The sequence below is a fragment of the Perna viridis genome, chromosome 12, assembly GCF_037379345.1.
Source record: "Perna viridis isolate PV_CMFRI_1.1 ecotype Kerala chromosome 12, ASM3737934v1, whole genome shotgun sequence".
Taxonomy (NCBI): Eukaryota; Metazoa; Mollusca; class Bivalvia; order Mytilida; family Mytilidae; genus Perna; species Perna viridis.
This window is the reverse complement of record NC_142456.1, coordinates 22,117,883-22,189,971: the sequence shown is the minus strand read 5'-3', so window position 1 is coordinate 22,189,971 and position 72,089 is coordinate 22,117,883. Positions and strand designations below refer to the sequence as shown.

The 72,089-nt window shown below is 34.1% G+C and overlaps 2 protein-coding genes and 1 long non-coding RNA gene across 4 annotated transcripts in view; all 3 read right to left on the bottom strand.

The window, feature by feature from the left end:
• Positions 1 to 2,200, bottom strand: part of LOC148601695 (uncharacterized) — a 3,393-nt gene extending 1,193 nt beyond the window's left edge. The window contains exon 1 of the mRNA XM_088555125.1: positions 1 to 2,200. This exon is cut by the window's left edge and continues 1,193 nt beyond it. Within this exon, the coding sequence (XP_088411251.1) occupies positions 1 to 604 (604 nt within the window). The 5' untranslated portion in view covers positions 605 to 2,200.
• A 202-nt stretch (positions 2,201 to 2,402) lies between these two features.
• Positions 2,403 to 21,519, bottom strand: LOC148601694 (uncharacterized). 2 transcript variants are annotated; one of them, XR_015917090.1, is made up of 3 exons: positions 21,479 to 21,519; positions 21,089 to 21,224; positions 2,403 to 2,691 (listed from the first exon to the last, which is right to left on the bottom strand). It is a non-coding gene; the product is annotated as an uncharacterized LOC148601694 (long non-coding RNA). The 2 variants fall into 2 exon arrangements; XR_015917091.1 differs by lacking the exon at positions 2,403 to 2,691 and adding an exon at positions 9,398 to 10,280.
• A 13,006-nt stretch (positions 21,520 to 34,525) lies between these two features.
• On the bottom strand, positions 34,526 to 66,749 carry LOC148601693 (cell surface hyaluronidase-like). Its single transcript, XM_088554423.1, has 23 exons — positions 66,630 to 66,749; positions 59,853 to 60,072; positions 58,036 to 58,221; positions 57,175 to 57,303; positions 54,978 to 55,145; positions 54,065 to 54,280; positions 52,518 to 52,622; positions 51,027 to 51,163; positions 50,477 to 50,549; positions 49,606 to 49,739; positions 49,184 to 49,314; positions 47,421 to 47,490; positions 45,708 to 45,842; positions 45,196 to 45,337; positions 44,914 to 44,977; positions 43,361 to 43,399; positions 42,522 to 42,667; positions 41,409 to 41,578; positions 39,309 to 39,530; positions 38,327 to 38,526; positions 36,465 to 36,623; positions 34,918 to 35,095; positions 34,526 to 34,710 (listed from the first exon to the last, which is right to left on the bottom strand). The coding sequence occupies exons 1-23, from the start codon at positions 66,747 to 66,749 to the stop codon at positions 34,531 to 34,533; spliced, it is 3,324 nt and encodes a 1,107-aa protein (XP_088410549.1). The 3' UTR covers positions 34,526 to 34,530.
• Positions 66,750 to 72,089: the final 5,340 nt, after the last annotated feature.

Genomic DNA, 72,089 nt, shown 5'->3' with positions numbered 1-72,089 from the left:
TTGCCTTGTTTTCTTTTTCACTGTCCTGTCTCTTAAATGTAAAATCACTAAAACTTATATTTTCGCTCAATTCAGAGTCACTCAAACTGCTGCACTCGTGTGCGTATGAATCGGCATCATCGTCTTCATCTGGAGACTCCTGAATTGGATCCAAATTTGACATAGCTGACACTGTTCTCTTTCTCTTTCTTTGTTCTAACGGTTTAGACTTTCTCTTCGATTTCCCTGTTTTACTCTTTCCAGTTTTCTCCTTCAGAAAGTTTAAAAAGCTTGTAAAGAGTCCTTGTTTTTTCTCATTTTCGACCTGATTTCTCAAGTCCATCAAATCAAAACTTCTCCTTTTAGGGCTGTTAAGTCCGATATTCGGAAGAGAATCGGTACTTCCTAATTTTCCAATCATATTTTCACATAAATTTGGAAGAGACTTGGTTCCATCGGTTTTAACGATGTAGGTAAAAGTTTTTCCATGTTTGTCTTTCAGAGTGATCTGGTAAGTTTTCTTCACTATCCGACCATCTTGTTTCTGCTTTTTAACTGGAACCTGCCGTTTCTGTGCACTAACAAACGGCATATATCCTTTAGTGGCATTTGGAAACATAGCCATGGTAATATTTAGTTTGTAAGTACAAGTACTAAATCCGACAAGGTGTTTTAAAGTGAGAAAATTTCTCGTGCGAACAGCTCCGAACGTCAACAAATAATGATACAAACACACGTTACTGTGATATGTATACAGTCTACCAGAACTGGGCCAATAGAACAATCTTGGCAAATTGTCAATTTAATGTCTGGGTTTTTTAGTTGGACTCGTCCAAAAGGGATGACAGGTTTCGTTACATGCCATGTTTTATGAATTTACACCTTAAATGTATGTCTTTGATTTGGAAAATTAGGGGATCCCAAAATTTTAAACATTGCACTATAAATATTTTAATTTTATTTAGAAAATTTTACAATATTCTCTCTTGTTTACATCAAATATTTTCATTAAAAATCCGCCATCACTCCCTGAATAGTTTAGAACATCGGCACGTATTGATCTTGGCAGATAGCCAACTGTTTGTTCGCGCCCTGTTCAGGTCATGTGATTATATGATTGACTTGCTCCGTGTAATGTTTACAATTTTCGATAACATGTTTTGTGAAATATCACAAAATTTCATCGAAATGATCCAAAATTACGTAGTTGATCGTTTTCATCTAGGTGAATGGAATATTACAAAATTAATTTTATTTCAATGATTTCATTTTGCTGTAAGTTATACCATAAAACATGTTCTGCTTGTTATCAATATGCAAATTAATTCGCCCTTTAGATCTTCAGTATGAATGGAATGCCTTCGTGATCGTCGTTTGAATCGACCAATCAGAAACAAGTATTTTTTCTCGCCTTACTCTGGATTAAATTGTAGTAACCCAGCTGACCTGTTTCCACGTCCACGTAACAAACAATTGTGAATCATTTGTTGATCGGTTTTGGCGGGTTTATACTTGTCGTTATATTTTAAATTTTGAAATACAGGTATTTTCTGTGTTTTAATGAGGTAGTGATGTGGCAAAAGTATATAATACATTTAAAAGCAGTTTAAGATGATTAACCATTATTAATACTGTTTGTATGTTAACCAGGGTGTGTAATATACAGTACCTCGCTGACAGCCTGTTTCATAGTTCGTTTTAAATTAAAAAAAAAGTTTTACAAAGTATAACTGAATGTTAATGGAGACAACAGACCTAACTCAAAATAACACAAATTATCTTGATTTTTGCTCTTAGTCAAATATTCAAAAAGTCAAATATTCAAATGATTCCTCAGGCATTAAAAAAGACATACCGGAAAAAAAGGTAAAAAAAAAGTTCTAAATCTTTGAGATGTATTCGTATTTGAGAAGTCAATTTGGTTTTATAAAACTCTTTTTTTTTTCTTAGTTGGTTAAGTTATGCTCCTTGTACACATGTATATACATGTAAACTTCAAATAATTTTCCATACATCGATTTTTTATTAAAAAAAAAAAAAAAAAAAAGTTTTCATTGGTGTCCGTATTTACCCGGTATTTCTTCTACGACGAATCCAATAAAATCGATAATACTACTTATAATATGCGTCACACAGAATTTACTGCGGAAGAAGATATCGATTTGAAAAGAATTTCTATGAGGCAACTGCAGTTGAATCATACTGATTTCCTGCCAAATTGGCAATGGACCATTATTAAAGTTGCGTTCATTATTTTAATTGTTAGTAAACAAAGACACGTGAATGTCTATAAATACCATAGATACCAAGTCTCATGATTCGCTTATCACATTTATATTTAGACTTGAACTGTGTCAGTGTATTTAATAATTATCTTTATTCATTACAATGAAAATTATCATTCATAAATCAATTCTCGGAAAAATGGCGGCTCTTAATTCTTTAACATTCAACTTTAAAAGTTTATTTTTCTCGAAAAGGAAACTAAGAAATATGACTACGCTATTTGATGAAAACATGAGCAATTGAAATTCAACATGTAGTTCGAATAATGGCATATTATGGGAAACAAGCAGAGACGGGAAATGGTACTGACTAGAACCACCACCATTCCTTTACTTCATCCCAGACTTCGTCAATCATGTCTAAATTGGGTTGTAGTCATTTCCATAGATATACTTGCACGCGATCTGCTGTGCACCGAAAAAGAACCTTAAAAATAGTAAATTAATACAATTTTACAGTATGTAACAATGTTGAAAGAAACAAATCAGTGCAAGTTTTCTTAAGTTCTAGATCTTGCACCCATCGACACTCCTTTGGACGGGCTCGTGATAACGTGTCACACCGTACAGAGGAGACCATAATTAAGTGTCCAAAATAGGTCAATGCGTCTATAGATCTAAAAGGCAGGAGATAAGCTGAGCTGAATTCGAACCATTTCATTCTCTATATGGAAGGCGTTATCGGTTAAAATTTATCGAAGTCAAGTTATATTTATATTGATATTGATAAATTACTGTATTGACGCGTGGAAAAAGTAAAAACAATTGCAGTTTTCTCAAATAATACGGTTACGTGCGTAACTTTCATGTAACAACCGAGCAATGAAGGCGCGGTTCATTCATAAATACTGGAGCAACCATTTGATTTTTAGGGGGAGGCTAGGATCAAATTAGGACGATGATGTATGATTAAACAAGTGCTATCTTTAAAAAAAAAGAATCTATCATTCTATGAAATATCATTTACCGGTATTTTTAAATTATAATGTTTTATATTGAAACCATGCATGCATGTTTGAATGTAGATTGTTGGTTACAGTTGCGATCACTTCTAACCTCTCTTATATCCTGTCAGGATTCGCTGTCATGGAACAGTTCTAAACTGTCAGAAACTGTTCTGACCCGCGACACACCTTGTCAGAGTCTGTCAGGACTTTGGACAAGCTCTATTATAATCTGTCATGGGTCCTGACACCCTCCCGTCAGGAACTGTTTTAGGTAGAACAGATACGTAGATTAGAAGAGTTCTGACAGATTCTGACAGTCATTAGCTCGACAATACTTCTCTGACCGAATTACATACAGTACATGGTACGTGATTACGAAAAAAAGGGGTAGCACCCGAATCCCGATTAGTACGACGGGAAGGAAGTCTTGTTATGTTTAAACTTGAATTATTTTTCATTTTTTTACCCGACTTTTATGTAAAGCATGCAGTACCAACAAAAATTATTGCCTGTCGTACGTGCTACGTCCCTGACAATTTCAAAACAGTTTATACATAAATTTTAGACCTTTATGGAACTTTAAAGTGCTCACACTCAAATACATTTTGCAAGAATAAGATATTTTTAAAGAATTTTGACTCCAACAAACATGTCACAGCCACCCACATGATATATTGAAAAAAATAGCATTTTTAGTCAATAATTTTTATACCCTCAAGCTAATTTAAAGTGTGCACTCAAATATTTTGCAAGAATATGACATTTTTAAAGAATTCTGACTCAAAAATATGTCGCAGCTACCACATGATAATTATATTGAAAAAAATAAAATTTTTGTCAATAATTTTACACCCTCAAGCAAATTAAAAGTGTGGGCACTCATATATATGCTGGAATATGACATTTTTGAAGAATTTTTACTGAAATAAAGGTGTCACAGTCACTTATATGAAACTCACATTTTTAATTTCTACATTTTCTACGTATAGGGTCTAGACCATGTAGTGAAATTGGAAGGAAAATTGGAAGTGTTCTAACACATAAACTTAAACTTAGTCAATCTTAAACTTCGTGAGAATTACCAAACATCTGAAAGTTATCTGTTATGACTTTTACACTTAGAATAGAAACATTGACCTTTAATTTTTATTTAAAAAAATGATTTAATTAATATCACAGTTGTATGACAGAATGTAAAACAAATTATAAATGTAAACAATGATATTTTTTGAAGGGTGAGTGACTGGACCGTGATCGACGAAAATTGGAACATGAACAACGATGGCGTTACTGTCTGTGGGATGATGATCACGACGAGCTCTGTATATAAAATTGGAAAATCAATGTAAATTTTGAAATAAAGATTTTTTTTCCTAAACGGGTTAGCTAATTTACATTAGTCACACAGTTTCATTTATTAATGAACTTCCTGTTCTAAATTACGTTATACAGAATAGAAAGATTTAGTGTCAGGAACTGTCCACGGGTATGACAGTTTAGAACAGCTTTTCGTATTTTCTTTGTCACGACCGTGGACAGTTTCTGTCAGGATCTGTCAGCGAATTGGGCAAAATGTGTCCTGACCGAGGACAGCGTCTGTCAGACCCTGTCGGAATCTGTCAGGATTTCTGTTCTATCTGCTGTCGTAGAACACAAATCCTTGCAGGTGTATATTTTGGAGAAAATCACACATTGCTCATTTCTCCATTAAATCTCCCAAATCAGGAATGACAACTCCTGCAATTACAAGTGCCAATTTCACAAGTATATGATATATGTAAAGATCATCTCAAAAGTGAATGACCAACTAAAACTGTTTATGTGGTCTGTATCTGTTTAGGAATAAGAAAAAAAAATGAATGATTGTGGGTTTTTGTCATTAATGTATCACCTCTTGTCTAATATCTTTAAATCTTCTATATACCTTTGAGAGGAACCCCCCCGCTACATTACCCCGGTCCTCCAAGCCTCAAGTGTCAATATACCATATTGACGAAATTTAAAACCAAGCCCTTTGCTAATTTTTTTTCAGCTGCATGGATGCCAAATGTAACAGTAGAGTGTGATTTGGCACTCGAAAAAATGGCAGAGGAATTTCAACCTTGCGTGCGCGTGCACCTACAGCATTTAACCACCCAGCAACCCGCTAATAGCAGATAAGGACCAAAACAGTACAGGTAAGATTAGTTCTAACCTCTCAGGGGAACTGTCGGTCGAAGAGCCGGCTCTAGGACAATTCTAAAATTGTTATAGAACAGTTCAAGAGCTAGCTCTTTTGACAGTTCTAGCACAGCCGGCTCTACGAGAACATTTCTCCTAGAAGAGCCGGCTCTACTGCTAGAACTGTCAGAAGAGCTGGCTCTAGAACTGTTCTAAATCTGTCATAAAACTGTTTTTCTGACAGTTTTAGGACAACAGTTTTGCGAGAATTTAGAACTAATCTCATCTGTAGATTGTATGGTAAAGGACATCTACGTATAGTTTCTAACAACATTCAACAACCTTATTCTCCTCCACAACAATGTTAAAAACTGTCAAAACTACCCACTTGTCTACAGTTTGGGTGATGTTAAGTAGCAGCAATAAACTTGTCAGAGAAGAAATGGTTTGCACTTCAGAACAATCGAAACTGACTTTCTTACTAAATTCTTAGTCACAGGATTTAATACAGTTTGGACATCCCTTAAATGCTTAACAAAGGAAGATATCCATTTGCTCATTTTTAATGAAATTTTGCAAAAAAATTACAAAATTTTCCGACAAAATATGTTTCTGAAGTCAATGGTCGGAAGGGCATTCATTGTGCGTTATGAGTAACGTCTTGTATAGAGTGTAGTACCGTTGATATATTGCCGGCCTTACTTGCTCAAGGATATCTTTACATCTGAACTACTGTGTATATTCACTATAACTTTGTATTCTTGTTTTACTTAAATAATTGTTTAATGAGCTAACCTGGCCACCATATACTGACCGTCAGCATAAAATACCCTCAAAATAAATTGGCAATGTTATATTCAAAACAAAAATAAAAAAAATGTTCCTTTTTGTTCAGTTTTGTAACCTGATACGTGTTGGCAGGGTTCAACCGCTGTTGAGAACATTGACCGATGTGACTCGTGGTTCTTGTAATAAGTTCTTTTGTACTTTGATGTTAAAGGAAGAAGCTCCTACAAGCTTTATTGTCGGTGACCGGTCAGGACTTGTAATGTGAAACAACAAACGAAAATTAAATTTTTCGTGCCATAATCAATGATACGGTGTAAACTATTCATTGAAGCAGACCCGATACCTGATCTGTCTCGATGCTTTGGATCATGTCGATCATTCAATCCACCATTGAACTATGTATATGATTGGCCAATAAGAAATGTTCAGAAAAAAACATCATTTATAATGTTAACGAGTAATTCTTATATTGAAGTTACTTTAAATTAGTAAAATTCCAGCAAAAAGAAGCTTGATTCTTCTATGCATTTCTATGCGAGTGCATATGTTTACTAAATATTTCAAATGTCCGGAAAAAATACTGAAATCTGAAGAAAAAACGTGTTTGGTATATATTTGAAAGTTTAATGGTTAAGACAGATTGCTGGTTTACTAAATTGAATGGAAGTTTATTCCAACATGCATGCAGATAGTGTTCAGTAATTCAGTCTTGTCAAACAGAATTAGATATGTCGGCTATAGTTCATGCAGTTATTTCTTGCAACAACTTTTGTTTTGACTTATGCGTTGAGAAATGCCTGATAAAATAGCCAGTTCTCTTTTTTAAAAGTTGCTACATCCACTGATTGCTTTTGAAAGTTAATGATTTTTTCCCTTGATCTAAGTATACCGAAATGGGTCTCTTCTTGGTTTTACCATGATGATGATTGCACAGGTAATACACAGAGAATGCAATCACATTTAAAAACCAAGCTGAACCAATACTTATCAGTGCTGTATAGGCATGAATTCATTACACCTTTAAACTGTCAGCAAGATGCACAAACACGGCCTTATAATGGTAAATCTATATGCACTGTGCACTAACGTGTCTAATATTTGTCCTATTTTAGAACTGTTTCAGTCATTTTGAGGTACACTCCCTTAACTTTTGCTGATACTAAGTTTTGTTAAAAATTTAAAAAATAGCAGAAAGCCCAACTCAGCTTTCTTAAGTATACAGGAAAAAAGATGAGTTCGACAGACAAGTCCAGTATGCATTCAGGGGCGGATCCCGTATTTTAAATTTGGGGGCACAGTTAATATTTCGCCGAACGGAGCAATCTATTCAGCGGTTTTAGAGGAGTTGCAGATTTGAAGTTGCCCCCCCCCCCCCTTGCTTAACCAATGACTCAGTCCATGTTTTGTATCGGCATTCTGATAGTAAAACAAAATAGGAGGTCACAATGGCATCATCTGATAACTAATTTTGTGAAAGTTTCATTAAATTCTGTTTTAGCGGTTTTAGAGGAGTTGTGAATTACAAGAGCCTCCTCCCTCCCTGGTCGATCAATGACAAACCACATTCTGCATCAGAAAATCCCTTAAGTCATTCAAATTAAAAACAGATTTAGAGGCTTTGGCATTATAGCATAGAATGTGTAGCGAGCATTCATTTATTCACAAAAAAATGCTAATTACCACAAATACATGTATGAGATACTTAAACCCGCCTCACATTTCTTAATGTGTACTATCAATTAACAAGACTTATGTATGCAAGTTCAACTTCCTTATCAAAAGGAGACTCGCAATAAGACATTAGCTTAAAGTGAAACTTAATTTATTGCCCAACAATGCAAACGAAGTTTTATGAACCATCTTTAATTCTTAGTTAAGTGTATGATTTGATAAATTAAATGACCAAACGCTTATACATTGTAGGACCTACATCACCAACATCTAGTTAGGTTGAAAACTAAATCCTGCACTTTAAAAATAATGATAACGGCGAGCAAGATTTTTTTTTTATGGAACGCTTAATATACTCGTTCTTAGATTTGTTTTACGTTTCGAATAAACGTAAAATGTATAAAATAACAGTCACTTGTCGGCTAAATAAATTCAATTCAATTCAGAAGTTGGTATTAGAAATTAAAGGCTTTTTCATTGCTAGAACGAAAGCTGTAACTCTAAGAAAACGCTATGACCAGGTGATTTAAGTATTATCTTTATATAATTGCATTCGCAACATGAGGCCAATGAACGGGCATCGCCCTCTATATGACCTTGTCATCGTGTAAAATTCCATGTCGACCTTTTGACTCTGAACTTGACAAAGGTGAAGAAACACATTACTATTATTCAGATGATTCCGCATGCATTTAAATCGAATAAGTAATCTAACTAACTCAGACGACCGTTGCCCTTAACAAGGTCAGTATGTCATGACGGCATGTTAATTTGTATATTTTTAATTGTCTTTCTGTTGGATCCCAGAATGGGTAGTTCTCTGCTTCCCTGGTCTCACTATCACACAAATTGACCATTTATTTAGCACAATGAGTTGTAAGAGGACTACACCATATGATTTTTATGGATTCTTAATAAAAAGATAGGATCGACAATTTCCTAAACTAAAAGGGCAGAACAGGCTATAAGTAAAAAGTTAAAATGCAGAATATTTTTTTGTCCGAATATTTCGCTGTTTATATATAATTATATATAAATTGCCACAAGTACAAGGTGCCAAAAAAGATAGGCTCGGTAATGCTCTCTATTATATAGAGTTATCATTGAGATTACACAACAACTCGAATTGGTGTCTTCAAGTAATGCCAACATGTAAAATGAATATTTGGAAATTGAACATTCAATATAATACATGTACACGAAGGCGCTCATATATAACTAGAAGGGACAGATGAAAACCAATGGCATGCATTTAAGTGAATTAAAAACGAGCAAAAAGCCCATATAGAACGTCTTAGTGCTTATAGACACAGCTTGTTATATAAAATGAAATACGCAAAAAACAATATTTGATGACCTACTTTTAATGAAATTATTAGCTGTTTGTGACGTCATTGGGGTAACCATAAAAATTCAGAATATTCACCGACTTAGGTATTTTTCAAGTCTTGTGCACGTGGCGCTAAACTGTCAGGCTTATAACGTATAGCTATATTAATACTGAATAGCTTTGGTGGTAGCTAAAATTGATCTTCTACCATAGCAATTAAGCAGACAACACCCAGCATTGTAAAACAAGCCGATTAATGACGTTTCAAGCTCTCTCTTCTAAACAGACTTCAATCTAAATTACGGGAACATTTTACATACTTATGAACAAGTGATAAATTTCTGAAAGTGACATGGAGAAATCAAGTCATTTTACCATCTGCATGTACTAATCTTTCGGTCATTTCTTTTAATTCTATCGACTTCGAATTTCCAGCTTAGAGGATTGTAACAGAATAGAAAAATATCTTCAACTTCTTCTTGATAGTTTCTTGTTATTTAAAACAGTATAATCTACAATAAAACATGATTCAATGATTTATTATATACACTGGGCGTTGAAATTAAACCTGGCCTCGATTTTGGTTTGGCCATGCCTGGCCTTACCTCTTCATTGGCTTGGTCAAACCAAATCTTTCCTGGATATTTTGATAGACAGAGTTGACATGAACACTTTTGGCCACGATTTTTTCTGCAAGAAATTTCTTCAGTACAAGTTTTATATGACTGAAAAAAATATGTCAAAAATTATGTGTTATGTGTTAGATATAAAATTCAATTAAATCTCTATTTGGATACAAAACCCACATTTTGAAAAAGAATAAAGACTAAATAAAGAGCAGTAATATTACACAGAAAGCTAAATGTAATATAGCAATATTTAAGCATTTTGGACCTTGATTTTGTGCACCCCGTGTAAAAAATCTTATTAAAGGTACTGTAGGAGTTTTCCACAAAAAACGAATAAAAAACTATGAAAGAAAACGACATCTGCTTTTAATTCAGAAACAGAGTGGATGCCTCTGAACGGCAAACAGGTGTTCATTGAGGAGGTATCTGCACCCTCTTGACTTGTTAAGAGTTACAATAAACTGGTTTTCTCGGTTATCAGTTCTTTAATCTACAAAGAAAAAAATATGAATGAAATCCGTTCTCACGATACAGTGGACCGATCCTTCTTCATAGATAGGACTACTCGCCTCGTTACACAGAAATCCCGACCTTCGCCCATGCACAGGAAAAGCATATGTTTACAAAAGGATCGTTTGTTTGTATTTTAAATGCTTTGATTAACTTTTTATCTAAGTGAAACAGGTAGATACCACAAACCAAGTTTTTATTAATGAATAACTTAGTACTCTTTTCGTCTTAAGTTTTCGCTTAGGGATATTGTTGATTATGTTTGATATCTCTCAAGCATGACAGTACGGCCCATCTTTTATAAACAAAATGTATGAGGCGTTCATTACATCTGACATTGTGTCCGTTAGCCTGTCACCAAGATGCATGTAACGAGTTTGGTCCCGACAAAGGAGCTATACAGCTTAGCGTGTAATGTATCATAGAAAGTCTTCATAGTGGTACGCATAACCGTGAGACTTTTTGTTTACACGTGTCCTACATATGGATTTCCCAAAATTTGAACGGTTTTTCATAAACTTGACATTGATCTCGAAATTTGCTAATTACAAAAAAAATAAACAATAACAACCCCCCCCCCCAAAAAAAAAAATACAACAACAAAAACAATTTGTAAAACAAAAACAAAAAAAAAGCAAAAAAGAGGTTGAAGTGATCTAAATTATCTTTCCTTGGAGAATTTTGCTCGTAATTTGTCGAGTTCGTGATGTTTTATATTACACGGTGCAACAGCTCGATATAGGACAGATTGATCGTACATAGCGATAACCACCACCATGCTTATATTGTAAACGGTCCGATATGTACAAAAATGTACATGACAGAAATGTGTCTCATGTACTTTTCCAAAGCTTTTTTCTTGTCATTGATGGAGTTCAAATATCCATTCATAATTCAACAGACAAGTGGGTCATTATGCGCGTAACGACCTAATCTTTATGTACATTTGATGGTAATGTAAGATCGCATTTGTGAATTTAAACAAACATTTGATAGACCTCAGTACTCAATTATAACCACAAAAACTTTTGAATTATTAGATGACAAGGTTCATTCTTACTAATTCTAGACACATAAATACTGACGTGGATACCACAGACTTGTACCGTTGAATGTCATGTAGTTAAGGTTACTAAATAGATTCTAAGAATAAGACTGTATCCGATTCAGAAGTCATTTATATCATGTCTGACGGAAATATGGCAACGTATTTTATAATGACCGTGTACATGGTAACGCTAATTTGGACCAACCGTCTCTTAAACAAAAGAACTTAAAATTGATAATATAATGGTGATTTAATACAATGGTAACGCTCGGATGTTGTTCCCCGGATATTCCTGAACATAATCGTCAAGTGATGACACTACAACGACTATATATATATATATAGTTTTTTCACGAGAAAACGTTCGAATACAGCTGTGAAGCAATAACTTACGAGAGTAACCGGATACGACGAAACTTTAACGCGCTTTATACTTCCAAATTGAACCGTTGAAAACAAGAAAGCTCTTCAGAAAAAATATTTACGCTGCAACTTTTATTTTGCACTTTAAGATTAGTCGTTTATGAGGTAACTCCCGGATATAATTGCTCACATGGTAACTTCAAAATAAAGGTATACATGTAACTTCAGGTTACAGTCCGCCACTAAATGTAGTGGTAGTGTTTGAGGTCTAATCAAGAAATATTTCATGAATGTAACATGTCGTGAGAAAAATACATACGGCATTTTATCTTTACGAATGCGTGCACTGACTAAGTAATCACTTAACAGGTAGTCGCGGTCTGATTCGTAGGTTTTGTCTGTCTCGGTATGCAGAGCATATTTAAGTTTTAATCGAGCCTGTCTTTAAGATAAACATCAAATCAACATATCCATGCATGTGCACTGTTTTGCTTGATTTAATTACGATAAAAACCTGTTCGTTCTGCGTAGTGCATTTAAAGTACCTGCATTAAATGGGTCTAGAATTTGTGAATTTAGAGAGACCTTCTTACACTGTGGCGAAACGTCCTTGTATCGTTAAGGGTCGGGCTTCTTTTTTAACGTAAGATTTGTTTTGCTGTCATTCTATTCCGTTTTAATTTCTTAAGGTTCTGCTTAAGTCAAAATCCTGGACATTATTTATCAAGAAAATTTTAGTCAAGATGTTAAGAATGCAGTTAATTATGTTCCTGAAAACAGTTGAATACTTCGTATTAATATCGAAATGACAAATACCGAATTTTCTGTCACGATTCATCTTTTTTACGGTGCATTGTTGCATTGTTAATATTAATGTTGGGAGTTCATCATAACATGCACTTTATTTTCAAACAATTACATGCTGGCATAACTATAAATGGGTGATTGGGTAAAAAGTTTAATTTGTGCATCCGCTATATATGTATATGAAGTTGTTTGACGTTTTAGAAGTACTAAATAAGTAATACAGGTGGTGTTGGACCCATGCAAAGAGACAAATATTGAATAGCATATCATACATGTAACATCTGGGATCTTAGATCAACGTACATTATATGCTTACACGCAACTTTGTGATGTTCATTTTTTCCATGACGTCAAAACTATAATTTCACTGCAGTCATTATCATGACAGCAATTGGATTACCGTATGAATACACATCATTTACTCATTTTCAAGTGTTTCATATTTATCTAATTGACTTTCATCAAATTAAAAGATGTCTCTCTGGCCTATTCACTGTCAAAAATGATTGGCCATTAGTTAAAGGATTTGATGAAAATATTAATAAATAAATCAATATTAAGGAATAAGACTTGGTTTTGTGCGTTGCTTTTTCTTCTTGTATTTTACAACGTTAATGCCCAGTGCAGCTTATATCTACTAGGGTTTTTGTGTATTATCTTTTGTATTTGTGTGTGTGTGTGTTGGGGAGGGGGGGGGGGCGGTCGCTTTAAAGAAGCATCCCCGTCGTCCAATTCCGACATTTCTTTGACATCACTTCCTATTCATAAAAAAACAAATCTTAATATACAGAATTAAGAAGTTAAAAGTAAGTGGTCATTATTACAATGCATTATTTTCTCTGCAAAGAAAGCACTTTTGTGCATATTCAAATGTTGTTATTATTTTTTGTCACCTTTTAAGTTAGACATGTACGCAATTTCTTACACATGTTATAGTATCGTCAATATTGTGTGCGTTACATGTACATGTCACGAGCTATAACAGAGTCTAGGAATTAAGCATATTAGCTTTATTTCGAAAATATTGGGACCATTTAATTTTTTTTGGGGGGGGGGTGGGTGGGGAGTTTTTAAAATAAATATCATGGCCCTGGAAAAAAATGAACATAAATATTCTGGCCTACATCTAGAAAACAAAATTTTTTTCTGACCCTTGATACAGTGAAATGGAAATAAATCATCTTGCCTCGATTTAGTTGAAAATAAATTGTCCGACACGCAATATTACAAAAATAAACATCCTGCCCACACAAATTTGACAAACCCTTCAATATCAAATTGTTTTCTTTATCTTCCATAGGCATGTGTTCAAACTTATTAGTACGAAATCAATTCTTATTTATTTTTTGATAGAAATAGTACTTTGGTGAAAACATAATATGACAATTTTTCTATCTACATAAAAATAAAGGAATACCTTAAAAAAAAGAGACCAGATCTGGGTTTCATAAAAAAAAAATCACAAGTTGAGAATTTTCTCAAATCCTGTTTTTTTTCTCATATCTTCAATTTCAAGTGATCTAATTTGTCGAATTTTGAGTTAAGGAAGGATTTGAGGAAAAAGATTTTTTTTTCATTAAAATAGATACAGCGCTAAAACTTCCATGAAAAAAAACGCAAACGTTTATTTATTTTGCAATAAAAAGGAGCGCAGAAAACCTCTTCACTCCCTGGATCCTCCACTGCAATTGCTACTTTATTTGTTTGTCCATTAACTTGTTCAGTGACATTATTTTTCTATCAATGGGAAATCTATTTAATAAAATAGTATAATTCATAAACTGAGACTTGATCTGATGTTTTTCTATTCAGCATCATACACAAAGGCAACATATTGAACACCTACGCGTTCAATCGACTGTTTATACAAAGGAATTCATAACAAACATCAGTCGCCATGTGATGAATAGTTGATGAATTTTTACTTATATTACATGAATACATGTACCATGAAATGTCAAAGTATACTTTGTCTATAATCACATCGGCTTCTATTTAATACCAAAAAATTGAGGTTTTTTTTTTAGAGTAAATGACTCAATCGAATGCAGCTGTATACTTCGCACCAATCTCAGAAGAATTATAATTTAAAAACCGGTCAGTTTTTTTTGTAGGGTCAAAGCATCTTGCACTCTATATATTTGTTAATCACAAAAATGATACTATAGCGGCTGTAAAGCAATTAACATTTGCAAATGGTTCTGTATACTGAACACACACACACACACACACACACGCACACTTACAATAATACTGCATCTACACAATTAAACATTACGAAAACGACAAGCCAAGTGCACGTTCATTTTGAAACAATGACTGTTTTGAAAGTGTGAGCCCAGTTAATAATGTAACGTCTCGGATGCAGGACATGCGTATACATGCAACATATTCACTTGTACGGAGACGTCAAAGATGAAGAGTTTTGCACACTTTACAATAATGTGTCGAAAAAGTTTGTATCCATGTTCAGAATTTATATTTTCAATATTTACATTTGTGTGCTGATTTTCACGTGTTGTGGCGTGCAGAGTGCGATTTTTTTGTTGTTTTTATTCCCCATATTAACGTTTCAGTAGAGTTGGGTTTTTTGTAGAGGGGGAAAACGGACTATCATGATCGTCATCATAATGCAATTTACTACACAATGGAATGCAGACATACGAAACATGTAAACAAACAAAAGTACAATATCATTCCTGTATGTAGGATGTCCGCTATATATGTTTATCTCTTGTAAGTCTGATTAAGAACGACACTTTATTTGAATCTGTTTTGCATACTGCATTGTTTTCATTGCTCGTTAGTTTAATTGTCGTTTTTTAAAAAGATTATTCAGATGCTATTTTATTATGATTATTTCTAAGGACGGAACGAATACGGGACGCCTTGTATTGCACGTAAAAGATAAGATACGATAAGATTATTCACCAACAGGCGCGTAGCTGCCGTTAGGCAAAAAAGCTTTTGTGCACTTAATTTTGCCAATTTTTTAATACATCCAGGAGAGGCATAAATGATGCTCTAAAACGCTATCTCCGCGGAGCTTGGGGGGGGCCTGGACCCCTACGAGGGCTCCGCCCTGGACCTGCTGGGGGCCTTAAGCGGACCCCCAGACCCCCGGCCGTAATTTTGCCTACCTCAGCTACGCGCCTGACCAATCGCGGACCCGATCGGGTAGAAAAAATATAATACAATGATAACGATGATTACAATGATTTTAGAAAATGTGAAAATACAATATAGTGTATATACATATTATTAACTAGATAGCGCTCCTTTTCACCAGATGTCGCCTTCAGTCTAGGGGCACTGAACGAAGATCAAAACATTCTTGAATTATAAAATGTGCAACATATTGGAAATTGAAGTTGCAGGGGACTATAAGTCCGTACAATATGTCTGCGTGGGCACGTCTGTGTATGCGCATATTTTGTATTCTTCATCTTAAGGTATTTCCCCTTTTAAAGTTGTTTTACCCCTTCTCAATAATAATTTAATTTAAATTGTCATGAAAAAAAGTTTGTTTGTTTGTTTGTTGGGGTTTAACGTCCGAGCAGCAATATTTCAGCTATATTTAGACGATGAACATGAAATTGATGATAAAATGAACATGAAATGATGATGAAATGAAAAAGGGATGGGACACAAGGACAATGGGGTCGATAATTTTTGATTGCCACAAGATAAAAGGGAGGAATGGGTAGGGTCGGGCAATTTAGCCTCCTGTGGCGGTTCCAAAGGTTCCTACTCCTATCGAATACCACAGCATGGTTCTTGAACGTGCGAGGAACGTGGCATCTTTCCCAACACGGTACACCACTATGGTTTGCGGTCAGGTTTTCCGTATTATAGCCTGACACCCCCAGCATGTAACATGCCAGGGGTACCCCATTCCACCACCTGGGGCACACATCCCAGTTGCTCTGTGGGCAGAGCGCCTAGCCCCCGGCTAGGTTTCTGAGCACTATTTAGTCGCCTTATACGACAAGCTTAGCGCTGCTGCAGGCCTATTCTTTTAACACCCGGACCTGCACGGGGCATGAAAAAAATGTAGTTTGGCAGTCAAAGATAATATTTATAACACATCTCATGTAGTTAATGATGACAGCAATTTAAAACGTAATTATGCATATATTATAATGTTTTGAATAATTACCAACATAATTAAATGTACCAGTACACGAATGTTTATTTACCAGTACACGATTGTCCAGAACTATGAATGACTAAAAAATATGTGACGAAATTTGTCGACACGGAAGTAGACGATTGCGCAAGTGCACAGGCGCATTTTGTCTTTAGTACGACACTGAGCTCCGTCCATCATAAGCACAGCCTAGAATCATAATATCTAAATTTCTGTTTTTCATGCCATTAAATCTGCGACCAAATTTCCGGTCTGCCACCTTCGTCACTAATTTATTTTTGGAAGCAAGATATAAACGACTAGAGTTTATTTGAAAGTTCAATAAAGTGCATTTTTGCTAAATGTTGTTCACTTTTGGCTATATTGATTGATTGTTGGGGTTTAACGTCCGAGCAGCAATATTTCAGCTATATTCAGACGATGAGCATGAAATGGATGATAAAATGAACATGAAATGATGATGAAATGAAAAAAGGGATGGGACACAAGGATAGTAGGGTCCACAAATTTTGATTGCCACTAGAAAAAGGGAGGGATGGGTAAGGTCGGGCAATTTAGCCTCCTGTGGCGGAGCCCTATGGTTCCTACTCCGGGAGAATACCACAGTAGGGTTCTTTAACGTGCGAGGAACGTGGCATCTTTCCCAACACGGTGCACCACTATGGTTTGTGGTCAGTTTTTCCGTATTATAGCCTGACAACCCCAGCATGTAACACGCCAGGGGTACCCCATTCCACCACCTGGGGCACACATCCCAGTTGCTCTGTGAGCAGAGCGCCCTAGCCCCCGGCTAGGGTTCTGAGCACTATTTAGTCGCCTTTTACGACAAGCTTAGCGCTGCTGCAGGCCTATTCTTTTAACACCCGGACCTGCACGGGGCCACTTTTGGCTATAGAAAGAATTTCTAGGCATGTATATACTCATGAAAGAATAAGATCTAGACAATAATGTTGGCTTCCTTCACAATTACGTAAACATCCGGTGATCTTGAGTATTTCTGCTGACAGGAATTTTCCTGATAGATGACACAAGTACGCGCTAAACGCTACCGGCAGTTGAGGGTGGTATAATAGATTACCACACGAAGGAAGAATTAATACAATAATCGCCCGAGACGAAGTCAAGGGCGATATTCTTTTCTGAGTGGTTATCTTGTATATCTGCCTTAACTGCAGGCAGTATGTGTTATATTATACTGAATCTTTATCATTAAGTTCGTGTAAGATAAATTCTCTAAGGAACCGACCATTTTTATCCTGGAGCGGGCCTGTGATTTAATGTCGGATAAAAAAATTTTTAAGCAAGCGAATATCCCAGCAGTAACCGAAATCGATATTTTTATTTGAAAATCTGACTAGTTAAGAAATGGGGAAAACAAAGAATCATTAGAATCATTATTTTTATTCTTTTTTTTTGAGTGGATGAGTACAATTTTTTTTCTTGAAATTTTGAACATTCATTTTTTCAAAAACATCCTCTTTTCGCTAATAAAATGGTCGCCGCCTGAAATGTCTGATTATGATCGTTCTTACATAGTAACTGACGGAACGATCTCACTCCTCGTTGTACAATTGTTTTTCTTCTTTTTAATACTGACATTTTCTGCTCATATAATTTTTTTTTATATTTTTGTTCTCATTTTTAACGAATTATATACAGTCGGATGTTTTTGTTTGGCCATAAGTATGAAAAAATTGGACAACGGAACAGAAAGGATAAAACAAATTCCCGATTCAAGCGGTTGGTATACTCAAGTATAACACCGCCTGAACTTGTCGAGGAAGGGTGGTATTCATCTTAAGTTTGTAGACCAATGAAGCAGTAGAATTTTATATGAAGTATAATATTATATTTTAATAAATATGTAATTTCACATTGGCCCTGTTATAGATTTGAGGTCTGTCATATTGGTCGAAGCGGTCGTATTGGTCCTGAGGCATCGCCGAGGGCCAATACGGCTGTCGAGGCCAATATGATTGACGGAAACCTATAACAGGGCCAATATGAAATTAAATATTTATTGACAATTTCATTTACCAACTCAACTAGATGATTTGAAGAACCGTTGTTTTCGTGTTTTCCCAAGTTCATGTAGGTTTATTTGCATTAATCAGTCTTAATTATTCTTTTTGAATAAAATGGAAGATATTTTTGCGTTTCTGTAGCTTTTAGTCCTGGTGATCAAAGTTCATGAAATCCAATTCTAACTCAAAATGGCGGTGTCAAACGACCGGACGTTATGATGCTGTATTGGCCCTGGTTCGATCCATATTAGCCCTCTTTTTCGTATTGGCCCCGTATTGATGCCCGGTTTGAGTTCATATCAATTGGTCAGTTTTTGACATATTTTAACGTATTTTGGGTAGTTGGTTAATAATATAAGATAACGGGCGGTAACGCTGCTCATTTTAAACTAGAAGATAAATTCGTGAAATTCAAAGGAAAGCAATTTTTCATGCGATTATCGGTTAATTCAACACTAGTGTCACACGATATTATTGAAAAAAACCTGCTCATGTTACTCACTACAACTCCTCCTCCCTAAGTAAATGAAAATGTTTATTGATTGTACGTTTCTTTCTGAAAGCAAATCTACTTTCACAACAGTTAGTAGTGACGTTATATCTGAGAGGATACTTACATATATTTTATGCAGGGGTAGATCCAGACACTTTGAAAAGGAGGGGTGCCACCCGGGATTCTTTAGAAAAAGGGGTGCTTGGACAATTTCACACATGAAAATAACAAATTTTTCAATAAAAGGGGGCTACCAACCCCCTACAACCCCACTGGATCCGCCACTGTTATGTACCATACATAAAATTAAAAGGAACTTGTAGCAAGTCCTTTCTGAGAAAAGCGAAAATTTTCGATGAATTGTTTGCCAAAAATCAATTTAGACACATGACAGTACACATCTTCAAGTACGTGACATAATTATAGCCACCACGTTTATATCAGATGAGGGATCCTTGACTTTATATTATCTATATATAGTTACATGTGCTTAGATGAGGCTGCATATGAGCACCTATTAATAACAAGTGCATACATGTATTTTTTAAATGTTTTTCCAACAGTGCAGATAATATCAGGTTTTGTAGAAACAATATATCAAACATTGTGACATATTTTTGTGCAAAAGTTTGTTAATTAAAAAAAAAATTATACAACATATAAACAAAAGAAAATGTTATAGAATGGAGCTTACTTTGAGTTGTTTAATGTTAGTTTTAGTATGTGGTTATCCCATTGTAAGGCATACCAAGGGACGATGCTCTAGGCAATGTATTGTTTGCCATTTCCCACTACTAAAAGTATGTAAATAAAATGCCCATGTAGTTGGCTACAACAATAAAGATAAAAATAGCAAAAACATGACAAGAGACAGACAATTGTCATTAAAATATCCATAAATAGAAACGGAAGCCCGTAATATCTCACATCTTCTTTTTATGGCCCTGTCCTGTCATTTATTTCGATTTTATAAAGAAGTCATTGACAATATGAACCTATGTTGACCTTAGAGAAACATTAGTACAGGTGAAGATACGTTTTACCTGGAGTACAATTTGTAACAATTTTATATGCTATGTCCATTAAGGTTTAGTTTTTCATGTCAGGCCCATACCCAGGATTTTCCGAAGGACTTGCTAACTTCAATCAATCAATCATGATATTGACGACGGTCTTAGGGTAAACCGTCATGTTTTATTTCCATTATGAAGTTTTAAGCCTTAAGTCACCAAAATTGCACAATAAGGCACTTTTGGCTAAAGTTTTATACTGCTCGCAGCAGAATTTTCGTTTTCTTACAAAAATTCATTGTTATGTTCCCATTTTTCTACATTTCATTTTGTTATTATAATAATACAATGTTTACTGTTGTACGTTGGTATACAGGACGTAGTTCGCTGAGAAAGAAAAAGAAGATACTTTCACAAGGACACTTTACTCGTTTCCCTGCACTTTATATACAAAGGGACATTTTTCTGTACCATTAAGTATGTACTTCTAATCATCCTATACTACGGTAAAGCATAGATGTATGTATTCATGTATACAAATACTTTTCAAACCAGATCCTGTTTTTTTTCTCTACTAGTTGCATATCCTGCTTTTTTTTATTTTACCCAATCAATCATCCTGGAAACTGTTTAACCATACATCACTGCCCTGCCTTTTCATCTCTAACTTGATCTCAGCCCCATAAAAATCAAATGGTTTGTTTCCTTAGTCACATACAGTAAGATATTCTTGTTCGAAAGATAGTAGAATTTTCTTATGGTAACTCAGAACAGATATTCATTTATTGTGTTTTTATGTTAAGTACATTTTAATAAGAATATAAATATGACATTGTTGGCAAACATAGCAGATTCTCCTACATGTTTTACAACGCAGCGTATTTATATCTCACCTCATGTTGTTTTCTATTTCTGATATCAGCATTCCTTTCTACACCTGCACTTCATGGAACCATCTTGAGGAGCCGTAAACCCTGACATTACTCTCGTATGACTCATTATTTCATTCACAACCACAAATATTTATACCTGAGTTGGAACAAAATAATATTTTTAGAATATACACCCTTATATCATTAAAAAAAACCTTAATCCTTGTCAGTCTAGTATTTTGTAGTTTCACAAGCCAAATAAAGCCTCTAAATTATCCCGATTTTAAAGCTTAAGTCTTGTTTAACCATCTTACAAAAAGTAAAAACTTGAAAGTAAATTGATAATACAACGTGTAATTATTACTACACTACAAAAGAAATGCGCGGTGGGATGAGTCAGATTATCCTTACTTGTCAATGAAAGGCGTAATCTTTATCTCTACAACGGAAGTGGAATTAGTCGCTTGACTGTGTACTTTGTACCTCGGCCTTGATATCATTGAAGATTTAAATTTTTAATTCGGTTAGGAAAATTTTCAGGTTGGAAAGTCATTCAGGTACTTTGTCTGGCACACTGACCCACATTCCAACGGCACACCTTAACTTAAGCTAATCAGCCAATCATTACATGTTTGTACTTAGTAAATACTTCAGACACACCTGCATGCTTTTTGGTGACAAGTAAATGTAATAAATAAAATCGGAATGACAACGCAGGACATTTCCTTCTCGATAAAATAATATGTATTCGATTCAGTTGTTGACATGCTACGTGTAGGCAATACAAGAAGATCTGAAATATCACATACATGTAACAGAATAATGAGACAATCATTTGATATTGAGGGAGGGGGCCTTTAAGATTTCTCCCGACTAAAAAAACGTATTTTTAATATTCATTCTTTACATGTCATTGTGTAAAGACAAAATATTCGGATTAGAATGATTTGAAAAGATTATTTTTTTCTCTCTCTCATGTTCAAGATAAAAAATCTGCTTTTAAAAAGGTCTGAGTCAAGATATTTACATGTATTTTAAAATTTTTCGAAGCCCCCTCCCTTTCAAAATGAGATAATCGTCCCCAAAATCAGCAACCTACACGAAAATTCTTAAAAAGGAACAAGGTGTATCTCTCTCCAACTAAAAACGTTATAAATTGCACTGTTTGGGTATATTTTGGTGAAATCCGACGGCAATGCTTCTGCTGTTGCGATTGAATACGTTGCGAGTTTATAAATGATGACTTCTCACGCATTATAGTTGGAATTAGATTGAAGTGTTTATTCTCGGTTATTTGGTTGATATTGTAAAAAAAATATCTTTTGATTTCTGAATCAATATTCAAAAGAAAATTTCCCCCGATGTTGTTCTACCCGTTATGATGAAGGCATATTTCCTTACAAGATGATAGAATTCATATAGATGGGAGGTCGCTGTGACCGGCAAAGTGCTATCGAAGAAATTCTTGAAATACTTGTATAATAAGCCTGTTAAGTAAACGTTCTACAGACCTCTTTAGAAAATAAACACAGCTGTGTGTGAAATGGTAAATAACATTTTTTTTACTTTTCAACGTGTAATACTAAGTGAATCCAATTAAATGTTTCAATTGTCGACTCGTTGAAAAGTCAAGAGAGGTAAATACAAGAAAAAAATACAAGCATACATGTATACAAAAATGTATTTACAATGAAGATTATCTAAAACTGCAAATACGCAATGAATAAGCCAAATACCGAGATACAACTTTAATCTAATAAATGTTTTACATTAGTGGATCCCGAGGGACACCCCCTTTTTTTGAAAATGTGTCATTTTCTTGTGTAAAATTGACCAAAAAATTCCAAAGAAGGTTCTAGCACCCCTTTTTCCGGGGAACCCCGGCTGACACCACTCCTTTTCAAAGTGTCTGGATCCGCCCCTGTATTATAAGAAAATTTAGTTACTTGAAGACTTGTTTTCTGATTGTTTCATCTTTGAATTTTAAACAGTACAAAAAATGCAAGGCACAACCATGGATAATATACTTAGTAAACAATTATATATTTTTTTCTCAGTCTATTAAAATATTTTTAAAACATGTTTGTACCACAGTCCGTCACGATTTCACTGTATCATGGTAGTGTAAAGTTAAACTGGTATCACTTTAGTTCACTAGATCTTGTTAACTACTCTAATAAAACATCTCCAAATCTGTTTAACAAGAAAGACACACTCACCCATTACAAAAGTACATTTAACATCATACTCCTTATTACATGAATCATATAATATAATGAGAATGGGTATAATGAATATGTCAAATAGGCAATTACATCACCGAGATGAAAAATGTTAGCTCAAGGCCACCCATGGGCATTGTGCCCATTGGTCTTTAATAAACGATTAGGAAACCGACAAGCTGCAGCTGACCCAGAATAACACTATACACAGGAACAGCGAAAAAGATGCCATCTAGAAAATTGAAATAGAAAAAGGCAGAATTTTTTTCATTAGCCTTTAATCACACGGCCTTTTCGAGCATATATAATTAACATTCAGTATATATGATCACATATTTTATATATTGATTAGTTTAAACAACAAAAGAAACATTGAGATAACTCACGAAAAAAAAAATAATAACTGGAAACTGAAAAGTAACTCGAAGAGAGAGCAAAGAGGGGTAACTCTATTTCAGAGTTGATATAACGATGACTGATCTCCAATATCAAAGAACCGTGCAGGTCCGGGTGTCAAAAGAATAGGCCTGCAGCAGCGCTAAGCTTATCGTAAAAGGCGACTAAATAGTGCTCAGAAACCTAGCCGGGGGCTAGGCGCTCTGCCCACAGAACAACTTGGATGTGTGCCCCAGGTGTTGGAATGGGGTACCCCTGGCATGTTACATGCTGGGGGTGTCAGGCTATAATACGGAAAACCTGACCGCAAACCATAGTGGTGTACCGTGTTGGGAAAGATGCCACGTTCCTCGCACGTTCAAGAACCATGCTGTGGTATTTGATAGGAGTAGGAACCTTTGGAACCGCCACAGGAGGCTAAATTGCCCGACCCTACCCATTCCTCCCTTTTATCTTGTGGCAATCAAAAATTATCGACCCTATTATCCTTGTGTCCCATCCCTTTTTTCATTTCGTCATCATCATTTCATGTTCAATTTATCATCCCTTTCATGTTCATCGCCTGAATATAGCTGAAATATTGCTGCTCGGGCGTTAAACCCCAACAATCAATCAATCAACCAATATCAAAGAACATAGCACATTCTGAGAGGATAGTTAAATTTTTACAGAAAAAAGTAGTTTGTAAAAGTACCACGAGTTATCTTTTTTCACACCCATCTTATATACATTATAAGTTGTATAGGAGAATGTTCTAGTTCATACCATTTGAGTCCAGCAACATAAAAAGTAAACTGAAAGTGAAAACGAAACAAGACATATAGAGGCAAAATATTCCAGACTTGGGACAGGAGCGAAAAAAAAATAATACGACGGAATTAAAGTAATCTGGCATGATCTGGCCACTGCTGAAAAGTAAAAGTACTAGTATATCGGTTTTACCTCGGTTATACCAAAGTGACTCTTTTATATGACCGCAAAGAAATTGCGGTCGTATAATGTTATGGCACAGTCGTCGTTTGGGGACACTTCGTTTCGGGCGATAACTAAAGTTGTTGACTAATTGTTCTGAAATTTTGATATTATCTCAAGAACTACGAAAGGAAGGTTCCTATTTAATTTGTTCTTTGTGGCCATACCGTTTTAGAAAAAAAGGACCAAAAAGGGTAAAAACAGGTGTTATTTTTAATACCCATGTAGATTTTTTCCCGATTTAATTATTCTCTCTCTTATTGTGTCCCTTATTCAATTCTGACAAACAAATATATCAGAAGATTTTGTATTTCTTTGGGTCGTTTTTTTAAGTAATAGGGGGTCAAAATTGGGCGAAGCACAACAAAATTCAACTTCTTTTTTATTTTAGTCCGAATTCGATTTTTTTTTACACCAGAAAAAATACTTAACTTAACTTTTGGTCCTTTTTCAAATTTTTTTTAATTGAATTTAAGTTGTGTGCAATTTAGTGTCTAAATCATTTGTTTTGACCAAAATTATCCGTAAGTCCTTATGCTTAGGTGTGTAGAAAACTTATATACCGGTAATATTGTACCCTCACTTGCCCAAACTGTTCAGGGTTCGACCACTGCGCTCCTATCATGCTGCGCTCGGCGAAGCTTTTTATTTGGTATTGTTTGTTTACTGTACCGTTTTTTTGGGGTTTTTTTTTGGGGGAGGGGAGTTCGTATTTCTGGTGCATTAGTTTTATTTTTTCTTTTGTCCCATTTTTTTTAATCATGTAATTGAATTTTATTCTGTTCATTTACACCCGTCATACTTCTGTAAATTCTACTACCAAACTCAGCGGCTCATCCAAGTTTCCCGCTTAGGGGATGTACACAAACGAGTTGTCGAGGGAGTAAGGCGCTTTTTTTTGGGGGGGGGGGCATAATTTAACCAGTGGAAAGTCCGTTAAATCCCAACAATCAATCAATCTTTACAAGTCTTTATGATCAGTTATTACTAGTTCTATATGGATTTTCTTTGTTAAAAAAATCAAGATCCCAAGGGTTCGAGTGTTGTCCTCAGTAATCCAAGATTACAGATGATTCACCTGTTACTAAATCTTCATGAAAATTTATAAAGGGGTGCCACAAGGGTCATTTCTAGGCCCGGTATTATTCAATATTTTTCTAAATGATATATTTTATTTCATTCAGGATTCTTCTCTCTATAACTACGCTGATGACAATACTCTTTCTTAGGCTGGATACAATCTTGATGAAGTAAAAAAAAATTGGAGGCAGATAACTTAAAATTGATAGATTGGTTTGCAGTGAATCAGATGAAGGCAAACCGTGATAAATTCCAGGCACTTGCCATTGGCCGAAAAACTTATGAAAAAAACATTTCTTTCGATCTTGGTGATAATACTATAAAATGTAAGGATAAAGTAAAACTTTTGGGAGTAACAATAGATTACCAGATGAAATTTGATACTCATATATCCAACATTTGCAAAAAGGCCTCAAAATCTTAAATGTTTTATAAAGGGTAGGGAAACACTTAAATAAACTGGGAAGGTTAACAATTTACCACTGTTTTATTTTGTCCAATTTTAATTATTGTCCTGTCACTTGGGACTTTTGTAGTGAGGCTAATAATAATAAAATGGAAAAAATTCAAGAAAGGGCCCTTATTAGAAATAGAAATATTGCAGTTGAAACTTTCAAGATAATAAATGGACAGAACCCAGTATATCTACATGACCTAATTGAAATAAAGAAAAATAAATATAATTTCAGATATCAGAACACAGCAAAACTACCCAGCGTCAGAACATCAAGGTATGGGTTTAACTCCTTTAAATATTTTGCTGCAAAAACCTGGAATGACCTGCCAGACCACTTTCGTTGAGAATCATCTTTTACTCGATTTAAGAACTCCTTCTAAACTCATGGAACGGCAGGTCATGTCATTGTTCTGCTTGCTATTCATAACAGCTCTGCTTTCTGCTTTTACATTGTTGACTATTTATACTGCTGCTCTTTCATTTTAATCCTATTTTACATTTGCTACTATTTGCCTAATGTGTTGACTAATGATTATGTATGTTTGCATGAAAAGGACTAGATAGTTGTCATGTATCGTACCTAGAGCTTATGTTGTATTGTTTTAAAATATCGACGTTAAATAAAGCTTTTTGTATGAATAATTTTCAAATAATTTCAAAGTTACTGTAACTCTGTCCCTCTTTTACCGGAATGTAAAATTTTTGGATTATTTTACAATTTAAACCAACTATTCTGTTCTATAATTTACATGTTTCAATCAAATAAAAGGCGGGAATAAAAAATGCACGCTTTCTTCACAATTTAATTGTTACTTTCAAAGCCTAAAAGTGAAAAAAATGGTTTTACGGGGTAAGTGAAATCGGAATTAAACAGACTGTAGGGAAACCATCAAAAAATTACCATTCCCATTCAAAATTGGTACGTTTTTTGTTCATTCGTGAGTCAGATTGAGACAGTGTGTTCACGTTTCTCCAACATTTGATAATTAAACTAAAACATTCAATTAGCGATTATGGGGTGAACAAAAGGGTTTGATATTTTAAATTTACTTGTATTTACCATTTCCTATAAAAAAATATTGAATTTTATACATGTATTTGAAATAAAATAGTTTAATTTTAAATTTTCAGTGAGTTCAACTTGAGTGAGACTTGAATTACTAAAAAAATGAGAAAATATTTTATAAAGTTAAAAATAACAACAGCGGTCATTAAATAGTTGAAAGAATTATGCCATTTTACATTTTAATAAAAACAAGGAAAATGGTGAAGGTAAAAATTAAACTAAGAAACAGATTGTTAAAACTTTGACATAAGCATTAGAACTGCATTCATAAATTAAACTGGAACGTAAGTTTGAAACTTATTTAGATCAGACAACCAGCGATTCGCATGGGATTGGCTTATGCGAGTTGAGATGTAGTGCACATTCGCTTCAAAGAGAAAAAAGAAGAATTATACTCGGCGTCACATAAATAACATACTGTTAAAATTTGAATAAAAATATTTTCTACGACTTTATTGACACATACCGTCGTTTAAATTGTCTTAAATGACTTGCTCATTCGTTTAGCCAAACGGCTTCTCCCTAAACATTGAGGCTAAAAACCACTAATTCCACTTCCCATAGGCTTCTATGCTAATTTCACAATATTCAATGGCTTCTCTGGACTTTACCTTAACTTTAACCTGCAGATGACTATATATCAGCATGATTCTACATATGTCAGCTCACAATCCTCAGAATGGCATGTGGGGTTAGCAGACTTGCAGTGCAGTACTGGTCACCGGAAGTGAAGGGTCTATAAATAGCATGGGAAATCCCAGTGTTTTCACAAGATAGGGGTATATTTAAAAATCATTATAGAGATTAGGCTTCACATCACAAGAAGCAAAATGCACCTATAAAATGTACAGAAATGTTTTTCCTTTCAGAAACTGTTTAAATTTTTAAAATAAGATGAGAACTTTTTTCACAGCACTATGAGGAACAGGGGTAATTTCTGCGTAGGACTATTTTTGCGTACGTTCCAAGTGCTCATTGGTTGAATTGGTGGTCTGTAACCTAAAGAGTCACTTTTTGTCTTAGAAAAAATAAATAACTATACAGGTATCTTTCTACACACATACTGAATGCATTTGCAAAGTTTCAGTGAAATGTGACAAGCACTTTTTTAAATATTTGATTTTTAAATATAGGGTAACCAAGTTGTGCGAGCAAAAAAGTGAAAATATTCTACCATACTGAAATGCATTAAATATTTGCAAAGAACTTTTTCTGACTTTTCAAATAAAAAAATATCAATCACAACTTGTTTTTTAACAATATTAATGAAGAAATAGTTTTAAAAGTAATCATTTTCTGAGAAATTGGTCTATTTTTAAAAATTTATTTCTGACATGCCTCCCCCTTTTTCTTGATCACATGTCAAACATCCTAAATCTTTAAATTTTCACAAAAGGTGATATATTTGGCTTTAAATTTGTAAATACAGTGTTTTCACATTAAAACATGACCAGTAAAGGGCACCTAAAGCAAAAAAAGTGCTCAATAATGGATTTTCCATGTTGCCATAGGGGAATGCTTATATGGCCTTAACCGCAGTAATGAAAGTGAGTTTTTCCTCATTTCTAACCTAATTTTTGCTCAAATCTACACAAAACTTGATTTCAAGTGCTTATTACTACCATATTTAGGTAAATATAGCCCTCAAAGTTTAATATTTGATATTTTTACTAAATTTTCTACACTTTTTACAAGATAGGACATAAAAATCAGCCAAAAAGACCAATTTTCCATAATTTGGACCTATAACTTAAAAAAATGCATATTTTGAAGGATTTTTGTAGTGTATTCCTCTCATGGCAAAGTTAACAAGATCTTCAAGTAGTTTAAATCTATTTCGAGAAACTTTTCATTTTGCCATGGCTTCATCTTAATTAAGGCTAAAAACCACTAATTCCACTTCCCATAGGCTTCTATGCTAATTTCACAATATTCAATGGCTTCTCTGGACTTTACCTTAACTTTAACCTGCAGATGACTATATATCAGCATGATTCTACATATGTCAGCTCACAATCCTCAGAATGGCATGTGGGGTTAGCAGACTTGCAGTGCAGTACTGGTCACCGGAAGTGAAGGGTCTATAAATAGCATGGGAAATCCCAGTGTTTTCACAAGATAGGGGTATATTTAAAAATCATTATAGAGATTAGGCTTCACATCACAAGAAGCAAAATGCACCTATAAAATGTACAGAAATGTTTTTCCTTTCAGAAACTGTTTAAATTTTTAAAATAAGATGAGAACTTTTTTCACAGCACTATGAGGAACAGGGGTAATTTCTGCGTAGGACTATTTTTGCGTACGTTCCAAGTGCTCATTGGTTGAATTGGTGGTCTGTAACCTTGAATCGTTAAATTCCGGTCAGATTTTAATTCTAGGTGCCAATATTTACATTGTAAAAAGTCGGCCATGTTTACAGTAATCGGGTTGCTAGGAGATGTTGTTTACGTTTAAATGGTTTGTCCAAAAACCGAAGAACCCAGAATGCATTTCGGCGTTATTTCGGATATCTCGGATTTATTTTACGCGAACAACGTACAATACCGAGAAGTTAATCAAGCAGACGATTGTCACCGGAGTTCGACGGGAACTTACGGACTTCGTTTGTAAACAAATCGTCCCGTAGAAACCAACATGGCGGATATTAGTATGGGATTTTCCCGTAAGGATTTGTTACGCATGATTTAAGCTAAAAGCGACTTGTTCAGGGAGAAGCCGTTTGGCTAAACGAATGAGCAAGTCATTTAAGACAATTTAAACGAGGTAGGTCTCAATAAAGTCGTAGAAAATATTTTTATTCAAATTTTAACAGTATGTTATTTATGTGACGCCGAGTATAGTGGCACACCAAGGTAACAAAGACTCTGTAAATTATGTAGCTACAATCAAATAGAGAATGAATATCATTTTTTATTGGTATGTCCTGCTTATAGTAATATTACTAGACGTAAAATATTTCCGAAATATTATAATAGGTGGCTTAGTTTTCACAAACTTTATTAAGTTTCTTTTAGGTACAGAATCAAATGCTCCCTAGGATAAAGTAGGGAAGTTTATCGAATGTGTTTTGGAAATGAGACGCCAATTACGCTTATTCTTGTCTCTCCAGTTAACTATAATGGACTGTAATTTATAGTTCTTGGTTATACTAATTCGTAGAGACAAACAGATTTCTATATTTAATATCTCATGTTTATAGTGACTTTCTATAAAACATATAAATATATATATATATATATATTTATATTTAACTGATGTATATTAAGACTTAAACACTTCTATAATTCAGATATCCTCTTTTTTGTATATTTATAATGGAATTTCAATCTTCATTCCAATGTTTTTCATGTAAATATGCTATGCAGATATTCATAATCACAACTCATAGTGGGTAACTGTCATAGTGGGTATAGAGGGTAACTGTCATAGTGGGTAACTGTCACAATGGGTATAGAGGGTAACTGTCATAGTGGGTATAGAGGGTAATTGTCATAGTGGATAACTGTAAAAGTTAACAACCAAGAATCTGAATCTGATAAACCTGATGTTACAGGTGAAAGCAACACAGAGATAGATAGATAGATAGATAGATAGATAAATAGACAGATCGATAGATAGATAGACAGACAGACAGATAGATAGGTAGATAGATAGATAGATAGGTTGTTTATTAGATTTGCTACAAGTCCCTCATTATTATATATACTGTATGACACAGAAAATCTCTCTGATAACGCCACTACTGGTTTACTCTGTACTTCCGTCTGCCCCGTACGCGACATTTTATTAGCAAATCGGAGGGTGTATCCTATCGGTGCACCTGGTCCTCGTGCCCAGTTTTTAGTGGAGCCCGGATTATTCATTTACTTCTTTGCACGTGTTATTTTGTTGGTTATTTCACATTCTTTCTCGTGTGTGTGTGTGTTTTTTTTTCTGTCTATCATTTTTCTTTGGAAAATAATCTTTTGATTTCCGCTGACAAAGGATGTTGTTTTTAAGTCGTTAATATTGTTAGCAACTTCTGGCACTCGTAATTTCCGTACTTTACATTCGCATATGATTTTCATAATTATATATTACTACTCCATATTTAACTGCTAATCGGTGCCGTGTTTACCGTCATAGCTTCATAGGTCTTCCTTCAGACGAGTTCAAAATGTACCTCTTAAATATCATACACATGTGTTCTACCTGTGCCAAATTGAAGTGTAGGCAAAATTACGGCAGGGGGTCTGGGGGCCGATTAAGGCCCCCAGCAGGTCCAGGGCGGAGCCCTGGTAGGGGGTCCAGGGGGCCAAGCCCCCCCGAAGATCCGCGGAGATAGCGTTTTAGAGCATCATTTATACCTCTCCTGGATGTATTTTATCTCAAAAAAAAATTTGGCAAAATTAAGTGCAGGCAAAAGCTTTTTTGCCTAACGGCAGCTACGCGCCTGATTAAAGGATGAAATGATCGGTTAGCATTGAACATTACCGATTCAGACACAATGGCTCGTTACAAGACTATATAGGTCATATACATGCATTAGCAGAACCCCGATATCTATGAATATTCATTGCCAGTTGTTTAATCTTGTTCAATCTGGTTCCCTTGTCAATATCATAAGCGATCCAATTGAAAGATCGATACAACGTACCTTTTTTTCCAAAACTATCATACACATGTCTATGCGTGTTTTTTTCTTAACTGTATGAGAACTGGAAGTTTACATTAAAATATGAAATGATCGGTTAGATTTGAATTTATGTAATATTATCCAGTTTCCGATTCAAACACAGGGGCTCGTTACAATTGGCTATATATAGGTCATAAACATTATCATGATCAGGGTCCCGATAAATATATACAGCTATTGCCCGTTTTTTAAGTTGGTTCCTAATCTGGTTCCAAGGTCAATATCATAAACTACCCAAACATCGCTAAAAATTTAGGAGAAATTTGTGGAATGAAAAAATTACCCGCACTTCCTGGTAACCAGTTGTTTTGATTGATAAACATTCGGATCATCACGGTTACGATCAAGGGAATGGATATTCAAGTGGAAGTCTTCCGATTTTAGAGCATATCGCATTCATTTCATCACACAAGAATGCTTGTTTAGGGAAGCGGATAAAGGTAGATCTGAAGAAGAGACAAAAGATGTGCCAGTAGGGTGCATGTTACAAGGTAATATTACATAGTAAGAGGATCACGAAAATCTTTCAAAAAAAGATTCGTGCTTTGATATGTAAGAATGCATTGGTAAAAAATGCTAGAGTAGTCCCGCTTTATAGGAGTTCCTAATTGATGTCCACTTGTACGAATAACAAAAATCATCACCTTATCATATATACATGTATATTTCAAGCTGTATGCACATCTACATCCCCCAAGTCAGGGTTTTGATTTTGAGGGAGCGAAAGTTGACTTGGGGGGGGGAGGGGGTGACACATCGTACATCATTAACAACTAACTATATAAATGAGGAATATCTAACAACTCTGTACTTCAAAACTTTTTTCTCTAATTCTCAGTGTGACTCAATCCGTGGTATAAAAGAAAAGCTGTGCCTAGATATATGATTTTATATGGAAATGTCAAAACTAGTACAAACTGAATGCAAAGAAACTACGACACTATTCCTCAAGAAAGCATAAATCTGTCATGTTTTTTTTAATTGGACGATTTGTAAACCTTTAAGTAGCAGTCTTTTGAAAAATCGACGGGGATGATTCATGCATGTCAAAAACCCACCAAATTTACTTTTATTTTTTGTTCAGAAACAGTTACAGACCACATAACAAGTATAAGTCTTTCATATGGTTGCTGCGCTTTTAAGATGAACATCATATAGATTTTGTACGAAATTAGACCCCTGCAGGAGTTATCGTTCTTGATTCGGTTTGATTTGGTTGATTTTAGTGGAATATAAATGTGTGGTTTTCTCAACAGTGCAGTTCAAAATACAAAAAGGACTATGTTTTATAAAAAAATATAGCATATGTAGGTTACAGACCACCAATTTAACCAATGAGCATTTGGAACGTACGCAAAAATAGTCCTACGCAGAAATTACCCCTGTTCCTCATAGTGCTGTGAAAAAAGTTCTCATCTCATTTAAAAAATTTAAACAGTTTCTGAAAGGAAAAACATTTCTGTACATTTTATAGGTGCATGTTGCTTCTTGTGATGTGAAGCCTAATCTCCATAATGATTTCTAAATATACCCCTATCTTGTAAAAACACTGGGATTTCCCACGCTATTTATAGACAATTCACTTCCGGTGACCAGTACTGCACTGCAAGTCTGCTAACCCCACATGCCATTCTGAGGATTGTGAGCTGACATATGTAGAATCATGCTGATATATAGTCATCTTCAGGTTAAAGTTAAGGTAAAGTCCAGAGAAGCCATTGAATATTGTGAAATTAGCATAGAAGCCTATGGGAAGTGGAATTAGTGGTTTTTAGCCTGTAGGCAAAAACATCCTTTGTATGGTTGGTTTTCACCTCTACTATAGGCAGTGTCTGAATTTTATTTAGAACAAATCAAGCTATATGTCTTTCAGTGATTTATTATTAGATACAGATTTATCTTCATGTGTCGTTCTATTTTGTAGCTCCGGCTCCCCATGTCTGTAAATAATTGATATATATTATCAAAGATTGAACCATCCTCCAGTTAGCAAACAAAAAGCCTACCAATTAGGTTGACCAATTTCGATGTGCTGTACACGTGTTTCAAGGAGTAAAACTCGCACCAAGAAGTTCTACCATGTGCGATACAAGAAATAAAGCCTTGTTTTAAGTTTATAATACTGCAAATACCGAAAATAATACATGAAATGATTTGTAGTCAGACAAGTCTGACTACTGATAATAGGTCAGTTGTTAGTGTTTAGATTAAGTGTTTTCCCGCGTGTTTTTTTGTTCGCTGGCTTTTTATTCACTAGCTTAAGGAGGTAGACTAGGAGTAAGGGACATAACTAATGAAATCAGTGATATGTCTGCATCATATTCAATTTTATCAATGCCCATTATGCTTTCAATTGAAACATAATGAAATAAATCCAAGTCACTTAGATGCTTAGAGGAGATTGATGTAAAATGCTTTACACAAACTTCCAATGATTTATAAGAGTTATGTCCCTTATCCGGAGTGTACCTCCTTAAGTACGGCAGATTTTAAATGACAGTAAACAAATAACCCAAAAGGTATCTGTTTTATACTTTACAGCAAATACAATATATTCTTTAAAATAAGAATGATAATGGCCTTAAGTGAATCCTATGGTCCAATTAGTTTTGTCATCATTGTAAAACTTACGGCAGGTGGGTCCGAAGCAGTTGCATCCAGAACTCTCGTGTCTATTAGGTCATCCTCAACTGCACGTTTATGTAGCCTGTTTGACATCAATCTGGCACTCAAGATATCAAGAAGTCTGGAGAGTCGCCTTTTAGATGAAGACTGAAAATATGAAAGCAACCAACTAAGAGTAAACACTTATTTCCGTGTTCGCATTTCCTCTGATTACAAATTTCATTTCACATATCCACAAAGAAATAGAAAAAACAAATTTAGGTTTAGATTATTCTTTCTCTTTCTTCAAAAACAAAAAAACAAAAACAAAAAAAATGAAAACAAACAAATATCTTAGTTAATATATGTACGTACACCAGAAGACAGATTAAGTTTATCATGAGCTGCCTCTAGACAGTCTGTTTGTGTACGATCTCCACCCGTCACTTTTACTATGGTTTTCGGACAACCGGATTTATCTCCTTCTACTGGACAATGACCAAAATGTCCAGGAACAAACTCTGCATCCCCAAGTAACAGGAAAGCAAGATATCTTAAAAAGTAGGAATTCTGATGCTGTTATATGGAACTATAATTATAAATAAATGAATGAAGTAATACACTTACAGGTATACCAAATAAAGATAATATCTCGATTAAATACACGTTTGTCTGTTTTTCATGTCTGGTCTTTGTCCGTGGATTATATTCTTTTGATTTCCGCTAGAATCTTGGTTTCCATGATTACTCTTTAAAATTCAATGAAAACTCTGTTGCCGAGCGGCGGTCATACTAAAACGTTTCAATCACCTAATAGTAACATTTTCTTGTTTTGAACATTTAACTAATTTAGTTATTATACTTTTGCATGATGATGTCGGAGAAAGGAACATCAACTAACATATTTACACCGTTTATTTTAAAGAAAGGAGTATAGTGGTTACATCCAAGGTGTCAATAAACCTGTAGTTTCCAGAACGGCATCACAAATAAACAAGATCATGTAAGTCTTTCACAAAATCTTCCTTTGATAAGTAAAAACAGCGTTATAAAAATTCGAGGCAAATTACTGAAGGAGCAATTCGGAGAGGATTTAACTACCGAATGCGTAATATGTCGAGGGTTCAATCTTCTGGGCAGACTACAAAATGATCAACTCGATTGGAGTTAAATCTTCCGGTTTATTTAGACCATTCATGTTTTTTAATTTCACATGTAACACGCTTCCTGATTGGATGAAATACTTTGTCCATCATCTCATAGACCAAATTGGTTATGTGACTGTGACGTAATCAACCCTTTTTGATGATATATTCGATAATTTTTACACTAAAATTGAATTATAAGGAATATCTGAGATAAACTCAATGCCAGTGTGTGTAGGTGATTGAAGTTATAACACGTTGACGTACTCCCAAACAGTTAGAGTGGGGAAACGCTCTCGGACCCACGTGGGGTCTGGGAGTAGGCCAGAGCGTCAACAAAGCAGCCCAGCCGCTAGTAGGACATACTCTGACTGAGTTCTTCGGTCAGGTATCCCAAAGGCTGGGCTCCGCTACCTTCTACTACTAACCGGCATTACTAACAGAATCCCCGTAAGGGGCGGTCGTGCGAGATCCGTTAGGATAGTCAAGACCGTAAAAACCCCCAATCATCATCACTAAAGTTGAATTATAAGGAATATTTGCGATAAACTCAATGCCCCTGTGTGTACGTGATTGAGGTTATTTCTTCACAGACCGAGCAAAATTTGATTCCTTTGTTAGGCAACTAGAAACTTTAAAACCATTTTCTGAGTCATTCATTATGGATTCCAAACGAGCATTATATTTTTTGACATACATATGGTGTACCACTCAAATCATAATAGGATCTACATGATTTTTACATGGACCCCCTCTTAATAGATATTTATCACATACCCGGTTTCATCATCATAAAAGTAAAGAGCTTTGTCAGTGACTTCATTCAATGAGTTAACTCTTGTCCAACCATTCATGCCAACGACAGTCGGGTACTTCCCTGTTAAGCTAAATTCGGCATTGGGTGGCAAGCACATACCAATTCTTACATTCTGAGATCTAAAAACAAAATATCACTCATATTAATATTGCTGTGCACGTGTCTCATCCGCAGCATTGAAACAAAAAAAAAAAAAAAAAAAAACAAAACAAAACAAAAAACAAAAAAAACTAAAAAAACCAAAAAACCATCAATTGTGCAATACAAGATATAGTATAATAGTCCTTTTTCATATTCCCGACTTGAAGCAAGGGAAGTAATTCTCCAAATCCGATTTGAGAAATGGACAGCAGTAGACTTCAAATCAAAATATAAACTTTGTACTTTGATACTTTTAAATGACGGTTTGTGTACTTATCGGGAATGAAAATAGTTTAAAAGACTAATGTTTACTGTTTCTTCCATTCCCCAATGATACCGCCAATCAGATTGTGTGTTGATGGGTTACTTCCCTTAAATAACTTCGCCAAATGGCTTGGATTCGTAAATATGAAAAAAAGCTATTGTATTTTCTTCGTTGCATAAAATAGACTTAGTATTTCTCATCATGACATAATGTAAGCTGTGGAATATGTTACATTAATGGTTGTAAATTATGTTAATATTTTAGTACATTTTCTTATTACCAATCATAAATACTTTGATGTGACCGCTCCGACATAAATGTCTGTGAACTGCGCTCAAATGTTACAAACTGAAAGCATCATTAGATGATAAAAATGTCTCCTGAATAACTGGTAGTAAAACGTGGTTAAGAGCTTTGAAAAGGTAAGATTTACAGAAGGCTGTATTCATGTTAACCAATGTCCACTTTTCAGGGGCTTAAATGTTGATGTTTTTTAAGTGTACCCAAAAAGTAGCTCGCTACGCTACGCATTACATACACTTGTGGCTTTCTTTCTGATAGAAAAAGTGATAAGGCTAGAAAAAAGGTGTCTGTTTAAGGTTACCCTACCTACCCTATATTTTTCTGCTTACCCTAGCACATTATTTTTGTTTTTTTTTTATTAAGTGTTGCCAAACTGTCAATTTTTAGTTTATAAAAAAATATCCGACATCAAATCCCAGGCCCCCAACCCCTTCAGGATAAAAATGATCAATGCCTTATGGTAATGGCGATCTTTCTTGTGCGTTTCTTAATGAAACCTACATATTCTGCATCACTGAAATATACAAATTAAAACAATGCCAGTTGTGCACGAGAAAATGACGTTTAGATACATCTACAAGTAGTACTACTATGCACATTCGATTATAAACGCATTTTTGGGAGGGGGATACAGACAATTCTTAACGAATTAATGATGCCATCCTTGATTCTCTAAAATTGGTATGTAGACATTTCTTATAACTATCTAAGAATTTAAAACTTAAGTAGCACTCCAGCTAAGAATCATGCAAAATGTGATTCATGGGTAAAAAGCCAACATATTTTTATTTTTGATATTTTGTTTGAATTGCCATAGTTAACAGAAATTAACATTCAGTTTTTCATACAACCCGTGTTCTTAGGAGATAAAAATTATACAAAATGCACTGTAAATTTCAAAATTAAGGGAGATAAATACAATAGAATCTATTGGATGTTCAATGTTGATTATCTCCTTAGAGCAGGCAGATTTGAATGAATAATTATACATTTCGTAGTATAGACCCATAAAACAACTTAATTATAAAAATAAAAATATGTAGCCTTTTGTGGGGTGTATAATTTTTTTTCAGATTTTGCACGATTCTTACAAAGACAGCTACTTAAACATACTTTGAAACCGCTTTTCCTGTCACCACAATACTTTCTGGTACTTCTTCTTCCCAGTACATTGAATATCCATAGTCTTCCCCAACAATAGTAAGGAAAGAGGCGCCGTTGTTTCGGTCTTCATCAGCTCTTGCATTCAGATAGTCATCATCACGAGTCAAAGTAACCACATTGTCTTCTCCTCCTTGGTACATTATATCTATCTGTTGTGTAAAAAGCAAACCATGACGGTGAGTGTACGCTCAAACAGTTCTCGTAGAAAAAGCTCTTCTTATATTTCTCGTAGAGCTAGCTCTTGTAGAACCACTATAGACATATGTGTTGGTGTTAGAAGAGAAATAATAATGAGCAACATTACATAATCGGTTAGGGTTGCAACAGTTTATTTTACTTTTTCCGTTCTTTATGATAGCGTTGAAATTAAGAATTTCCCGCGATTTCCACGACAATAGTGCTTTTACATTTGTAAGATAAACTATTATCACCGATGACAGTAGATATCGTCCGAGGAATTCCCCAAAAAGAAAAAAAAAACAATTTCTTTATTAAAATGTGATTTAAATGCATTTGACGTTGCAGATTTAAGTTTTACATATTTACGTCATCTACTATGAAAATTGTCTGATGTTTTATAATTAATTCAAATTGTTTGTCCAATTTTCATCAATCCCCCCCTTTCCGAAAAAAAAATCAAATTGTTGCGAAATGATGAACTTTAGGACCGTATGTCCAATTATTTCCATACCTACGAGAACTAGTCCATGAGACGACTCTAGATCTCTTAATAGTTCTAGCAATGACGGCTCATCTGAACGTTCTAGCGGAGCTGGCTCTGGTAGAATAGTTTTAGAGCTGGGGCTGCATGGTAGAACTGTCAGAAAAGATAGGTTTTCTGATAGTTTTGCTGAGAGGTTAGAACAGATCTTATATACATGATTATCAAAGGTTTACCTGTAAGATACTTACAGTGCACGTTAATACTTACTGAACCATACGCGTGATTACAATAAGCAAAGTTCCAGTTCGATCTTATCTTGCACCCATCAGATGTTAGATGCAGCGGGAATCCATTAAGGACAGTAACGACGCCACCATTACTGTCTAGTCCCGTCACAGAATAGTTAATATCCCGGAAACTTCTCTCATCGTCCCGAATGCTCTCTTCTTCTTCGTAAGGTCTAACCAATACTCTGTTGCCTTCAGACGGCTGTCAAAGAGATTTCATAAAAATAAGTTTAAAAAAGAAATTACTTGTTATCCATAATCTCACTATTTTTATGTTTTTCTTTTTCTGATTCAACATTTTGTTTTACACATGTTTATGGCGTAACAAATAGAAATAAAAATGTAAACAAGAGGAGCCTGGATCGCTCACCTGGTTAAATTTTCCCTTTCAAGGGCAACATCTCTTATAAGGAGTTATCCGACAATTTTCACTCAAGGAGACTTTGGTAGGACTATCAAAAGGATGATTTCATTCTATCTAATACAGTTTTCAAGATATTTGCTGAAAACTGCTAAAATCATAATTTGTTGCCACCCAAGAGCACTAACTCTAACAAGGAGTCGTCCAAAAACTTTTATCCCCACAAATTTTTGTAAGCCTTATCATAAGGATCATTTCAGCAACTGAAAGTTTCATTCTATCTCTCAGTTTTCAAGATATTGGCTGAAAACTGTAAAAAAACGTAATTTTTCAACTCCAAGGGCAATAACTCTTCCATGGAATCGTCAAACAACTTTAATCCCTTAGAGACTTTTGTAGGTCTTGTGAATATGATCATTTCAGCAATTGAAAGAAGTTGGCTAAACCTAACGGTTTTGGAGATAAATGTTTGGTTCCAATTGATTAAGTAGTGTCAGTGGAGAAGAGTTGTGAAAAATTGTTAACGACGACGACGGACGGCAATAACTCACCTGGCCTTTGGCCAGGTGAGCTAAAAACGCATTCTGTTTGATTTTATCACGAATATCAAGGTTCACCTTCACCTTCATTGCATGCTTACGTGATAGGATGTAGTACATAATTCTAATTGTGAACACGGTTAATCCAAGACAAGCAAATATTTATTTTGCATTTTATTCATTTAAAGTGTTATGGAAAAAAAATCATAGAGTTTTGTAATTGGTTCTGTTTTTGAAACCTGTACATTGTATTCAAGCAATTCGGAGTAACTGAACGCAAATTATCATAAAAATGTATGTAAACGTTTCTGTTTTCGAAAACCACACCACGGTAGTGGAGGTAACCCAGAATTAAAATATGAATCAGTAAAACTTTTGAACGACTCCTTATATTCAAACTTCAAAATAATACAGATGCAAATGGGGAATAACTCCAAGTAGAGGGTTCAACTTCAACTAAAAAAAGGTTCGTTTACGGCAATTTCCCACTTTGTAAACTCATAGTGTAAAGTATTGATTATTTTCTCAAATGGATACATCGAAGTATATACATTGACAAGTAAATAGCGTGCTTAAAATATACTTACTATGATGTACACTAATTTTTACGTAAATAAAACACACGTTGTTCTAGTAAAGTGAGAATGCCCGAAGAAGTGATGTAACGCACAATATTGTACCATTGTAAAAATAATTGAATTATTTGTAAATCTTCGGGATATCCTAGGAACGCTTTATTTATGCACATGTGAAGAGAAACTGTCTCTAAGTGCAATCAGCGTATAAAAAGCACAAAAAAAAACAAAAAAAAAAACTGCTTATGATATAATGTATAAGAAACATACATTATATCATAAGCTGTAAATCAAAATTGTACATGTAAATAATGAATACATGTATGTAAGAGTTTACTGCAGTACATGTGTAAACTTTGTTTATAAAGTAAGACAGATGTTATCAACGCAAAAAGCTCTCGGAGAAACAACAGCAAATTCAGAAACTGCTTGGACTTACATTGGTACAATCAGTGTTTAATCCAGAACAGCAAGATTTCCTGGAAGGTTGTTAACAAAAACTTCATGGCATTCTACAGCTTCCGCGTCTGCTAATAACTGAGTTTGAAAATACAATCACCTGTGAAAAAACCCTTTTGCAAAATATTGCAAAATATTATACTTACATCAGAAAATCCAAATAAAGCGTTGGTAACGCTATGGAGCGGAGACTGTTTGTTCTTTGTAGAAAATCCTAGGGCGCCTTGTTTGTAATATTCGTTGTTAGCAAAACCATCAAAGAAAATGTCCGTCATGTAGATTGGTCCTTTCCTCATAGACAGTCCATTTTTATAATCAGCCTTGGCACTATGAACCATAAACGAATTTTGTAATTCTCACGGACTTGCCTTTAACATTACCAAAATGAAATGATCTCCAATGTTGCAAATGTTTTTGACCATTCATCACATATGAATTTCTATTCTACTGAAATTATTGTTTATTTTGAAATCATACAAAACCGACGTGTTTATTCATTTGTAGGACATTCTTTACAAAATGTGATTTCTTTAACGTTAGTTTATTCAGTCATCCCACTATTACTTGTACAGCTATATAAATATTTTGTCGCCTGTATATGCTTGCATTATCTGTTAATTTGAAAGTGAAAGATGGTAACCCTATAGGTTTGTAAGTCTCGTCACGTGACTCCGTGTTTAATGAGAATGGGTCCTCGTCAACCACTTAAATGCATGGAGATTCGTCATAAACATATCACTGGGTTCAAAATTAAAAAGCAAAATATCTTTTTGTGTAAAAATACTATTTTTTTAAAACCCTTTATACCAAATGAATGAAAAATAGACTAATACAATGTACATGAGATCTGTAGAAAGCCTTTGAATTTGTAAAATGGCTTGTAATTTCTCACGGAAATATAATTGCAAAGTCACATACATTTTTACTCACAGAATTAGAAAGGACGAAAATGTTACCCAATCATTTGTTGTGTATGTAGGTAGCAAAGAATTTCTTATATGATTTCCCCCTGAAGTCGTTAATTTAAAAACCTTTTTAATTTCTGTAACATGGATACACCCCTTATAATCTTTTATGAGACGTATTTTAAATCTGACATGTGTTGTAGGAAAAATTTCGAACTTTAACAGAATTGGATGAGAATATAACATGTGACTTTAATTTAGCTATATGTTAAGTTCATTCTTACCAAAATTATTATTTTTAAATTTGTTAAATAATGCTGGTATGACTCTAATGCTTATATTCTTATATCCTTTTAAAAATACATTGTACGTACGCTGATCCTAATGGTAACGACCTTCCAATAGATATCGGCTGTCCATTTATTATTGAAGTCTTACCAACATTGGGTGATTCGCCAATGAATACACTCTTCTCAACGAACTGTTTCGCTTTATTCTCTCTATAAAAAATTCATTATTGTTTAGACACGAGATGACTTAGTCAAACGCACTGCGAGATGTCATTGAAGTGAACAATTAATCTGAGTATAGAAAAAAACGAGTTTAACGATGACACAAGAAAATCATTGAACGAAAAACGAGTCTCACAATAAAAATGTATTGAAAACTATACTTATATAAAGATATTCGCTCCTCTATTTAAGAATAACAATGATTTCACAGGGTTTTGAAATCTTTTAAGATCTTTGATGCTAGATTATCATTAGAAGAAAAAAATAGACGGTTTAATTTGTTCGTTTCTGAAATACAAGTACATGTATTTGACATTAAGTGGGAAAAAAGAATTCTCTAGATTTTTCAAAGGTTTTATCTTAGTATGTTTTATCTCTTAAATCACTGAAGAAACAACAATGATTTTATAAAAAAACTTCCCAAATAACATTTTTAGAAAAGTGTGCAAAGAAACATTAATACTATGAGTAAAAAAATGTGACACAAAATGGCTGAATATGACCATCCTTAAACGAAAAACCTCTCGAAACCCACTCAATCCTTTAATTTGTGCTTCGAGAGACTTCAGTTCATATCCATCGTGCCGGTGAAAACTATCTTAGTACAAAAAATAATAACCTTAAATTATATTATATTAAATTATATTAAAAAAATAAATGAATTCAAAACTATGAACTTACTTCGTAATTGTCATAAGTGCAGCACCACTATCAGACATTCTACAAAGACAATAAGATTTAAACTCATCCGGCCCGAATGCCAAGGTGAACTATTGCCGTAACTTGGCTCCTGTCAACTGTCGTCGTAAACTTATTTTTTTAAATTCACATCTTTAAACAACTGAGCAGAAAAATTGATTTAACTTAACTTATATCAAGTTTGTTTGCTAAGGAGGTACCAAACATGGCTGCAGTGTCTATTTGTAGACCATTATGGTAAATTATTAGGATTTTTGTAGGTTTGTTCATTTATATCTTGAAACCATAATAGAGATAAAACAATTATCAAGTGATGATAGAACCTATAAGAAACAACCTACTAAGGTCATTTTGTCAAAGTTGTAGGATTACTTGCTCTTAAGGAGGTAGATCTATGGTGAGGGACATAACCCTTGAAATCAGTGATATGTTTCCATAATTAATTATGATAATATCCCTGCTTATTATACAACTAGATGTTTTAAAGGCTAATCTTCATACCTTTTTATGTATTAGGTATATTAGATAATTTACATTTACTTAAAAGTTCTTTAAAGTTACGGTATGACTGTTCTTAAGGAGGTAGACCTAGGGTAAGGGACATAATTCTTGAAATCAGTGATATGTTTGTATCATATTTAATTTTACCAACGCCTATTAAGCTTTCATTTGAAACAGAATGAAATCAATCCAAGTTACTTTGATGCTTACACAAAATTGATGTAAAATGTTGAATACAAACGTTCCAATGATTTATAAAGATAGTGTCCCTTACCATAGGTCTACCTCCATAAATGATGACTATGGTTTCGTTTTTGTTTGTTGCTAATATCTTAAATGCCATTACAGATGAGATGAAACTTTCATTTGATCATGAGACCTGAAAAATATTCTATTCGTCAAAGTTATCAGATAACTTCTTATAAGAACTATTTTTCAAAAGGACAAAAAAGATATTTGTGGTTTGTGCTGATTTTATCATCATAACAGGTACTTTGATCATTAAAATGCATCCACGAGTTCACATTGGGTTGTATAAATTGTAATATGAAGTTAGGCAATGCCTATGAGGGACAAAGCTGTTGAGAATTTTTCAAGTTAATCGCTGGTATCTTGACCAACAGGCCTCCTATAAAGCTCGATGTGCGTCTGCGTTATAAGTGTAAACAATCATATCTTACAGAAAGATTTTGAGACGCTCACGTTTTGACAGATAATACACATGTAAAGGACGTCGCTGATGCTCCGTCCATATAATAGTCTTTATTAGAGATATTGCCTTTGAAATGCCATAAATGTCGATAAATGCATAAAACAGGTAATTTATATATTGATGTAGCTATCCAAAGGCATGTTTGACCTTTTAACAGAACGTAATTATTTCCTAACAATTAAACCAACCTCTTAATATTTTAATTGATTCTGCATACTAGACTGAGTACTTAGTAGTAATGAGATAATCATAACATTTCATTAACAAGATTTTCTTTTGTTGACATAATCATGTTTCTAGGAGAGAAATTAGATGTACTTACGATGCTCTCACTATTTTAAGCATTCCACCTCTAAACCAGGCGTTTCTGGGAGAGTTTTTGTACGCTGTGAAAAATAATGAAGAAGTTTTATCGATGACAACAGAATTGCAAGTACTTGTCCTTTGTGAAGACCTTTTAAGAACTTTGTAATGAGAAAACTTCACTGAAAATTGATTTTTTTTTGCAAAGATAAAATTAAGCTGCTTGAATTCGGCCTTTCGTCTAAGTTTAGAGGAGTCTTTTGTAAAGATAATATTCATTTCTATTTATATTGTTTATTACCAGTCATTCTGTCGAAGATGGCCGGCACATCAGTCGAGTTTTTGTACATTAGATGCATAATTGGGTCAGCTACAGGTCTGTATCTATTGTAGCCCTTAGCAGATGTGTCTGGAAGGAACTCGTTATCAATGAAAAACCCATGCTGAAAAAAAATTAAGAAATGCAAAAGAACATTTTTCCATACGATGGTATAAGTGGCCTATTTAAGTTTTCATATTTTTTAAGTTATAATGGCGGATTATTATACGCCAGTCTTATGATTTTGTTAGTGCTTACATTTTTCAATATCTCTTTATAAAAGCTCAATTTGGTGTAAAGATTTATAAAAATTAATAAACTATAGCTACTTTTCAAGTTATCGCAATCCATGAAAACCAAGAATCTACGGACGACGACAACGACGACACTAGTACCATATTATTATACGACCGCATTTTTTGCCGTCGTATGAACCTGTTGCAATGATTGTCTGCATTATTTTGACTGATAAGAAGAACAAGTGATACACTTACATTTCTGTTTGAATGAGCTGCATTGTTGTAAAACTCAGTAATGGCAGTATGTCTGGCTTCATCTTTAAGCATAAAACCTTTGTCATCTGATGGTGGTAAAGGAAGACGAGGATAAGTAAACCAGTATCCACGACCCTATGTTTATAACAAAGTTTATTACGTACATGTATTATATTAGAAATGGAATTCGAAGGAGTCATTATTGCATAGAAATTGAGGCCTTACTCAAAGTAAGATTGTTTTGTTTGCTACAATGTAACGCATTAAAAAACCTTACTACAGACCTGAACCGATCCGTGCAACAAACATTGCGATCGGCCATCGATCACCGATCAGTTTCCGATCAGTCATCGATCCATCAAACTGATCGGTTAAACCGGAGATCGCATCACATGACCACAGAGCGGTCCATATATTTTACGATTTTCATTGTCTTCTTTGTTAATTTTATACATATTTACATAATACAAAAGATTTGAATATAATTTTGTACTTTTACTTTACATAAGTTCTATTTTTAACAGATTATTCGTCATTTTACATAACAAAACTGCGATCAGATCGGTCACAGATCATCGGTTATCGATCCGTCAGCGATCAATCAATCAGCGGTCATCGGTCCGTCAAACCGTTGCGCGGATCGGTTCAAGGACTGTAGTAACATTAAGTACCGCCATCAAGTCACCGACCACGATGTAGTGGTGACTTATGATTTTACCCTGTTTTTTTTACCATTATTTCTCTATGATGTTATCCTATTTTTTTTACCATTATTTCTGTTTTTTTACTATTATTTCTCTATGATTTTACCCTGTTTTTTTTATCATTATTTCTCCATGATTTTACCGTTTTTTACCATTATTTCTCTATGATTTTACCCAGTTTTTTTACCATTATTTCTCTATGATTTTACCCAGTTTTTTTACCATTATTTCTCTATGATTTGGTCGTTTCATGTTTTATGTACTTCTTGGATATTTGCGATAGAATTCCATGGACGATGTGATACGAACTAAATAAGATATGAAAAATTCGACGTTGCGTTTGGTTGTTGTGCGAATGTGTCTATTTTTTTTAATTAAAAAAAAAACAACCTGCATAGTCTAAACGATGATCTGACTTTAAAAAGTCGTTATCCCAATATCATTGGTAACGTCATAGCGAACAATAGCTACAAGCGCTAGAACTTTCGCAATGACAGATACCGAATATCAATAGGACAAAATATTCCGAAAAGGTTTTGTAACTCGTGAAAGTTATCAATTTGTCAAATACGGTGGAGACAAGACGATATCCACTCTGCCTGATCTATTTACCTTTTTTACCATATGTTTTAACCTCTGAATGTTTTTTTCGGGGGGGGGGGGTAAATGAACATGTTTCTAAAAGTACACTAATAGTCTGTGGCATGAAAAAAAACATCTGATGTATAAACTTGTACATGTAATGTAATATACTAAATATCAGTTATGAACCTTCTTTAAAATGTATAAATCTATGTTATCGGTATCTTAGAAAGGAAAGGTTAAGTTTGTTCAATAATAATTAGATTGGAACAATTTTAAGACTGCATTTTTGTTCTTGCAATCTTGCACATAAATTTATTTGTCTTGCCTTCCGACGTGCACCTAATTATTAAAATTCCTTACTCGTGAACAAAATGAAATTGTTTTCCTAATATCTCATATAAGAAGACATTTTTCTTTCACATACCTCCCCTCCGGCAGCCACATTATTTCTTATGTGCACGAGTGGATTTGTGATCCAAAAAGTTGATGGACGACTGTAAATAGTGAAAAAAGAATACAGATGTATGACTTAAACAAACATTGATTTTTCCATGGCAAAGTCTAAACCTACATATGTAATTTTGATTTGTAACAAGACGTTCATTGTTGTTATCTTTGGGCAACCCTGGCCTGTATGTAGAAACTAATACTGTGATTAAAAGGGCTTGCAAGTTTTGTCATGTGACTCTGTGACAATGAGACCGCAAACTTCCGGTAATTGGCATAAGATGTTGTTATAGAAACTCTACAATCTTATCAATAAAAGCCACTTATGAGCTAAACGAACATAAGAAAAAAATATAGCGCTTATACAGTAACTATTTCTAAACTGTTACAAATTTGATAATAAAACAAGATAGGAATTCTATCGTTATATCGTCGAAAACTGATTATCATCTACCTTCGAATATGGACGGGAGTGTCATTAAAAATGTGGATTTTCATAACATTTCTTTAGAGGTGGTAGTCAGTATTTTTGTATGGAAGGTATCCTTGCCAAAACTTCTTGTCTTCACATGTTAAGATAGGTCAAAGAAAAAAACTCTCGAAAAGATGAACAAAAGTTGATATTTTTTCATCGAATACTGAAACAAAAATAGTACCAAAAACCATTGACCAAACTCATCAGTACGGAACACACAATGCAGGAAACATATCTGATATGCCTGCTTCAACACATTTTCATTACAACAGTATATTGTACACGGACATGATAGAGCCCAGGACCGGATTTTCTCAAATAAAGGGGGTACTAGGCAATTTATTGCCATTTGTAGCCAATTTTACACATTAAAGTAACTAATTTACAATAAAAAGGGGGTGCCGAACCCCTGCAATGATGGTTTCGACTTCCCTTTGCAATAGTGTTGGTTTTGAGTGCAATTTGAACACAACTTTTTCAATAGTTTTGGTTTTGAGTGCTATTTGATTCATCCAAAGTATTTCGTTCTGATACTGCTGATAAAAGGTTACTCCCAAAAAACACGTGGACAGCATATCAAAATTTGCAATATATATGATTGGTATTTTTGTATTCAACCACTGCGTCGATGCCACTGCTGATGGACCAAAGGTGCACGAGAGTATTAACCTACCTAGAAGTCAGTGCATCTTATACACAATTAATTTTTAGATATTGATCTTCCTTTTTATTTGATTTTAATGCTGCTCATGAGAGGTTACACCTTGAAAGACGTTTACAGCATATCGAAATTTGCGATATATATGATTTGTATTTTATTATAGGATCAATTCTTATTCAGAGCTGGAACTGAACAAAATTAACTTGAAGTTATGTTTCTAATTTTGAAACAAGTATTACTTTGTCATGTTAAGAAATGGAATAGTTTCTTGAGTACCTAGTTTCTGTTTGAATATACATGATAAATGGTACGCCGAGTCATGTGATAGGTTGGTGTGATGGGTTATTCCTTGAGTAACTAGTTCCTGTTTGTAAATACATGATAAAAGGTACACTGAGTCATGTGATAGGTTGGTTTGATGGGTTATTTCTTGAGTAACTAGTTCCTGTTTGTATATGCATGATGAAAGGTACACTGAGTCATGTGATAGGTTGGTGTGATGGGTTATTTTGTGATTTATTGATTAATAAAGCTCACATTTATTTTGATTTGAATATGATTATTAGAAGTGAGACTAGTAGTTGAACTTTTTTTAACTTTTTACCTGTCTGCTTTTATCAATGTTCCCTTTTCTTGACCAAGTCCAAGGTTACCATCAAGAATGGTGCGTTTTTCTCCGCCATCTTCTAAGAAGTATCCATGACCTCTTGTCATGTAGCACACATTGTCTTCCACCTGAAAGCAAAATTATATTTATTGTCGGCACAAACATGTTTTATGTATTATCAGTACGAACACTGATATTTGGAAAGAAGAATAATCGTTGTAAAGTGATCGTAGCAAAATAAACACTATATGCGATCATGAAATAGATAATCGCATTGAAAATATGTATACAAATATACTTAAAGAACAGAACGGTTGAAGGCAAATACAAATAAGATTGTGAGTACTATGTACACTTATAATAAGACCGTGAGTACCATCTATACTTATAATAAGACCTTGAGTACCTTGTTTACTTACAATAAGACCGTGAGTACCATGTACTGTAACACAACGACTGTTGGAATGATGAATGGAGTTGTGTTTAATCCAAGGCCGTGTGTTCTCGTCTTGATCCACGTCCTCACACATATGAAAGTGTATTGGGTATCGACCTAAAGTGTTTAAGATATACCATCAAATTGGTCGATTCAACACATTAAAGTCTCACACCGACAACGGAAGGAAAAAGATCATGTCATGAGGTGCCATACTATTTCATAAGTCAAAAATTATGGTACTGAGTTAAAAGTAAACTTATGGCAATAATGATTCCTTGTAATTAAGAATATTTTCGGTTTTAAATAGAAAAAAATCATTGCTGTATACTGTTTATATGAAAGCTGTTCGTTAATCTACGAGTGTCCCTCCTTTTCCAGTAATACAAGACAAGCAAAACAGAAGTATCGAGAGTTCTTGGACGTTTTTTTTTTCTGCAGGGTACAATATTGTCTTAAGACCAGGCAATTAACTAACTAGAATTTGGAGAAAACCATATCCAATATCGAGGTTTTGTGGCATAAATCTAAATTGTGTAAGTAGTCAGTATACGACAATAATGCACTTTTAGGAAAATCTAAATTGAATGGTCATTAAAACTACTTCTTCCGAAACAAACAATTGTTAAATTAAATACAATATTATCTGTATTATTTTATTTATTATATGTTCTTTGTTGTGTTTTTCATGTCTGGTCTTTGTCCCTTGATTGCATTCTTTGGTTTCGCTAGAATCCTGGTTCCCTTTATTACTCTTTGTAAGAAATAAATTATATTGTTGTTAAAGCTTTAAGTCGACTACAAAAATCTAATGTATAAACTATATTTGTTAAAGTGTGGTTATATAAATGTACCTAAAACCTCTTGTTGTCCAAGGTCGTTAAACTCAGCATGTTGTATGTGAACACTTTTAAATCCTTTTAGAACCTGAAATGAGATATAGAAGTATGAAATCCACTACTTCCCACTATTGTTACTTACAGCACGTGTTAAGACTATGTTTGGAGTACGGTTGTCAGTGGCGTTGTCAAGCTGTCATATTCTTGAAAATTACAAAAAAAAACATTTCGTTTTCAAATACTAATTACGCTTCATCTACTTTCAGATCGAAATATTTTTAAGTGTTAATTTGAAATTAAATCATTATATTATAACCGTTTATTAACTTAACCCTAGGCTTGATTAGAAAAAAAAAATGAATGACAAATACCTATCGAAATGTTTGGTCTGGAGCAAGCATGCTAAACCAATTCGTTGTATGCTATATATATTGAAATGCAAGAAGGGTGCGTTATTGTGCAAGATATCATATTATACATACATCTGATATAAAAATTATGTGTAAATTGTACAAAACATAATAACAAATGTAAAGTTTTTTAGGAGCGTTCTTCCTGTTACTACCTTTAAGTTACCACCGTATGTTGTGGATCCTTCCGCGTCTTCAGAGTCAAACAATATGTTTCTCGTCAACAGTCCTATTTCTCCTCTCATGTCTATGTTTTTGTATATTTCTCCATAGTGAGTGTGCATCAATGGCGCTTGAAAGTTATAAATGTGGAACGTCAAAACAACAATTTTATATCAACAGTAACGTTTTTTATATTATTTTACTCATCGTTATTTTAATGTTTGTTTGTTGGGGTTTAATGTCCGAGCAGCAATATTTCAGCTATATTCAGACAATCGTTATTTTAAAATATATGCGCGAAAAATAATACTGATGTGCCTTGTTTCTTTCGATAAAAAAAGCAATAAATAGTGATCTATTTAACAATTTTGCCCATGCAATAATGTTATAATTTTCAATCGTTAACTAACAGTTTTTTGCTCATTTGGAAACGTTTTGCGTGTGTATGTCAAGTTGTTATTTTCACTTATAATAAGAAAATTATGTTAGTATATCCATGAGTGTGTTACCTAGTCGCGCAAAATAATTTAAATAAGCAGCTTAATCGTATATATTATTCCGGAAACAATGAATACCATTGATAAAATTACCGAAAAAATGTTGACGATAAAAATGCAGTGTTTGTGCTGCAGAAAAAAAACATGTCTACTTCTTGAATAAACATGGTTTGTATTTAAAGAATCAAGAAAAAAACATTTTGTCTATCTTATCGCTCGTTAAAAAAAGCCTGAAAACGTATACAAACTGTACGATGTATTGTTCCTACGGGCAAATTCCAATCTAATTAGCATGTCTTTTTCATGCATAATGATTAGTTGTTATGACATCAGCGGTGACAGTTTTTTCCAACAGTGTAAATTTCCTGTACATATTGTAAACAACATGCCTACATGAACCATCGCTTCGACAAAAGATAGAGCTGTTAGGAGGCTTCAAACTGTACTGTCTGCTTTACTCCATTCATTTTAGGCATTGTAATTTGTATATTCAAAACAACAGTGTGTAAAAAAATACAGTTACCAGAAGCCCGTAAATACTAATGAATATTGAAAATGACAACCATGTCACGTTGTCGGTTGAATACAGCCATTTGCAATGTCAATTTCGGGTGTCGATTTCTCTAAAAGGGAGAAACTATTTAAAATATAATTCAGATAGTAAGGGATTGAAATTATAAGGAGTAAAACACTGTTTTATTCCAGTATTTATGGATGTGTAAAATCGGACCATTTACTCACAAAATAAATAAAAGTCCGAATGTCTGGTTTTTGAGTGAATGGCCCGATTTCACACATCCATAAATTAGGAAAAAAAAACAATGTTTAATCCAATAACAAATGACGTTTATTATGGAAAAGTTTTAAAACCAAAAGTGACCATTTTTTTTTCTTTGTTTGTTTTTGTCGGTTTGGTGTTTTGATATTGACATAAAAGTCGCTTAAAAAAACTTTCAATCGAGCATTCAGCCATTAAATTAGACATACCAGATAGTTTGATTTGATCTGCAGTACAAGTGTCACATTTCATTAACGTCATATCTTCTGCCTGTTTCCAGTTAAAATCTGTTGAAGCTATGACTACTTTGTCCCCTAGAATTTAATAGAGTACACTTGATTAGAATTTCTTTCAAAAGTTGGGAGTTTTTAATTCACATGGACAGTTTTTAAACTTTTTCCCAGTATATCATTAGGCCAATCAAGAGATAGTAACATACGCAGAAAAATAGCCTCAGAATACATGTTTCACGATTTCTTATTGAATCCTTTCGATACGTTTCTTCTCAAGGTCTCCAGGTTAAAAAAATAAAAATCAGGCATGATATGTAATGGTTGCTGAAAAATTATCAGCTGTTAAAAAAATTGGAATTTAAACAATAATATTTTCTGTTAAATAGACGAATGTTTGAAATGCAAAACTTGAAATATAAAACTTGCAGTGATGCACAATTGTCCAAATCTTCATAGCGCTCGCGAGCACTGTGTGTCTATTAAGCAAGTATATATTTGGATTGTAACGGTGTATCCATCTGCACCATGAAAACAGATTTTGTTCAACGTTTCGTAGTTTCATCTTTCGTCTACCCCGGACTTGACTTTCTATCAGCAACTCGATGGGTGTTTCTAGAAAAGCAGAGGACGCTTACCCTACCGGTACACCTGGTCCATCCTCCAAATTTTTAGTGGAGTCCGAGTTGCTCATTTACCTATGTTGCTTTGTATTACATTCATATGATTCCCGCTAGAATTGTGGTTCCCTTGGTTACTCTTTCGCCGTATTTTACCTCTGAATAGTACTGCTAGAAACTTTGTGTCTGTTAGAAATCACACCACTTCCTGTTTCGTTTCTTTAATTTGTTATTCGTAATAAAACTCAAAGTGAGGGCTATATTTAAAGTTCTGCACACTTTGTAAATTATGCAAAATTTCCTTTAAAAAATAAAAGAGGGTAGAGTATTTTTGAAATTAGGCTAACATTGCTAATATATATAACATGTAACATATGTATGTAATGTATGATAACCTTACATATTTGAAGTTTTATTCACTATCATTTGCTATAGTCTATCGAACATTTATAGAATGACAAATGCTGCTAATTATGTTTCTCGCACCCGGTCCAGGCTCCCAGTTTGTAGTTACATATGTAAGTCCGAATTACTCATTTGCTTTTCTTTCTTTGTACGTGTTTTCTTTTGTTTGTTTGTTTTTGTTTTTTTTTCGTTTTTGTTTCTGTTTTTTTTAGTTCGGCATTGGATGTGTCTGTTCTCCCTGTATAGTCTTTATCCTTGGATTATATTCTTTTGTTTCCTTCTCGAATCTTGGTTCCCTTGATTTCTCTTCCATGTTCGTTAACACTATAATCTGTGATTAATTCATAGTTTTGTAACAGATAGTTTAAACAAGGTCACATGCTGGTTTGTTGTGTTTTAAAATTATTTTCAATCAATCTCAACCCAATCAATATCATCTACTCGATAGGATTAAGATTTTAAGACAGAAACTGTAATGTTTGAAACAAACATCGTACAGACCGGATTTCCACGTGCTGACGTCCTCAATCAACTTTAAAACAGGTCGCATTTTGTCTTCCCTGGCAACTAGTAGTCGACAGGCTCCACTTTTCCCACCATTTGCTGATTCGCTACTGACTCTAATGAGATATTGATTCTCTTCTAACTCAGTCTCTGCGATTGTCATACCGACGGAATTCCACTTTATATAGCTTTCTACAGATTTATCTGGTGATCCTTTTAGAAACAAAATACTTTATATTCTATTTGCTTTTATATTATTTCTATCTTTTTTTTCCTTATAGTATAAATTGTTCAGAGATTCCATTTGACAGTGCGAGCAGTACCTTGGAACATTTCTTTACCAGAAAGATTTGCATTAAGTGTGTGATTTGAAAATTTCTATGAGTAGGTGGCATGCAACATTGATCAATTACATATACCTAGTTACTTGTGACGTTTAAAATTTTAACTTAAGTATTACACCAGCTAAACCTCAAGCAAAATATGATTCATGGTTGGAAAGCCTACATATTTTTATTTTTGATATTTTGTTTAAAATGTTACAGTAAACAAAATTAACATGCATATGTGACTTTTCATATAACCCTTGTTTTAAGGAGATAAAAATTATACAGAATGTACTGTTAAATTCAAAACTAAGGGAGATAAATCTGTAAATGAAACTGAAATATATGTACAATAGGAACTGTTGCCTTTTCAATGTGGAATATATCCTGAGAGCAGAGAGATTGGAATGAATAATTATACATTTCACCATATAGACCTATAAAACAACTTCATAGAAAAAAACAAAACTGTGCAGCCTTTTTTTGGGTGTATCAAATATTACAGAATTTGCATGATTCCTACAAAGACTACTACTTAATACTTCTATTTACTAAACTTAATTCATTTAGTACAGCTGTATTACCTTTGACTGTTACAAGTACGTAGACCGCCGAGTCATCACTCCTCAAAGGACTTGCGCCACTTGTTTGACCTGCTAGGATTTCTATCCCTTCTATCAAATCGTTCAAGTCACCATTTTTCACTAACTCCTTCTTTACAGCAATGACAGCAATATTGCCATTAGGTATATCTACACATATGTACAAAAGAACGAAATATATATACCCAGAGATGTATGCCCCAGGTGGTGAAATGGGTACCCCTGGCATGTTGCATGCTGGGGTTGTCAGGCTATAATACGGAAAACCTGACCACAAACCATGGTAATGCGCCGTGTTGAGAAGGATGTCACGTTCCTCGCACGTTAAAGAACCCTGCTGTGGTATTCGATAGGAGTAGGAACCTTCGCGCTCCGCCACAGGAGGCTAAATTGCCCGACCTTACCCATCCCCCTTTTTCTAGTGGCAATCAAAACTTGTCGACCCTATTGTCCTTGTGTCCCATCCTTTTTTTCATTTCATCATCGTTTCATGTTCATTTTATCATCCTTTTCATGTTCATCGTCTGAATATAGCTGAAATATTGCTGCTCGGACGTTAAACCCCAACAAACAAACAAACAAATATATACCCAGAAAAATCTTTATGAATACTTAATAATGAGTTTTTAATAAATATATATTTTTTTTATTTTTCGACTCACAAATGTTTTGATATTTGTTTCCTTATTAGTGAAATTCAATGTGTGTCTACTGTTTAGGTTTTGTCAATGTACATTTATTTTCTGACTCGCCAACGTTTTGATATTTTGTTCTTTCTATAGAAATCTAATTTGTGTCTATTGTTTCGATTTTATGAATGTTCATTGTTTTTTTTCGACTCGCAAACGTTTTGTTCTTTTTTGTTCTTTATTTTACTGGAATCCGATTTGTGTGTTATGTTTAGGTTTTGAATATTCATTTTGTTTATTTTTCGAATCACCAACGTTTTGACGTTTAGAAAAGCAGAGGACGCTTACTCTACCGGTGAACCTGGTCCATGCTCCCAATTTTAGTGGAATCCGAGTTGCTTATTTACTTGTGTTACCTTGTATGTATTACTTTAGTTACTTTATGTTCTTTGTTGTGTTTGTCTGTTTTCCATGTCTGGTCTTTGTCCCTGGATTACATTCTTCTGATTTCCGCTAGAATCTTGGTTCCCTTGATTACTCTTCGATGTTTTTGTCTTTTTGTGAAATCCGATTTGTGTTTAATGTTAAGGTTTTGTGAATGTTCATATTTTTTTATTTTTCTACTCGCCATTTTGATAGTTTTTTTTCTTTCTAGAAAAATCCAATTTGTGTCTAATGTTTCAGTTTTGTAAATGTTCATTTTACTTTCTGGTTATTCTTTCTCGGTAATTATGTATTCCATTATATTTGGCTTTAATAGTAAATTTAAGATGTCGCTTTCATTAAAAATGTTTAGCATTTAAGACTAGCTTATTGAGGAACATTAAGTAGCACTCCAGCTAAGAATCAGGCAAATGTGATTCATGGGTAAAAAGCCTACATATTTTTATTTTTGATATTTTGTTTGAATTGCCATAGTAAACAGAAATTAACATTCAGTTTCTCATATAACCCGTGTTCATAAGAGATAAAAATTATATAGAATGCACTGTAAATTTCAAAATAAAGGGAGATAACTCTGTAAATGACTCCAATACAATAGAATCTATTGGATTTTCAATGTTGATTATCTCCTAAGAGCAGGCAGATTTGAATGAATAATTACATATTTCATGGTAAAGACCCATAAAAAACTTAATTACAAAAATAAAAATATGTAGCCTTTTTTTGGGTGCATCACATTTTTCAGATTTTGCATGATTCTTACAAAGACAGCTACTTAAGTTTTATCAAAATTTGCATTATTACAAATTTCAAAATACACAAAAAACGGAGGCTTCATTCCTTTTATTGCACAAGGTAGATCCTCTCGGTGATGGATCTTTCTTCTTATTTCGATAGTTTTGGTTTTGAATAATTCATGTACGCAATTAATATCTGGATTCAGATCTTCCTATGTATCTGATTCTAATGCTGCTGATGAGAGATTACTTCTTGAAACACGTGTACAGCAGATCGACATTTGCCGTATATATGTTTAGTATTTTTGTATTTTCTTAATTTTAAAAGTTTTGATCAATTCCATTACAATAAGGAATCGATCGACTTACCACTGACAAAGGTTAGAAATTTAAGGATCATCTCTGGGTAGTTCGTATCACGTATATTGGTTTGGAAGAACTCGGCAGCTTCAACTAGACCTGATACTGTGTTTATACTGTAAGCAATTAATCCTTTTCCTCTCAATTTGTTTCCAGGTCCTAGGTCCTAAATCAAGTACGGTTTTAATGTAAAACATACATCGTTCAACAGTGTGTATCGACCCTTTCATGACTTGTGCATTATTGTAGCTAGACTTTTACATGATTACAATGTATATTCGCTTGCTAGGTGACGGGTGTAGCTAATGGAGCAGGACATGCCTACAATTCTTGAGGTCCTGATGTTACTTCCGGTATTGTTTGTGAGTTCATACTGCTAGGACTTTATGTGATATAGTATAAGTGATTTCGTCTTTGTTTCCTGTTAACCTGTACTTAGTTTTTGATGGATCGGTGCTATTATCGGTATATTTTTGCTGATACCAACTGCAATTTGCACACGGCAAAACACATCATAGTTTGCTGACCCTGATCAGAGGAGTTGATCGTATATGTTTACGAACTATCCTCTTCTAACCGGTGTTTACGAACTATCCTCTTCTAACCGGTGTTTAAGGCATTAAATTTTGAAATAGTATCCTACTAAATTACGAATCTTTATGTTCCTAATAAATAATATTATCTTTTATTGATCGGTTACAATATGTAATTGTTGTTTGTTAGTCCAAAATAGTTTAAAACGTCTGAAATATATTACTTGTCCATTTTTAATGCAAATTAATCGACAAATTGAATTAACTTCAAAAGATTAATCTCTTTGGGGAGTTTGATGGACAAGTGCTCGATGAACAGAGCTAGTCAATCGATTACTGTTCGATTTGTATGTACATACCACCTGCTCGACTACTGTGTCCGCCACTTCATCGTACTTTGGTGCAGTTTGTGCCAGTTTAGTCCATGAAACCTTTGGTTTACCATGAATTTCTAATGTACCACCAGATGTTACAAACAATGCTTTATCGCCACCAGGACCAAGGTTATTTTCTTCAACATTGCCTGTACAAAATAAAATATTAAAGATATTAAAAATCTACGTCTATGACCCTATCAAATCATTTGAGTTTTGATTAAGCTGTCGATATTTTTTTAATTTTGTTTTTATTGTTAAACACATACCGGGGAATGATTTGATAATTCAGTATAAAAAGAATGAAATCATTGCTTTTTCGGAACATTTCAAGGGCGTAGCTGCCTCTACTCAAATACGCAGTTGCATACTTTCGGAAAAAGTAACAAAAATAAAAACACACATTTTAAAGATGAAATAAAGGTTTTATGCAATGACTCAGTGGGGGCGTTGAGCGACCTCCCCCCCCCCCAAGACCTCTCACCGTAATTTTGCGTACAAATAAAACAGGCCTAGCTACGCCCCTGCATTTGCAGTAATAAATCAATCTAGCTTAATGTCACTGTAATAACTACATGATATATTTTCCATTTCAATAATAATATTCCTGTACTGCTTACTATACAACAAGATGCTTTAATGGCTAATCTTTCATTTTTTATGTATATTACATGTAGGTATATTTGGTAATTTGCATTTATTTAAAAGTTCTTTGAAGTTTCATTATGACCAATCTTAAGGAGGTAGACCTAGGGTAAGGGACATAACTCTTGAAATCAGTGATGTTTGTATCATATTCAATTTCACCAAATCCTCTCAAGCTTTCATTTGAAACGGAATGAAATCAATCCAAGTCACTTTGATGCTTAAATGAGATTAATGTAAAATGCTGAATACAAACGTTCTAATGATTTGCAAGAGTTGTGCCCCTTACCTTAGGTCTACCTACTTAAGTACAGCTCTGCTTATAAGTGATTCATGCATTTTTTAATCCTAAATATGTTTTGATTGGAAATCATATGGTAGGCTTCATCGAAACTGTTTTCAAAAATAAAAGTGCAAATGAAAGTTGTTCAATGGAAATATTAACACTTCAAAATTTGGTTACTGTACGTTCTATTACTGAAATTGTTATATAAGGACATGATAAATGTATTTGAACAGTTTTATGAGCAGCTCGGCGGGTGTTTCAAAAAAGCAGGGAGGCTTACCCTGCCGATCCACCTGATCCATGCTCCCAAATTTTCACTGGCGTCATAGAGTTGCTTATTTACTTTTGTTGCTTTGTAAGTTTTGTTTTGGTCATTTTGTTTGTTCGTTTGTGTGTGTGTGTGTGTGTGTTTGTGTTTTTCACGTCTGGTCTTTGTCTCTAAATTGAATTCTTCTAATTTTCGCTAGAATCTTGTTGTCTTTGGTTATTCTTTCATTATCTTGAGGTATGATGAATGTCCCCTGGTTTTTAGATAGAACCATACTTAATAATATAAATCAGAAATAACAAAAAGAAAGAAATAATAAAGGTACATATAACAGTTAATGAATGTGGCACAAACATGCGAACTTCAGGAATCGATAGGAATTCGTCGACTTGGCTACAGCTGCATCGATGTAACCGTGGAGTCCAGGGTTCAATTTTCGGTAGCAAAAGGTAAACATTTGTGAGCTAATAATACTCTCTAGTTACAATAACAGCGCCTGATCAATATACGCTTCGGTTAAAAAAAAACATGCTTTAATGATACGAAGATTGGAAGACTTATAGTTTTCATTAGTTTTTCACCTAGGAATGTGATTCTGGTGTTTTGTTGGTATGGGCATTGTTCGGATCCAATGTGGATCTCTCCATCAACTTGTATCCAGTGGACCTTCAGGTGGACCTTGGTGTTAGGATCCCAGACCAGCTTTCCCGATGATGTTACATGAATGCTCCATAATGGTGGTGGTTGCTCGTCAAACAAGATTCCTTTGTCGATAGTAACGTTACCATCAAGTCCTGGTACCTACAGGTATCAATGAAAAATCATACAATAACCTGTTATAAGTTAATTATGTTATATTTACCTGTAGATTTAAAGCAACATTAGCTGCCAAATTTGTTCAGTTTTGATTCTACTGAAATTTGCTGATTCAGTGAAATAAGTTTGTAGTAATGCAGTTGAAGCAATAACTGTTGAAAATATCTACAGAATATTGTGAAAACAACGTTTTTTTAATCTGAGAAGATCGATAGCTCTGATCTAATTATTTTTCGCCATTACTTCCGCAGATTGCCGACAGGACATTCACCTGGGTTACAAAATACTTTGACCTTTGTAAAAAATAACAATAAAGGATACACAGTTAAGCACAAGTCCTGTTTTTATTTCCTTTCATCTACTTCTTGATTAGTTTTCAAATAAATAATGACCATATTTGAGCTACATTATAGGTAAATTTCAAAAGGATATTTGCGTTATATTCGAACTTTTTCTTTTACGGCTTGAGTCCGTCGGTCTTCCTTACCGTTGAATAACCACTTTTGCTTTGCAGTCAGATTTGTTATTAAAGAAGCGACCTTTACAGCACATGTGCGGATTAAGGTCACCAGAAGTCACATGCATACGAATTTATCTAGGTCGAGTTTTTGTCTTGCAAGGCAGTAAATATATAGACACCTATTTCATGTATTTAATGCATTTTATTTCTGGATATCAAATGAAGTTATACAGGAAAAGTACAATTTAATAGAAATATCTCAAAGTTAAGGTATATTTCAACAGAAAATTTCAAAAATTTACGAAAATGACAGCTAATGCAGCTTTAAATGTTTCTGTCTATGCGCTATCTTCACAAGCGATATGCAAAATGTAGGCTAATGTAATTGTTCGCTGCCAGTGGTGGATCGAGAAATTTCGAAAACGAGTAAGGCTTGAGGGGTCACTCCAATGTTTTTCAATTTTTGCTATAATAATTAATCAAACTTTTCGAGCATACATGTAAACTTCGTCAGCTTAGGCTGTGTACATATAGTGACGTTTCATTGTATTTTCCTAATACAATAGATTCAAGCATTGACCGTCTTAGGTACGCGTCATTTGTGCCGTCACGTACAAATAACATCTTTTTTTTGAATTTCACATATTCTTGTTTTTAAAGATGTTGATCTTTTCTTAAATATGAACGAATCCTAATTTTAATTCCAATTTCATAAAAGAAAAAAAATACACATATTGAGATCCATTACGAATGCTCGTGTCTAGCACAGATGATATATTATAAGTTACATACCATCATATTCCTAGATATGAAGATTTTTTATACCTAGAGTACGTTCTAATGCGTAGCTGAGGGGCGTACATGGTACTGAAAGTGTAAAATTAATCTATATCTACGTTATGAGTAGATGTTACGAACTATACAGGCACTGAAAATACCAAGTTTTGTAAGAACTTTGCAAGTTTTCAAGTCTTGCATTATATTTTTCTGTGAATGCTGTCATGACTACATGTCGTTGATAAAATAAATTTACATATACCACGGCTAAATATACCACAGTTCGGGGTGGGGGGGACACCCAAAACTATCATATTTATATAATTAGCAGATTCAAGAAAAGGAAACTTATTTCTGTTGTTATGAGAAAATGTTCCGAACGTTCTTTGTTTTCTGAAACCAAAAGGAAGCACTAATATTATGTGGACCGAAATACCCCCACCTTACCCCGTGCATGACCACTCATCAACTCCAATACGATTTTCAGAAACCCTAAGAATAGTTTTCCTTTCCTTTTTCGTTTACCCTGGATTTTACTTTTTATAAGCAGCTCGACTGGTGTTCCTAGAGAAGCAGAGGACGCTTACCTTACCGGTACACTTGGTCCATGCTCCTAGCTTTTGGTGGAGTCCGAGTTGCTCATTTATTTGTGTTACTTTGTATGTATTATTTTGGTTATTTTATGTTCTTTGTTGTATGTGTCTGTTTTCCATGTCTAGTCTTTGTCCCTGGATTACAATCTTTTTATTTCCGCTAGAATCTTGGTTCCCTTGATTATACCTCGTTGAGTCAAAAATCCAATTTTTTCCTTTATTTTATTCTTCACATATTTAGATATTATCTGTGCCTGGTTTTATCTCAATTGAGATTTCCTCAAATCCTTCCTCAAAACTGGGATATCGGACATTCCAATCACTTTAAGTTAAAGATTTGAAGAAAATCTCAGTTTGAGATTTTTTAGGAAACCGGCCAAAGACAGCCCAATGTCTCAGCTTTCAACTTGTACCAAGAAAATTGTCGTAACACATATAAGGCAATCATGGCGTACCATAATTTTAAAGTTAAAAATTTATTAGTGTACCATACAGCATTAAATCCTGGTATGAGGTTCATATTCGGATACGTAAGACTCTTAATTGCTTTTATTTTATTCATTCTTAGTAATTTCACATTTTTCGTATTGTAAGAAGTCAATATACGGTTCGTGCTTGGTACCATCTTGTTTGTTTATTGTTTGTTATGAACTATTGGTAACCTTTGAACAAAAGATGAAATTTATATAAAATACAAATTAAAAGCTTTAATTTGTAGGATAAGGCCAATTGATTTAAAATTTAGTGAAACTTAAAAGGTTTCAAGTCAAAATGTTACAAAGCAATTCATAAATAAATCTTCATTTGTAAGTTTAAAAGGTCGCGAGCCAATCACTTTAACTAGACACTAAAATGTAGAAATAAACTGATTTCATATGACTTATACTTGTGCAGCTTATCTTGTCAAAAATAGTTAAAAACCCAAATTAATTTGATGAATGATTTAAAAATGGAGCAAAATACGTCTTACTTTCTATGTTAGGAAGAAATTATATTCCAGAAAATGTATTCATGGCTATTTTTTTAACCATTTTTTTTCCTCTTATTTATTAAAAAGCTGAAAATTTGACATGACTGCTCTTTTCATTTGTTTTTTTAGTGGAAAGACAAACTTAATTTTAGATTGCATGAAAAGCAGTGCATGATATACGATTGCCCCTTTTCTTTACGTTATTTGGATTGGAAAAACAAACTGAAATAACTTTATATTACATGAACAACAGTGCATGGTTTATATAGAATTACTTCTCTTAATTTAATACAGAATCTCCTCTTAAATTATTATAAGAATTGAGGCCTCTATATCAGAAAGTATGTGCTTCAGAGATTTCATTATTAGTAAAGCAGTTTTAATTATCTTTTTAAAAAAAATTATCTATAATAATAATTAATAATTATAGCATGATACTGACCCTGTGACGAACGTCTAAAAAAACTAATATAAATAGCAAAAGTGGATTAAAAAACACATGGAGATCAATATTGCCCCTCTAACTTTCGTCCCAAACTCTGTTCCGAAGACAAATTATGTTAGGATGCTAGAAGTTTGATATAAGTAGTAAATTAAATGCACTTGTGGTTTAATATATATCTTGTTTAAGGCACCGAAGAATGTCATTACATTTGTAGTTGTCTAAAAAAAATTTGCTACATCCTTATCGTTGTACAGTATTCTATATCATATACTTAGTTTTAATATTAATCTATACTAGAGGATGCCCGCGAAATCGCGGTCGATTGAGCAAAGTGTGGACACAGTACTAATTTGACGATTCCAAACAAAATGAGTAATTGTTGTAAAGGATCTACGATCATCTACCATACATCAATGGTGTACAGTTTTGTTTAAATTGCTTTAGTAGTTAAAGAGGTTTGTTTGTTTGTTTGTTTGTTGGGGTTTAACGTCCGAGCAGCAATATTTCAGCTATATTCAGACGATTGGTTAAAGAGGAGTTGCCCACTAAACTTTCAGGGGACTTGGTTCTTTTGACTCATAATTTTTTTTTTATTTCATCATGCCAATGCACTTTCCTGGAAAAAATGGTTTAATCTGGGACTAAGAATCTGTTACATTGGTCCCAGGTTTAATTTTACCCAGAGGTATGGGAAAAGCTGATGTTTTACGTCAACGATGACGACACAGACAAACTCAAAGGAAAGACTATAAAAGTTTATATGGCCCGTTGAGGAAAAAACAAACTCCATTAAAATACACTTGCAAAAGACAATCTGACTGCTCCAGACATGCGTTGCGTCAATGACGTATTTTTGCAGCGATCGATTAATTCAAGATTAGCAGTCTCTACCTGTAACCCTGGTGCTATTAGCTGGTAATCCTGAGGCTTCGCCCAATATTTCACTCCATGGCCAGTGGGCAGCAAGAGAGTAACCTTAATTTTTATTTTATCAAGAATTCTGCTTATATGCGCGTTTACGGGGCCTCCTTGGTCTGGTTTGAGGGTGTTAACGTTTTTTTCATTGTCGAAGACCCTCATACAACATCAAGATGCATAAGAGGCAATAAAGCCCTGTTCCTTGATATCGATTATTTTCAATGTATCATGTGAGTTCTTTTTGTCAGACGCACATTCACTCCGTAACCACCCTTTTATATGTATATACAAATATGCGATCAACCCCCAAACTGGGACTTGTTTTGCTCGTAATTTTGTAATGGTTGAATTGGCGAGAAAAGTCGAAGGGGGACTTTCTAGCATTTAAGTCCTATTATTCAGCGAAATTTCCTGTTACTTATCAATGAATTACGCCCAATAATGCTTCAAAATAGGTTATCAAAGTGGTCTCTTGCTAACTCGAAAAATATTTTTATCTAGCTCCAAATCGAACTTGCATGTATTTTTGGGCTTAATAACAACTGTAAAAAGTTTTGTTTATCAAATGGAAAAAAAAACCGGGAGACGAACGGACAGACAGACGGGACACTCAACTGATTTTTTTTTCATAATAAAAAGTTTTGCCTTCAATCACACTTTATCCGAACTGTACATTTTGTTCGAACAGCTAGAACTTTTTATCATACAATGTAATAAAAGAAAGACAACTATATGTATACTATAAGCTTTTCAGACTTTGTACTACATTTTTAAGTCATTCTAAATGTGTGAAAATGTCATTTCCTGTTTGTTTGTGATTGATGATCCAGTCGTCCGGGGGGGGGTTCGGGAGGGAGGGAAGGGGCAGCTTGGCAGGCATTGACACTAACAATAGTCCAGTATTTAGCCCTGTGCCATCCTAATTTGGAGAGGACTCCTTAAAAATTCTCCATGTTAGTCCCATGGACTATCTAAATTTTGATTATTATTCATCTAAGAACAGAACCGTCATTACCATCTGCGACTACCTACTTTACGAGTGGAGTAGTTCTGTTGTTCACCAAACAAACGAAGTTATTGTCAAACCATGCTGGATTGAAACCCTTTAATTTTCTGAAAGTTCTGCTTCACCCAGGGTCCATAAAAAATTCTAAATTTAATTTTAAATTTAATAATGCAAAACAATGGGAAGGGAGTGTATCAGTCATGCCAGTTTACACTTAAAAAGGGGGAGGGGTCCGGACTTCGGGTGCAGATGTTTACATATACAAAGGGGAAGGTTTATTTCGACACGTTCTACGCCTTTCCATGTCTGAACAGTTTTGCACCTCAGAAAAATGGTGGATGTATTTTAAAAAAAACAAAATAATGAACGTACAATACTCGTGTACATATGTACACATGTACATGATCCAGACAGTACGTCGATTGAGCATGCGCGAACCCATGGAACACATGAACCAATGCCGGTCTCAGAATTTGGATATTTTCCCGAAAATTCGCGTTTTCTGTAGAAAAAAAGATTGCATCAAAGACACATTAAGGAAGTGCACAACACTACATTTATCCCTCATATCCCAAATATATTCGACCTTGTATGGTTTAAAAGGAGTTGCGGCTCAAAGAAATCGGTCTCTTTCTTTAGTAGTATAGATTTCAAAGAAATGTGAATGTCAGAAGCGACAAAATGTATTCGTGTAAATCCAATACAATCACAGGATCAGTGTTCCCCTAACTGTCTAACTTGGTTTTGAACTATAGGCACCGGTTACTTATATAGCAATACGACAAACTACTTATTTATTTAAAATACTGTTTTTTAAGATTCGGAAATTAATGCATCATCTATAGAGTAATTATACCCCCGCATGCAAAGAGGAGGTATATAGTGATAGGGGTGTCCGTCCTATCGTCTGTAATTCTCTCGTTCCTTCCGTTACACAGTGAGATCCACCTCTTGTCCGTAACTCCTCCTATATCACTGAATAGAATTGAATACAGCTTTCGCGGAATACATGTATTTATTTCATGTTCCAATTGTGCACCCCCTATTTTAGATTTTGATCCGAATCAATATTGAGGTCCGGAGTTATTTGTATTAAATGGGGTAGTGGGGGTATCAAGTTAATGAGCAATGCTTACGGTTTTTAGTTGTAAGTTGTATTTAACTATAGGATATTTTAATAACTTTTAGTTACAGAAATATCCATACTTAGTAGGGAAAAAAAACTTAAAATTGATATTACTTGCAATTTAAAAATTTTCTTAAGGTAAAATTTATATTTTTCAAGTAAAAAACAATACCATAACAAATAATTGAATGCATGATATTTGTTAACCTAAAAAGAAAAGATTTTAATGAGAAAAATAAAATTTTACCGTATTTTCCCAAGCTTGGGCGTGGTCGCTCCATCTAATAAGATTTTGGTCATCCTCTGGACATTGGCAGTATATTTCTACCAAAATGTTCAGTAAAAGTAGAAGTACTCGTCGATTCATCCTTGAGAACTGAAAACTGAGAATTCATAACGATTTTCTCATGTATATAAAAGTATCTTCAATCAATCGTAAATTTTGACAGTTAATGTTTATTTCAGCTTTAAAAAAAGCCTTCAACCACAACATGATTATATATTACTATGTTTTCAAATGAAATTCATTACCCCTTGACATAGTCTGGTCATAGATAATTGTGATTAATGAAATTTAAACTTTAAATCTGCCTAGTGGGCAGTTTCAAGTCCGTTCTAGCAACTAAACATTGTGGCTAATCTGATTACAAGATGGCTAATCATGATACTAGTTATTTTGAGAAATTATTTGAAATTGAAAAAAAACTGAGTCTGAAAGAAGCTTTTATGGCGAATTTGAAACTTTCAAAATCGACTGAGTGGCCTCTTTCTAACAAGTTAACGTGTGCCTTGGTTTCCATCTCTTTGTGGCTGTAAGTGTCACTCGGTGGTAACAACGTACTGATCCACTATCATAATTACAAATGTATATAAATTGCGTTCCTTTTGAAGAAAAAGGGAATATTTCTTTTATTGAATTTGCATTACAATCGCTAGGACATTTTTGTCAATTTCACACTACGCGTGTATCAGAGAACGGGATGTTTACATCAAAAGATGAAATGATCAGTTAGCGTTGAACATTACCTAGTTTCCGATTCAGACACAGAGGCTAGTTACAATTGACTATATAGGTCATATACATTATCAGGGCCCGATATATATAAATAGCCATTGCCGAGTGATTAATCTGGTTCCGTATCTGGTTCCCTGGTTAATATAATAAGCGACCAAAAGATCGCTAAAAATTGATAGTTGATTGAAAAACATTCGGGTCATCACGATTACGAAAGAGTAATCATATCAAGGGAACCAAGATTCTAGCGGAAGTCACCCGATTTTAGAACATATCGCATTTGGGTCATTTCGGATGTTGAAAGTAAGCCAAAATCAGTGGCATAGAATACTCAAGTATTTGACGGTTAGCGACTTTGAAGACTTCAGTTTTTGATTTTATTTTATTATATTTTTTTTCGATAAAAGCTCTTTTTCTTAAATTGACATAAATGTTATGTTTTGTGATTTCATTTGTCATTAATGCACAGGTTAACCTTGTTCAAATTGAGTAAATATACCCATAGTTTTAATTTTTTTGTAGGCTATATATATATGTATATAATTTTTGTGGCAGTGATTTACGAAAGCCGACAACGGCAACTCTTTGGAAAAAGTTTTGCTTGACAATTCACGTTAAAAAGTTGAAAATTCTTGAGCTTTCAAGAAACTGTTTTAAAATTTCAACTTAACACAATCTTGACGTCATTAGGTTGAATTTTCAATAAATTCTCTTGATCTTTAAAGAAATATCTTGAAGTTTTCAAAGCACTATTGTGAAAAAACATGAAAACTTAGTGGCAGGTGATTAGTGGTAGTAATTGACCATAATGGACGGAAAACTTTCACCAATACTGTGACAATGAGAACTAGATAACCAAGAAAATATACACAAATACAAATATTAATTATAAAGCATATTTCATAATATGTGCACAACTCTACAAAGATATAAAGAAAATAAAGACTTGTATATGTAAATAGTGGATGATTTTGAAAATGAGGGTGCCATTGGGCTATTATTTGCTCATGTTTGCCAAAATTTGCACAATATTAACAAAATTATCCGACAAAATGGGTTTTCGACCCCAAGGAATCTCATAGATTCCCAACTCTTAAAATAGAGGCTACTCTCATTTCCACTGAGAGTTTTGTTATTAAGTTTTAAAAACAGACATCAAATTTTTCGAAAGCATTTCGTGTTTCAATTTTGGTAAATAATCACATTTGAATTTGCCCTGTGGAATATTTTAAATGTTATCATAATGAATAGTTGAAGAACACGATTTATCTATATAGCTATCTAGATAAACTATTCTTAATTAAAAAACAACACGTGTTTAAACCAATTTATTTCTTTATGGTAGAAGAAATCGAGCCATTGATATACTACACATTATGGTGTCAAAGCGTGTTTTAAAGCGTCTATCGTCGACAAATTACCTCTTATACTGCACAGTGCAAATAGTCTATTAATTATAATAGTTCAATATCTGGAAATAAAATTTTGAAAATGTATCCGTATTAATTTTGCATTGCGTGCGTAGTTCAAAATTCTGGACATTTCAGAAAAGATTGTTGTGTTCTTTTTTCGGTGGGTGCATGGCCAGTATTAGTAATTGGTTGCATTGAAGCATAGTTCCTAATGTAGTAAAGAAAATATATATATGTATATAGTGTCTGATCTCCGTGACAAATATACAACTGCTTATAAACTACATAAATTAATATCATCTTTTGTTTGTTTTAAATCTGAAACACTGTCAAACCTTTTATAGTAATGATATCAATGTTTTCATTATGATATAAACCAACATTTGGTGTGCTTAGTTTACATGTTTCAAATTACCAGCATCAAAATGAATGCCGTCGTGATGAACTCGTGGATAGTTACGGTGTATCCATCTGCGCCATGAAAACTGATTTGTTCAACGTGTCATAGTTTTCATTTCCTCTTTCGTCTACCCCGGACTTGACTTTTTATCAGCAACTCGGCGGGTGTTTCTAGAAAAGCAGAGGACGCTTAACCTACCGGTGCACCTGGTCCATGCTCCCAGTTTTTAGTTGAGTCCGAGTTGCTCATTTGCTTTTGTGACTTTGTATGTATGATTTTAGTTACTCTATGTTCTTTGTTGTGTATGCTTGATTACTCTTTAATACTCGCATTTATGCTGAGGAATACAACTATAAAATGTTGGAAACAATTAAAGTTATATTTGCGAACCATAAAAAGAGTACAAGTCCCTACACAGCACTTAGTCAGCGTCAATACCTTCTTATCATTACAAGTTTAAAATATAACTTTTCCGTATATGCATTTTAAGTGTTTGTTTAAACTCTATATTGTCTACCCTATATCGCATACCCTATAATCACATCCCTAGACCTATATCGCATAACTTATTCGCACCCCTTCACAGACTATACTTTAAGTACGGTTAAAATATGTGACAAGTTAAAATCTGTATCACCCACTGTATCAACCCTTGACCTATAACACCCCGCGGGACGATGGCCCTTGGAGTGATATAGGAGTCTCGGGTTGATGACATCTATTGGGAGCATGGACCAGGTGCGCCGGTATGGTAAGCGTCCTCTACTTTTGCTGTGTACACATATGAAAAGTTACACTTCTTGTCACACCGAAATTAGACTACATTCATAGTGGATAAATAGCTACATATTTTGCCGGTAGCCGGGAAACATAAGAGTTTATTTTTAACCGTTAAAATGAGTGAAATGGACAATTGCAGAATAGATAATACACACATATATAAAATTTCCATCGATGCTAGAACTCAATTTTGCAAAGCAAATTTCTAATCTTTCCCACTCGTACCGCTGTGACATTTATGGCATCACTACCTGCACTAGGTCCAGTGCCTTAAACTACTCTTCCAACTGGGCTATTTAAGAATACAACTTTCGCTGGTCATGTTGTGATTCCTCCTCGTGGGTAGTAGGTGTTGCTTTGTTGGAAGGAGGATAAATTAACGATACATGTCACATTAACTAAATATCTGAATGTTGTGTGTTGACGCACGCTGAAGTCGCACATCATTGTCATGCGGTAAAAATATTAACAATAATTAGACTACTGACACGTCTGACGCAAATTGGCTCACCAACAGTGAATCGAAAGTGTATGAAAGGCCCAAAAATGAGATCCGCCCTTATCAGTTTATCAAAAGTGAGGGAACATGGACAACAACGATGAAGATTAAAAAAGAAAAAAACACCACGTTTTTGGGTTGACACGGCAATTTTTGTACCTTGTAACCAACATATATCACAATAAAAACGAACGACAAGTGATCAAATGTCTTGAAATGTTAGAAAAAATGCATTTTGGGCTATGACACGCTACGCCCATATATGCCCGTGGTGAGCTCGATATCTACACACAAAAATATGCAAAAATGATGAAAAATAGTCACAAATCACCATTTTAGGGGATGACACGCCTCTTTGTACGCTTTTTGACTATTGTATTTGCCAAAAAAGTTGACAAAAAAATGGTCAAAGAGGACGAAAAGTGGACAAAAACAAATGATGGAAAAAAGTCAAAATTCACCATTTGACCAACATATCTGCCATTTAAAACGAAAATTTGTATAAAATCACCAACAAGCCCATTTTCACAACTTAAATTGTGTCCAAAATAATTTCCAAAAAAAAACCACAAAATGCGTCAAAAATAACAAAAAGTACTGAAAATTCACCACTTTTGTTATGCCCATTTTTGCACCATTTGACCAACTTACATTTTTGTAACACGTCCATTGACCAACATAACTGCAAAAATGGTTAAAAAAATACGTAAAAGATGTCAACAATTACCACTTTTGGGTTTGACACGCACTTTTTTGCTCATTTCGACCGAAAATATACCAAAAATGGCCGTTTATTTTTTGCCATGCGCCTATATAAGCCCGTGGTGAGCACATATTTGCCTAAAAATTATGAGAAAAATGTAAAAATAATTCCTTTTTAAGCTGTACATGTGGCGCCCATTCTTTCCCCAATGTTGAGCCCAATATCTATCCAAAAATGACAATTTTTGCACTTTCTGACCAACATATATCTGTCCAAAATTGACGAAAAATGATCAAACATCACAATTGTTTTTGGATGACACGCCCATTTATACCCATGGTGAATTATGTATCTGCCTAAAACAACAAATATTGTCCATAATGACCTCTTTTTGGGTTGATTCGCCTATTTTTACACCTTGTGACCAACACACAGTACTCTGATCATGTAAAACTTCCCACCTGTACGATGTACGGTACAACATATAAGATATATGATGCACCATACAAAGAATACGATATACAATGTGCGATGCGCGATATAGGCTAAAAACCACTAATTCCACTTCCCATAGGCTTCTATACTAATTTCACAATATTCAATGGCTTCTCTGGACTTTACCTTAACTTTAACCTGCAGATGACTATATATCAGCATGATTCTACATATGTCAGCTCACAATCCTCAGAATGGCATGTGGGGTTAGCAGATTTGCAGTGCAGTACTGGTCACCGGAAGTGAAGGGTCTATAAATAGCATGGGAAATCCCAGTGTTTTCACAAGATAGGGTTATATTTAAAAATCATTATGGAGATTAGGCTTCACATCACAAGAAGCAAAATGCACCTATAAAATGTACAGAAATGTTTTTCCTTTCAGAAACTGTTTAAATTTTTTA

Excerpts from the sequence above, each read along its gene's own strand:
- LOC148601693 (XM_088554423.1), bottom strand. The coding sequence starts at position 66,749 with ATGAATCGACGAGTACTTCTACTTTTACTGAACATTTTGGTAGAAATA. Across the intron at positions 41,579-42,521 it reads GTACGTACAATGTATTTTTA|ATTATAAAAATGGACTGTCT; the intron begins AAAGGATATAAG and ends GTGCCAAGGCTG. Across the intron at positions 36,624-38,326 it reads ACAGGAAAAGCGGTTTCAAA|ATCTCAGAATGTAAGAATTG; the intron begins GTATGTTTAAGT and ends TTTTGTTTTTAG.